At 38.5% G+C, this 72089-nt stretch overlaps 1 protein-coding gene across 1 annotated transcript; it reads right to left on the minus strand.

Moving 5' to 3' along the window:
* Positions 1-1142: 1142 nt before the first annotated feature.
* Positions 1143-23831, minus strand: kiss1ra (KISS1 receptor a). The gene is given in 6 exon segments (XM_039735846.1): positions 1143-1273; positions 1276-1516; positions 5260-5498; positions 14040-14175; positions 18997-19121; positions 23311-23831. Coding segments are annotated over 6 exon segments (1089 nt in total). The 5' UTR covers positions 23528-23831.
* Between the last annotated feature and the right edge of the window lie 48258 nt (positions 23832-72089).

Below are 72089 nucleotides of genomic sequence, written 5' to 3' on the forward strand. Positions count from 1 at the left end.
GTATTCTGTCTCAAGGACTGCTAATCTAGGGAGCACAGACAAATTTGCAAGAAGCCTCCACCAAAAGTCTTCTCCATTGTACAGTAACCCCAAATCAATAGTGGAACATTTAAATCACATATGTTTGGATTTTTGATTCTTTAATAATCCTTGCTTTTTCACATTCTAATAGCACTCCACATAGACAAGGTACCAGGAGCAGAGTACACTGTCCCTGATGATGTCACCTGAGTTAGCCACATATCAAGACCTCTTCTGGCCTGCTATCTCTCTTTCTTAGGGTTTCATCAATTCATGCTTATAAGTAAGAGAACCTATGGCTATATTGTTTAGCTAATTATTAACAAAACATTTGTGGTAAAATTTTATTCTTTGATCATATGTTCACATTATATGAGGCTACTTCCATTTTAAACCTGCTAAATGTTATTCATATACTGACCTCACTCTGTCCAGGATGATAAATTCAATGAAGTTTATAAGTGCCGTTGACAATGATACAGAAACAGGTTTTGAATAACAGCAGTAGCAGTGCACATACTGACTATCCTTTTCCTCAAACACTGAAGTCTTTGTTCTTGCACCTTGTATTGCATCCACAGGTCCTTGGCTTTTGAGGCACAGAGAACAGCTTGGAATTGGTCAAGATCCATCAACAGGTAACCTTTATTATAGTCCACTGGAAAGTAAATAGTATTCAAGTCAAATTACCATTTAACAAGAGTGGCAGTTGATTAACTTTTTACTTTTTCTTTGTTAAATACTTTTTCCCTTATAAAACAATCAACTTGGAAAGTTTACCAGAAACATGTTTACCGAATATATTTACTTAGCTGAGTTTGAATCATTTTGTTGGAGAGGCTGTTGTTATACTCAGTTCAGGTCACTTATTTCTCATTATAAGTACGCCTCAGAACCACAGCTTCAGAAAATATTCACATTTGCATTTGCAAGTCTTTCATAATCTGCTTATTTTACTCTGGCAGTTAATGACAGTACTGTCGTTCAGCTTTCAAAGTATACTTGGAGGTCTAATGCACTGTACTGTAATGAATTCATCATTAACTCCGTATGCTTTTGAAAATGATATTCAATTGTTCCCCAAGTACAGCTTTTCATATTTTTTAAATTTATTAAATATATTATTTCTGTTCATTCTGGGTGACTTCTGTAGCAATAAATTTCATCTCTGCATTCACTGTTCCTGATGCCATGCTTCCATCTCTAACCTTACGTCCTGAACATGAAAGGAAAGGCTTTTTGAATGATTTTCGAAGCTTGCTCCCATGAAGCCATACACAATTGGGTTGATAGAAGAATTAGCATATGACATGCAGTTGGCCCAGGTCTTTATCTTATAGGTGGCATAGTTGGCTTGGAACTTTGGGTAGAAAGCTTGAAACAAAGTGAAGAGCTGTATTGGACCCCAGCAGATAGTAAAAAGCAAGACAATTACAACTACCATTTTAGAAATCTTGCTTCGCATGGCAATGGTTCTCTCAGAGAGGAGCTGTACCTACAAAGACAAGAATACAGTCTAATGAATTGTTTTTTATTTGCTTTAGGCAGTTCCTGTAAAATACACTTCATGTATATAGCAATGCACAATGTGATGTGAAATGTATATAACTGAATATTTCAATTGTAGAAAGGAATTAAACATAATGTGTGAACAAACTAAACAGTAACACAAGTAAAATTAATAGTACTAGGGGCTTTGCCCCTGCTCGTTCACTTGCCAACCTCCAGGCCAGTGCTACACACCTGCTGCTCGTGTATGTGGATGAGGATGTACAATTTAAACAGATTTTAATTTTCATTTGAAGTGTTACATTTGCATCAACACAATGTTTAACTGCCCATGATTGAATTTAGTTTCTTTCTCTCTATTAAATAAAATGACTTTTCAAATGTTTGGCTCTGAGATTTGTTAATTATCTTTGCAAAAGCTAAACTAATGGGAAACTGTTAACATTTTAATATGAATGGCGTATCAAGATCTTCATTTGTTGTCTAATGTTATCTGTGGAAGATGTACTACATTAGCTTTCTTAGATACATCGTAATTCATGCAGTGGATGACCGGACAATGTAAACGGATATAGATATTGTTCGTGATATTGTAAGTTCTTGTTTTCATCTTCTGCACGATCACTACCAACTGTTTCAGCAAAGTCTATTGATATGCATTTAATCATTTTTCTGTGTTACTGATCAACATTTTTGGTGTAAATTCATTTGACTTCCTCGTTTCTAGGTGCTTGTATTGCCTGTGTACTCATTTTTCTGTTGATAACTCTTCATGATGAAACTCTTCAATAAGATTTGGACATAATGCGTCTTCTTTAATTGGGAATTTAAAGTGAGGAAAACATTAAAATTTATAAGAGCTGAGAGTGCAGGAAGTGTGTCTGACAAAAGTATTCACAAGACTGAGAGGTGAGAGTACCGTGATCTTGTTTGAAAGTGGTTGATAGGAGGGCATGACTTGAAAAAATCTCATGGCAATATTCTCATCTCAAGGACTTGAAAAATCTTTTCCAAAAGTCTTGTTTCCAAAAAGTCTCGCCGTCAAAAGATTTTTATATAATAGAGAGAATTAAATTGGTAAAGGTAGAAGACTAAGATAGTCTAGTATACAATGTTATAGTGCGAGTAACCAGTAAGGACTGATAGTACTCATTTGTATAACAAAAAGCTAATGTCTCTGTGTGCATAACCGGTTCCTCCAAGCAATCTGATTGGTCAGTTTGGCTTTGGTCTGATTGGTCAGTAACAGTGTGATTACTCAGTCAAATGCAAGACAGGAAGCGCTGGGCAAGGGAGGTTGACACACACAACGATTCCAATATAAGGTGTATAAGGAATGCTGAGAGTCACCTTCAAACACTGACATTATTCCGAAGAATACCAATGATGTTTTCACAGATGTAACAGGGGCAAGTCTACAACTGGTAGTAGTCAAAAGGTGGACAGGAGGTGACCAATGAGCCTCAAAATAACATAGACTTTACAGGAATGCAATTGAGAGAGGAAGCACTGGTCAAGGTTGAGACACACAAGGATACCATAGGAAAGCTGTAGGAGGAACGCTGAGGATACACATATAGTAGGGCAAGAATGATCAGATATTGAATATTTCTAAATGTATTCTATTACCTGTCAATAAGTAACATAGCTAGTATATTAATAACTTATTCAAAAGCTAGAGATAAAGGCTGGATTTTCAGTCTGAATTTGAATGTCAAGACCAATGGAGCTTCATGAGTTGAAGTAGGAATAGAGTTCTACAGAATAAAAGATACAAAGCTGAATGCATGTTTGCCAAGGGATTTGGGACTATATTTATGAAGTACATGTTTTAGCATGTTAAATCTTGAACCAACCACCAAAAAAATATATATATATATATATACCATCATTTTCAAACTTAATGCACAGTATATTTAGTGGTGGCACATGGTTAGTGCTAGAGCCTCATGGATTTGGTTTCCCTTGTTTAAATCCCATGCCCAGTAACGTTTCATATGAGTTTTGCTTATTGTCTCCATTTTTGTATAATATTTGCTCTGGATACTTTACTTTTCCTCCAAAAGCTCAAAGACATGCATGTTATATTAACTCTTAATTTTAAATCATCCTTGTGTGTATGTAAATGAGCATATGTGTGGGAGTTGAACACGCATTGCATTGAAACAAGATCAAAATTGAACCTAGGGCCTTTGAGTCAGTATCACCACCACCATTCCACCATATCTTTTCTTTTTAAGTGTTTCTTTTACTTTCAGGGCTCTGATAAGGTAAATAGCGTCACTCCACACCATGAGGAGATGCAGTTAACACTTTCTTTCCTCCGCACTTCTAAAGCCTCCACAGTACTGTTTGTCCGTCTTCTGGAATACTCTCTAAATGAACCATCCATAAACCAGAAATAGCCAGACCTACACCTGAAGGATGCAGAGCTCCTTCTCAGAGTGTTACAAGTGACTGATACATTGTAACTGGTGGATGAGACTATTCATTTTTCATTTGTTGTCTTTTCATTTATTAAAAGGGTTTTCACCAAGGAAGTGCCCCAATACTTTACCTTGTCCCTGTTCTTTTACTGAATATTTTTCCAAAACCTTGGATTTCTGAAATGAACACAAAGCAATGGTTTCACACATAAATCAACATAAAACATCTGTTGCTACATGCTGTGATTGCTGTTGGTGCCTGTTCACCATTTCTGGCAGCAGTGGCTGCACGGGGTGGCTTAACGGCCAGCAGGATTGCACGGTGGGCTGCCTGGCTGTTTTTGCGCAGTAGTGGCAGTTGCAGTGCAACACAATCTGGTTTGTACCTCTTATCATTATTAATGGTGGTCCTCCCAGGAGAAATGCTGACGTAGGAGTATCAGCTACACAAACATGATGCTGATAATGATACTGGTACCTCATTTTCATTTTCGATATCCATCTCCAGATCACTTGCATCAAAATTGGAGTCTGACAAGTCACAGTCCAATTCAGCGATAATATGCAAAACATCGTTTACGGAGCAGTTTGCTTTGCACATTCACTTCAATCTCTCACCAGATGTTGATGCCATTTTAGAGGTTGTTTGCTTTTTGCTAGTCATGTATGGACAGAGAATTGAGGTCAAATCAACAAAGAAAGATAACTTTCTTTCTAGCAAAGACAGTTGAACTAAACGTAACAGCAAGTTTTGTCACCATTTACAGCTGACCACCCTCTACCCTGAAACTCGACAAAAGTCGACATCCACCCTGAAAGAGTCAATCCTTGAAAACTTCATTCACTATAATGGCAGGGGTATCTAGCACTGGAGTGGAATAAAGTGCAGGTGTGAGCACATAAACCAAATCAAAATTTCAGTCATTAACCCACCATGGGGAATAATTTTGTATAACCTGTGCCAAGTCCAAAAAATACTTAATTTTTACACTTCCCTAATACAGTACAGGTGCAAACATTTTCAAAACAAAACATAGCCTATCATCTTCCCCATATAAAGAGGAAATTGTGCAAATGAGATAACCTCAACAGTATGGACTTACATAATGGTCAGACACACAAGCAAACATTCTGCTTTATATACTAGATATGTCATTTTATTTTTCATGTACACATTTGAACTTATTCTTATTCTGTTCCAAATCAGAATGAGTGCTGCTTCATGAATTCAAGCTGAATCCGAATTTCCGTCATGATTTTTTTCATAATGATCCCAGAACCCTGTTAACTTACAGGAACCTACCTGGTAATTATTGTCCACTGGTTCTACAACTGGTTGTCCAACTCTCTTTAACATAAAAGAATAGCAGAGAGAGATTGTGAGGAGTGGGAGCAGATACACCGCCAAGAAGTGGTACAGAATGAAGACTTTCTTATGCGTTTCTGATGGGAACGTTTCTATGCAGTAAGTTCTTGGTCCATACCAATAGCCTTCTTGGGTCTTCTGATACATAATAATTGGAGTTGATAAAATAAAAGAACCTTATAGAAAATAAACAAAAAGATGAAAGTGTATGTAGATTGCCAAAAACTTTCCATTGAAATAACTCTACTAAAAAGACTCATGAGATGGACCTTCCAATTATCCCTGTTTGTTTACCTTGCAAACTGCAGACTTTTCTGTCCATTAGGAAAGCTGCATTTTTCAGAAGTATTTTGATTCAGGAATAATAACATATGATACTGCATTGCACTAAAGACACCATCACCCACTTGAAAGAAAACCGAGCTATGTCTTTGGGAAACATTATATCATTCAAAACTAATTTAATGATCATATTACTTACATATCCTACTCTACATTATGTTTTGTGTGCCATTTATGCTTCTTCTTGAAGCTGGAAGATATGTTCAATTTCAACAAATATATACTTTATGTTTTAAGCCTTATTTTATTATTCTTTTTTCCACTAATCTGACATGCAGTATTTATACTAAGATTCACATTTAGTTATAAGGAAGAGTAGAAATATGGTGGGTCCAAGGGTGTCATGTGGTACTGTTATATAACTGTTGTAGATGCCACATGGGCTAGATGGGCATCCCGGCCAGGAGAGACAGCAGACCTGGAAGGAAGGACCGGAAAGGGTGGATGGACAGCCCATTAAAAACAGAAGATGTGGATAGAGGTTTTTTATTTCCCCAACACGCTAGATGGCAGCAGCCCTAGAGGTCGGTGCATAGTAAGAAGCCAGCAGGGCATGCCGGGATATGTAGTCCAGCAGAGCAGCCCTGCTGGGGTCACTGGGTGCCATGAGAGGGTTTGGTAGGGGACAAGCTCCCTATAATGGACTTCCATGAGACCTGGAAGTGCTTTCATCGGGCAGTCGCCGTGGCACGGAAGTTCTCCCAAGTCTGTAACAAAGAGCGCCACTCCCTTATTCAAGTGAGTGGAGCTGGGAGGTAGTGAAGCAACGCTTGAGTGGAGAAGGTATTATGAGAGGAAGACCTGTGTTTGTGCTTGTGTTACATTTTGGAGGATATTTATAATAAAAACCTTCCATTATTTGAACCCGGGACTGTTCAAGTCTGTTCATGTTGGGGTTCGAGGCTTGCTGGCCAGGTTTATCACACTGTACATGAACAATGTTTCATATTTGGTTTATGTATTTGAATAGTAATGTATATGCAGTGTTAAATAACTGTTTAATTGTTGTACAGGACATGTCACCTGAGGATGTAAACACTTGCTCACATGTGCTGCATATTTCTTAATTTCAGTAAAACAGAAAAATTCTGGATGCCACTTATGATCCATTAACTGGAGATGAAACAGTGTAGAAGCTCTTCTTGTTTGAAAGTAAGGAAATTAATCATGTTTTTTCTCTAATTGTCTGAAAAATAAAAGGCCACCACTGGCTGGTTACTGTAATATCCAAGCATTATAACATAATGGGCAACCCATTTCATACTCTCAATGGAACTGTTATTTATTTATCTACCCACTGCTGTAGCTCATATGACAGACACTAAAAGAGCAAGTGGTGTACATGCTGTTTTGCAGTTTTGGCATTTAGCAAACACATAACATGTACATTAATAACAACCTGTATGCATTTGTACATTTTAGACAATCAATACAAGTTTCTTAGTCTGTTTATTAAGCACTATATGCATGGGCTGGACTCACTTTTTTCATAGTGTGCGAAAAACAATGACCACGAACCGTGACTATGCACTTATCAAAAGCAAGTTCATATCTCATGTAAAAGTAAGGTGCTAATTGCTCTGGGAAAAATTACTTGGCCCTCTGGCCATTTTATCATTATTTGAAAGAAAAGCTGTATTAACTTTGGACAGCTTTCTGTGAATTCATCCAGTGATATAGCTGGTTAATTGGACACAGCAGTCTCCATAACTGCTATCCCTCTTTTGTGTCATTTTAATTCTTCCAAAGCCAGAAAAGCAGTTTTGTGACACTTTCCAGAAGAATATGAGCCTTCATGGAGAGTAAATAACACGCAAATGCAATTATACTTACTGAGGGATCATATATGGGAAAGGCTGACCTCTGATACTATCAGAAGACCCTGAAGAATGTAAGATCTTTATGGACTATAAGAATGTTTAAATTGATTCTAAGTGTGTAAAATAGAAGGGTGTATTCCTTAGGAATGCAAATGGCTGTTTATTTCATGTTTTAGGACATTCCAGTATGACATAAATTAAGATTTATGTATAACCTCAGAATGAACTGCTAGGGTTTTTTCTTTTCTAGGATATAAAAGAGAGAACATTTTACTTTAGGGATTCTGCTAAAACCCAAATCAGTCGACTGAGTTGGAAAGAGGCAGTCTCACATTCTCTCTACTCACCAAGAATTAAGAATAAAGAAATTATTTTTACTTTAATTGGGTTTAAGTTCTTCCGTTGTTTCGACTTCAGTCTGAAAAGTCAGTCAGAGCGCCTCTTGGAATGAGACGGAGTCTTAAATAGACTTATAATTAGGATCAAAAAGAAAGAGATTGAAAAACAGGGTGTGAATGAGGAGCCTCTGTTCGGATTATTGTGTACCAAGGAAAAAAAAACGGCTCCAAGACACTACATAGAACAGAAAACAGGGTAGTAGAAGGCTCTGGTGATATGAGTGAACTACAGGAAGTTAGGTAGATTGTATATAGAAAAGCACGATGGTGCTCTAGTCGAGAAAATGGAAATGTTTTAATAGATGGGAATTGATAATTAAAGATAGAGCCCTGAAAGCGATGCAGAAGTGCAATGAGGGACTGCAAAGCCAAATTAAACTTATTGTAGAAAAGAAAAGTTGTCCTTGATAATGCAAGAACTGTCCCAAAAGTCCGGATGAAAGAAGGAAGAATAAGTAAATATAATAAATATAAAAGAAGAAGAGATTATACCTTGGTTTAGCGTCAGCATGCGTGTCCACCCTTTGAGGACAATAGTCCATCACCACGCCTTGGGCAGCTTGAGGAATTAATGAGGGAGAGGAAGAAGATGGTCCCGATGATTTTTAAAAAATGAACAGTTTCAGCCAGAGAGGATGAAGACGCGGGGAAAGGGATGCCTAATAAGACCCGATTCTGACCCTCAGGGTCAAAAACATGAATATGAAAGGATGGAATTTCAAGCACCATTAATACAAGTGCCCTTTCGCAATATAATATACAACAGCCTGACTCAGATTAAAACTGTCCCACCTTCATGGTGCAAAGAAACTGGGACCTGCAAGAATTAAAAGAGGTGGTGCAGGAATTGCTGAACCAGTTCATGACAATGAAGAAACAATTAGATGACATATATAAGCCAAATACTGCAGAATGGATTCAGGTCCTTAGAAGGAAAGCTCATTTCAGGCTGAAATGATGTGAGAGTGCAATGGACAGAGACTCTGGGACGACAGGGTTGATAGTGGCCATTTCAGTGTTCAGTGGACAGTTACGAGCACAAATAAAAGCAAAATATATCAGCCCTCTAATGCCCAGTGAACTTTGAAAAGACTTGATGGTCCGCCTGTGCCTTTGCATTTCAGTTACAAATAAGGAGTGAAGGTTGCATCAGAACAGCACACCGCCCTTGCACTGACCACCACCATTACATGCTTGTATGCTGCCTTGATTGTTCATGTTTGACTCAAAACAGCAAAAAATCTCTGCTGTCCTGGGTTCCTCTTGGATTACAGTATTCAAAATCATTTTATTGTATTGCATGATTTTTGGACTGTATTATGATGAATTGACTTGGACTTTTCAGCTGCTGTTTTCAGAAAAAGACTATTTGCCTAACGAACTGTTATATCTCAGCAAAACTGGCTGGAGCAGTATTTCTCTTTTACAACAATAGTGGTTTTACCACATATCCTCATTGCTAAATCCTCTCGTTTTCAGTGGCATAATGTGAGACAATTGGTAATAGCATGTCCAGAAGGGGAGGATTGGGAGTATGTGGGACCTAACATTTAGTTCACCCAGATAGATCTGTTAAGAAAATAGCAGTAGAACTAGTTGTACCTGTAACCCGATCCGTTCTGTCATTTATCTTTCACTTCTCCACCTAAACCCATGCTGTTTACCCTTAAAATTTTTAGTTAGATTTGCTCCACTCATCTCTCTGGGTACAAGGGAAATAATATTTTGTCTGAATAGCTCATGTTGAACCCTTGGTCATTTTCCCAAAGTCATCCTTCTGTTTACATTTTGCACAATTTCTTATTTCGTTTGAGGCTGAGACCGGTATTACAATTGTTTATGCTGATTTAGTTAAGCGGGTGCTATTATTCTGATCCAATACTTTCCTATTCTTCCAGTTAGAAAGCATATGATTCATGACGATTCATTCAGGACCTCCGGAGTCAATGCTGCTATACACCCTAGGACTCCTATAGTCTCAAACCTTCCACTATTCTCTGTACTGTCCCGGCCACTGCTATGTGGTTTTCTGTTACTGATCTTGTGAATGCTATCTTTTCAATTACTGTACACCCTGAGTCTCAGTTCTGGTTCACATTCAGTTTTAAAGGGAAGCATTGGACCTGAGCTGTGATGCCGCAGGGATATACAGAGGCTCTGTGTGCATGTGTGTGTGTGCGTGCAGTGTGTGTGTGCGTGTTGTGTGTGTATGGACAAGAACTAGAAAAGATAAAAAGTTGAAAGGTTATTGGCCAAAGGGGTGGTGTCTGGTGTAATATGTAGATGAGTTGCTTTTATGTTCTGAGGCTCAGGAATAATGCTAAGAAGACACAAAGGCTTTGTTGGTCTTCTAGCGGAAATCGGGCACAAAGTGTTCGGAAAAAGTTGCAACGGGTTGAAAGAAAATGAAATACCTGAGTCATGATTTGACTTCAGGGAATGTGCACAGTCTGCAAGACGGCAAGTTATGTCTGTTCTTGGAATGTTATGATATTGATATTGCCGGCAATGGGTTAAAAAGATTTTTTTTGCTGAAAAGCACAGCCACTCCAAGTCACAATTAGATTTCCTGGATGGTAAGCAATCTCACAAGAGCAGATAGCGTGCTGTACATCTGGCAATTTACACTCCTGCACACGGTTCCCAGCAGATGGGGTGTCTGTGCTGTATATGGCACACATTAAACGCAACAGACAACAGGTGTGTTGCTTTGAGTTTTTTCTTCTTCACTTCATATCCATATCATTAAATAGTGCTCATACAGAATACTAGCATTCAATTACTACATATTACATCACACACACAAAAGAAACAATAATGTAAGTTTTCTTTTTGCACAGAATTGTCATCTGTACTACTCTCCGAGGTGATACGTACTCTGAAATCTAAGCAGAATAAGTCATTCATTTGAAAATGTGATCCAGCAGCTAAGGGATTGAGCTTCAGTTCTCAAGGTTATGGATTTAAATTGAAATGAATGACTTATTACTGCACATTTCTGTGAGCAAGTTTCTTAACTAGGCTGTGTTCAAACTTTATATTTCTTAATATTAACTTATTAGACCCTTCATTTGAAATTTACATTTTAACCTATTTGTTTATGGCATAATATATATGGAGACCTGACAGTCAAACATCATTTGTAGACTTCTTTATAGAATGATACACTGCAAAAAATGAAATCTAAGCAACAGAGAAACACTTACATCATGACATTAAATCCTTGTTTATCTTATTGTTGGAATTATTGACATCAAAAAATTTGCATTTATGATCAATTAGCTAACTTTAACAAATCTTGTCAAGTAAATTTTGCTTACCTCATTGGCAGATTTCTTTTCTGTTAAATAAAAGCAAAACAACTCACATTTAAAGTTTTTTTGTTTAGTTTTTGCATATGAATTTTTTACAGTGTAGATAGATAGATATTTTGTCTTATGAATACCAAAGATATAATCTGTGGTCACAATACATTTTCTTTTGTTGATTAAAATGTTCCTAATATTAGAGTAGCCCACTAAATCTTCATTAAAATTCCAAATTGCATTGAACATTACATGTAGATATTAACATGGCTTTGTTTCTTGTCATCACTGAGTGTATCTGCCATGTCAAAAAAAAACATCTTGTACTGGAAAATGTTATAAATCAATATTTGGTTTTGGCACTTGACTAGAATTAAGCCATCATGAACCTGACTGTAACTAGCTCTGTACATCTGGAACTTGGAATTTTGCCTAGTCTTCAAAAATTGCTAAAGCTCCCTCAAACTGGATGCAGAACATAGTGGAGAATTTGTTTCCATCTTACCCTACAGTCTCTAAATTGGATTACAAGTCAGCCCCTAATCTGGCTACTCCAGTGTGCTTAAATGTATCTGTTTTTCCAGTGTGGTTTTGGCTGCATGTCTTGTATGAGTTCTCCCAAACTGAATCAGTCTTATGGCACACAGAAGGTTTTACTCCAGGATTTCTCTGTGTCTTGCCATCTGTTTTTTTCAGAAAACATGAAGTACTGAAGTATTCTTATAGTAGGGTCTTGACAGCCCCATTAAAACAATTGATTTTATCCTGTTTTAATCTTTTCCAAGCCAAATCTTCACCCATATGGTTTTAGAACTTTGAGGTCTTAGAACTTCCCATATTCGTTCTACCCTGATCATCCTGAGTCTTAGCCTTTTTTTTGCCATGGTCCCATAAAGATTTTTTTAAGCACCTTGATTTTTGTCTGTTTTTGTGTAGCAGTTTTAGTCAGTAGGGGGTCGAGAATGTTGTGCTTATCCCATTTTGATTTTGTGTTTTTAATGGCTTATTCATTCTCTCTATTGTTAAAAATGCTGTCTTCACGAAGTTATAAGCTTAAACCATCTCGGCTTCCTCCTCTTGATCCAGAGAAACAGTGGATGCCAGAACCTCATTTGTACTCACAATTTCATTTTTTGTCACTACCCAGATCTTGTGGCCAAAGTTGAGGATGGAAGGTAGACAATTTGTTAAATCAATTGCCTTCTGCTTTTCTACCACTGCGTAATACAATATACACAATACACTGATTTGTTGATCAGTCTCATAATTTACTTCAATCCTCACTCCTCAAGAAGATCCCAAAGTTCATGAACTCCTCCAGTTGAAGAAGCTTTTCACTACTTTCCTGCAAGGAACAAGCCACCATTTTGCATAAAAGAACCATGATGACATTAATTTGGAGATGCTACTGTAATTCTCACCAATACTGCATCACATTTATTTGTGAATCACTCCAGTTTGTACTGAGATGATACTCTGAGTCCAAGAATACAACATCATTGAAGATTGCTTTGGGTCATTTCTCAGGCTGTTTTGAGCAAGTGTGTGGAAACATATAATTATTAGGTGTAGGGATCATTTGAATGAACCCCTAAACCCAATGGATACACCTTTCTCAGGCAACGCAAGGCCAAAAAAAGTTATGCAATGGATTTAATTTTGTTTCTAATGTCACTGTAATGATTAATCAGAAATAATAAACACACTAGATGTAATGGTGGTGTTTTAGTTGAGTTAAAGTTGAAAAAAAGTGCAACAACACTTTGTCAGAATGATGTGGCAAGGTGGCAAGAGAATGTTTTCCAGCTAATGAGGAGTAACACAACTCAGTCATCCTAGGAAGGTACTGTCAAGGTCCTGGTATGGAGAAACAGGTAGAAAAATGAGTCTCAGATTCCAGAGTGGCACTTCAAAATTGTTCCTGGCTGTGGAATAGTGGAAAGTGCACAAATTTTTCAGTGGTCATTAGAATTTCTTAATCCTGTCTACATGTGTTTTGAGAACTTTGAAATTTTTTATGACTGTGTGTCTTCATTCTATCTTTTGGAAGGTGGTATAGGAGTATAGTTGTCTTTATTTTCTTCTTACAATGCTTTTAAAAAAGGAACAAATTCAGTTCACAATTATGACATTGATTTGTTATTCTGGATAACAACATGGTCAAATAGGCTTTTGTTGGCTTTGTTTCTGGATTACTTTCTCCCACATTGCTGCAATCTTGAGTTGTGCTTAAAGGATGCATTATTCTAAAGAGTAAATTCATACAGCATTTTCTAGATGGTTGGATCTTCTGTAACTGTTGATTCAGTAAATGGTAAACATTTACCAAAATCCTGCATGGAGCATTCTATAATGCCCATCATAGATTACAAGAGACTGACAAAATTATACCATTGGGGTGCTCTCATGAAACTGAAAATAAGACACATTTCTCTATATATATATATATATATATATATATATATATATATACCGTATATTTTCATTTGTGCCTCTTGTAGTTCTGCAAGCTATACTATAATGATAGTTGTTCATGTCTTTTCAAGCTGCATGATGTTCAAAGATCTTTGAAAGTTTCTCCATTTCTTAGTGTACCGCTCATTTGTACGGTATACACAGTCTTCAGATTCACAGCTCTGTTATATGTCTCATTTTTCTTTGTAATGGAATTTAATGAGAATATGTTTTTCCTTGATTGATGCCTAGCTATCATTATGTGCATTATATATCATTATGTGTAAGCACAATATCTCACAGAAAAATTCAGTTCGGAGTTTCACAAACAGGATCAGGTGCATAGAGAAATCCATTATTAAATAAGTCTTCCCAAAAGATATGGATATTACACTCACCAATCCAGATACAAATGCTGACAATCATGGCTACTCGTGGTGTTCGATGGCGCAGAGATTTCAAAGGATAAACTGTTGCATAGCAGCGGTCTCCGCTCATAGCTGATAGTGTGATGCAAGTAGCTTGAACTGTGACCTGAAATGATAGCAAATATCTAATACCATGCAATTTCAAAAGCTGTAGAATTGCCAAACTTGCACTGTTCTTTATGTTATGGCCTTCTGAACAGTTATTGTATTTTAAAAATTCATGTATCCCTCTTTCAAACTTACTTACTTCACTTCCGAGCCAAAGTGAACTGGTGCTTATTCAAGTAGCCTCAGAAACAAGGTCATGGTTTTCAAGCCAGTTCATTCCAAAACATACTTACACATAAAGACTGGGACAATTTATTTAGAGTCATCAATCAATAAACTATGATTTAAAACACACAGACATTGAAATATTGTGCTAACTTTACTTAGACAGTGATGAGGCTGGAATCTACACTCAAGTCTCAGGTGCAAGGAGTCAATTACTAACCATACTAACCACTGTGAGCAGTGTCTCTTCTTTTTTCAATTGAATTTAAGGATACCATGAGGAGGTAAACGTTTTAAAATTTTATTATGGTAACTATGATCCATATCTACAGGTTCTGCTACTGAAAGTCTTTTGACTTTGATTAGGACTGTCTACTGTGGGATTATCTCTGCCTGGAAAAACAAACTGTCAGACAGAGTGGAGTGCCCTGCTTCTAAAATTATGGAATGTTATCATTCCTGTGAAAAAGCCTAATATGTCCTGTCATACATCCTGGCATTTTGGGCATCTATAGAAATTTTTGCTAACGTATGTTATAGTGAAATGAATTGCATTTTTCATTCCAACAAATGACACATCACAAACATTAGCATTGCTGTTAAGAATCCTATAACAAATACTGTATAACGGATCCAACAGATAATACTGATTTTATAACTAAAAACATTTGATACAAAAATATAGAAAATAAGAAAGAATGAAATAATCTCATTTGTGTCCATTAAACATTCTGATGAGATTCCTAAATTAATGTAGTAAAATGGGAGTGCAAATAAATCATTAAAAAAATAATTTAATAGCTTTAAAATGGGCACATAAGGTCATTTCATCTGCTACCTCCCTCTGTGTGACAGTTAATGTGCTCAAGTATGATTAGCATTTCCTCTACCAGCCTGTTTTATTTCAATTTAAAACTTCCTTTATTAAGTTATAGTTTTGGGTGCATCCACCATCTGTTGGAATGAAAAATGTAATGTGTGTTATTAATTTGTGTGACAGATACCTTGTAATGGGTGTGTCGAGAATGTCATTCTTGTCACGAGCCACAAATGTAGTGAAGGCAGACTGAAGTTTCACCCTGTTGATGACACTTCAACAGATTATGATGAAACAGCATACAGAGATGAGGTGGAACGGCTGTCTGCATGGTGTGAAGACAACAATCTATCTCTCAATGTTGACAAGACAAAAGAGATAATTGTGGACTTCAGAAAAATCACATCCTGCCCACATCCCACTTAGCATCAATGGTTTAGATGTGGAGACTGTTAGGAGTACCAAGTTCCTCGTTGCGCACATAACTGAGGAACTTATGTGGACACATAACACCTCATCACTAATCAAGAAAGCCCAGCAGAGACTACACTTCCTGAGGTGGCTGAAGCGAGCAAGTCTTCCCCCTTCCATCCTCACCATGTTCTACAGAGGCACCATTGAGAGTGTTCTGACCAGCTGCATCACTGTCTGGTATGGCAACTGCAACATATCTGACTGCAAGCGCCTGCAAAGGATAGTGAAGACAGCAGAGAACATTATTGGGGTGCCTCTCCCTTCACTAAAGGACATATTTTACAAATGCAGTGCCCGCAAGGCCTGCAGCATTGTGCAAGACCCCTACACCCCTCACATGGACTTTTCACACTTCTACCATCCAAGAGAAGATACTGCAGCATCAGAACCAGATCTGCCAGGGTGCAGGATAGTTTTTACCCCCAAGCTGTCAGACACCATGCTGCCCCCTGAGATCTTCCACGCTGCTTCAACCACCTCTAAAAACAGAACTTTTATACATGCAAGACACTTTCCTGCAAAGACTAGTGTGCATGTAGAAAAGAACTGAAAATCTCATACCGACCTTTAAGTATTGGGACACTCTTGATATCCTTCTGCTGTGAAACATTATGACCTGTCATTGTTTACACATGTCTTAAACAACGATTATCATACACTGATAATTTCTACATTATCTATTATCCAACCCGCTATATCCTAACCACAGGGTCACAGGTGTCTGCTGGAGCCAATCCCAGCCAACATAGGGCACAAGGCAGGAAACAAACCCCGGGCAGGTGCCAGCCCACCGCAGGGCACACACACACACACCAAGCACACACTATGGACAATTTAGGATCGCCAATGCATCTTACCTGCATGTCTTTGGACTGTGGGAGGAAACCGGAGCATCCAGAGGAAACCCACACAGACACTGGAAGAACATGCAAACTCCAAGCAGGGAGGACACGGGAAGCGAACCCACTACCCACTGCGCAACCGTGCTGCCTTATATCTATTATTTATTCATTATATTACATATCTATTGACTATATTTATGTATCTAGATTGCAAATACCATACATTGCATCAATGTTCATATTGTGAACTACACGTCAATATTGCTACTACTTCTTTGTCTTGTCTTTGTACAATGTCTTGTCTTGTTTGTGTTTTAATTTTAAATTTTAATTTTAATTCTATTTTTAATGTATTATTTGCACATCATGTTGTTACACTGTGGGCCCTGAGCTTTGCAATTTCGTCTATCTGTATACTTGTAATATGGTTGAGATGACAATAAAGTTCACTTTGACTTTTGACTTGACTTTTCGCACTAGACCAGTAGTGTAGCTAGTATACAGCAAATCCACAGTATATTAATGCATATATAAATATACGTGTGTGCATGTGTTTGTCTGTGTATGTATTATATTAATGCCCTGCGGTGGGCTGGCGCCCTGTCCGGGGTTTGCTTCCTGCCTTGCGCCCTGTGTTGGCTGGGATTGGCTCCAGCAGACCCCTGTGACCCTGTAGTTAAGGTTGGATGATGGATGGATGGATGTATTATATTAATGTTTTATCTGATTATGTTCTATCTTTGCCAAATTAGCTGATTGCATTAGGGCAATAATGTAAAATATGTTAGCAAAAGTAGCATGGAATGCTACATCCAGTGTGCAAAATGCATCACCAAAACAAAACTGTATTACCCTTTGGCGCAGAAGATAACATCACTGACAGAGTATTTTGTTGCTTCAAAGACATCTTGTTCCCTTTTGAGGAAGAGAAATATCTCTTTAGGTAAGTAGAGCAACGATGAAGAGAAGGAGTGCTAGTTACTGCCTTATAAATAAAATTCAAAGCTAAACTTTACGGTGCGGTCTTAACACATCCCTGTAACATTTCAGCTATAAAAGTGACTCCTGTCAGGATCCAAAGTGACATTTGAGTGTGAATGCATTATAGGGGTGTTTGAGTAGGAAGCACGAAAGAACATCAGGCTTGTGGTTACAGATTGGCAATCTTAATAATAAATTCAGTTAACAAGTGCAGATGTACGTAAGCAGTGTCCATGTGATCTGCTATGTAGCACATACCCGTCTTTTCTACATTTACATATTTTAAAGGAATAGTTAAACTGCTTTGGTATTTGTGCAAAGCACCAACCAGCAGGTGAAATGAATTCACAAAAGTCATACAATGAGTAAATTGCGCTTAGGGAACCACTAACTTCATGGTCAGAGCTCTCCAGAGTCTTTGGACTGATAATTCACTACAGTAGGCCTTTTGTACAGCACAGTACTCAGTAGTTTTAATTATCAGAAGTAACAGTGGTTAACATTGTTGCTTCACAGCTCCCAGTCATTGTCTGTATGGTTTTTTGCTGAAACTCTAGCTTTCCTCCCACATCCCTAAGACATGTTTATTATGTTAATGGATAACTTTAAACTGGCACCTTATTTTTGAGATAAGTCTATGTATTACTGTGCCTTGAGGTGGCATCCGGGGTTAGTTTTGTCTTGCGTGTGATTCTACCAGGATTGGAAATTGTATTACTCTTTCCATTAGTTGGTCATTTATTTTCAAGTTTCTAAACCTGTTGTACTTTATTTCCACAGCAGCAGTTTAAAAATGTTCTATGATTTTGAAAGTCTGTTAATGCAAACATCTTTAGGTGTGTGTTCTTAAGTCTGCAAGATACATTATCACAACATTAACAATAATTTAATTCTCTAGCACTGAACAAAATAAGGGGAAAAGTTAATGAATTTATATTCAAGTAAGTTTTACACATTACGAAGCTGAGCTTTTAAAGCCCACAAAGTACTTTTGTCTGCTACATCACATTGGTGACTTATTTCATGTACTCATGGTTCTCTGCATGAAAAAAAGCTTTGAAACCCTTAACCCATTTTCATCTTTGCTTAGGACTGAATTCAAAGACGTAATCAGGCAAATCAAATTTCCATATTGCAAACAGCTACATCTATTCCTTCAGAACTGTGCAAAGATCAAAGGCAAAATTTCTGAGCAAAGATTTGGTAAGTAGAAAAGTGAATGAAATAAAGGAAGAGCATGAAATGAGTTCTTCTGGAATGAATCTTAAGTCACAGAAGAGCATTGTGCCCGCACTCTTTCTTTTATACCAAGGGTGCAGAGAAAAAGGCCGATGGCCATTAAGGTTGGCAGAAGAGCCATATAATGTCTAATACAATCCAGATTTAAAAAAATCAGTATATAACCTCAAAAATTGTAATATTTATAAATTGTGTATGTTCACCTGTAACATAAGCAGCCTATTACCAAAACAATGCCAATAGTCACTATAAGGTGATCTTACTGAGATTAATTAAGATCATCAAAAAGTCATAAAAATACCTGTTGAAGGAAGGCCACAAACTTGCACATAAAATCTCCAAATATCCAACTTGGGAGTGGGTAGAGAGTAGCCGTGAAAGGAACACAGCAGAGGAGGAAAATAATGTCTGTAGAAGCTAAATTTGCTAAAAAGAAAAGATGACAATGTAAAATACAAAGTCACAATTGATGAGATAGGCAGATAAAAATGAACATAAGTATTTGGAGTTATGGTTTACTGTAGCAGATTTGAACATCATGCCTTCGTATCAAGAAATACAGAAAAGCAGTACAAGATTTTTGCAATAGCACTGTCAACCACATCTTCTCTATTGTTTACTGAAAACAATGTTCTTAGTTAAATCTCTGTCAACTTCTTTAATTAATTTTGTCTTGTCCTTATGCCATCATTTTCTTTTGAAGGGATTGGTAATGAAAGTCACTGTGTTATTACAGCTTTTCTAATTCTGTAATGTTGTTAATTGCTTTATAACACACAGCAAACAAAAAAAAGAAAAGAAATGAGGGTCGCAAAGTTGAACTCAACATGCAATGCGTATGCTTTATTCAGTGCTGGAGCCTAATAAGGAGACTAACAGGGTAAGAAGTCGAATTTTAAAGCAACACCCTCACAGTCCCTGGTGATGGTGTAAAAATCAATATACTATGAGGTAAAACTCTAATAGCAAAAGAGATAGGACAAAAATGAAGGGGCACTTATGAAATCCATATTGTTGACAATATTTTTTTTTTGTTTATTATGATGAAATACATTGGATTTTCACGTTATTTCATAAAAAGCACATTCAAAAAATGATGCCCAAATATCATATCAAATATTCTTTCAGTTTTACGTTATGAATTTTTAAAAAACAGTCTTCTGAAAACCTTGAGCCTAGCATCATAGCAGTGAGCACATTGCTCAAGATAAGACACACACACAAAGGACAGCCAAAGTCACAATCATGCCTGGTCAGTTTGAAGCTGCCAACCAGACTCTCAGCAGCTCCTCGGATAGTACTTAGAAACCAAAGGACCTGCAAGAAAGCCACATGGGCCTGGAGAAACACTGACTCTGCACAGTGCTACCTTGTGCTCCTTCAACCGTCTTCATCTAAAATGTAATGCCTTCTATAATATTAAATGGAATTTATTACCACAATTATGCAGGTAATGTTCATCAATTGTAACTGTATATAATATGTATACAATTCAGTAATGCTTCGAAACATTGGCCTAAAATGTATCAGATTTTTGGAAGGGGAGACTATGCTTGAAGAATCAAAGACTGATTATGCATTTATTTAAATTTTGTATGGAAAAAATAAATAAGCACAAATCTTATGTTTTTGCTTTCTGAGACAAATGATGGTTTTTCAAAAAGTGGTCAGAACTTGACCTGAGTTACACTTACTAGATAAATATATAAACTTAATGTAGTTAGTATGTGTGTTTCCCTGTGTATGTGTTTATTTTTTATACATCCTGAATCAGTCTTGTGTTCTGGGGTTTTAGAATATATTACACAAACTCACTGCCAAGCTGAAAGCTATCAATAAGGTGGTCTGGCTGTAAACAGCATGGATCCATCCATCCATCATTCCATCCATCCATTTGCTAAACCCGTTTAATCCAGTTAAAGGCTGAGGGTCTATATATGTCATGAAAATATATATACTTACATTTAACTTAATCGTTATCATTATTTCCAGTTACAAGGTATTTAAAAATAACATTACAGAAACATGATTTGAATATAATCAGACACAGAACATCCATCCATTATCCAACCCACTATAGGGTCACGGGGGTCTGCTGGAGCCAATATCAGCCAAAACACAGGGCGCAAGGGAGGAAACAAACACCAGGTAGGGCGCCAGCCCACCGCAGATCACACACACACACACACCAAGCACACATTAGGGACAATTTAGAATTGTCAATCCTAACTTGCTTGTCTTTGGACTGTGGGAGGAAACTGGAGTACCCGGAGGAAACCCACACAGACACAGGGAGAACATGCAAACTCCACGCAGGGAGGACCCAGGAAGCAAACCCGGGTCTCCTAACTTTGAGGCAGCAGCGCTACCACTGCGCCACCCAACACAGAACATAATGTCTTAAATTTGAATATAATCAGATACAGAGCATAATGTTTTAAAAATGATAAAAAAAAATATCACATCTTTTGTTGCTGTGGTATTCTAACTAATCTCTGAAATAATTCAACTGTATCAACTTAAATTTTCATATCTACTCTCCTATTTGCAATAAGCAACTTGGATGTCATTGTTACATTGGAAACTAAAGTCTAAGCCAGACTACACTTTTAAAAATAAAGGTTCTAAAATGGCACTTGACTGGGTTGTTTGATTCCTCATAACAACAAGGAACTACTTCATTCTGGGAAGGGTACTTTGTGTAAGAAATTGGTACTTTAATATGAGGACAAAACAGAAATCTTTAATGAATAATAGTCAACATAGCAGAATACAATTCAAGGGAACCTGAACGTAGCCTCTGTTATTTTATGCAGCAAGAGTCCTTTAAAGATCATCAACCCACTGGTATTTCACTAATCTATTATCATCTCTTTGTGGATATTTATGGAGCCTGTTACCAGTCTAAAGAAACAAACGTTTCTTTCTGGTACCTTAATGGTTCTTTTGGGAACTAAAAATGGTTCTCCTATGGCATTGATCTGAAGATCCACTCAGGCAACTTTCTTTTGAAGAGTGCTATTAGTTAACTGAAGAAGGCTGGTAATGACTCAAAAAAGAAACATTCTGACTGGAGCCAAGGGAACCAATTTGTTTGAGTCAGTGGAGAAATTTAAAGTGAGTTATGTATCATGTTTCACCACAATAAATAGGCAATTCAAAGTAATATATTAACTTTTGATATTTCTTAACCATTTATATTCAGCTGTCGCTGAGCGCATTCACTTTGTCCTTCACTGACGAATTAGTTCATGTTATTTTGGTATAGCATTCTGCACATTTATGACATTTTGTCATTTAGCATTAGTGATGAGTAAAGCCACGGAGCCAGTTTTCGTTTTTTGCCACCAGAGAGCAGCACACTTTTGCACTTCACAAGCGCACCGGTCACTACGTTTCCTTAGACATCTGCAGGTGTTCATTAAAATCAATATTAAATACACAACGTGCTACACTAATATACGACGTTTTGCACTACACTTGATTAGTTAATTTTGCTCAACAACGGTGTTCACTGTGGTGATTACAATGGTTCCGGCTACTCCAGACATTTATCTCTGCTGTGAAAATGATCCTTTCGACTGAGTTTACGGTAAAACGACCCACTTTTACAAAAGGAAAAAAATTTGTCGCTTGATTGTACGGTAGTTTATAGGACGAAAAATCTGTAGTGAATCTCTTGCAAATAGCCTACATTTAACTCAAGAAGTCAAGAAAGACAAAGGTTCACCTTTTACAATTATGAACGAGCTATTCTAAAATTAAAAAAAAAGAGAGAAAAGAACAGAAAGGTCTACCCCACAGGAATATTCACATCAAAGAACACTTCTTATCCACAGTTTCGTCCGTTTTCTGAACTGACTAGGATCGCGGGTGGATTAATAGTAAATGTTTAAAAAATCTGCATCCTAATATGAAAATGTGGGCATATCTGGCTAGCACCACTTCCAAAAATGATTGCACTTAGACACCTCGAGAAAACGGACAAGTGAATGGAGGTAAATTATAGAAAGCAGAAGTACAAATTGAATTATGCCGGACATTATAACGGACTTTTGATTTTACCCACACCACGGGTTTTCCTTTCACCGTTCAGTACCAAATATTACATCAAAGAGCAGTGCATTTATCCATCCATCCATCCATTCATTATCCAACCCACTATATCCTATTATCCGTCGAGTGAAAAAATATATTTGCTAGTTTCAAGACCACAACTAAGAAATACTAAAGAAAGAGAATGTTTTTGAAACAGTTTCCCTGTGAGTTTATGGTGATGATGTGTGCCCTGTGAACAGAAAGACTTATTGATCAACAAACGAGTGTTACTTGTGATTAAACATATAAGGAAATTGAAGTCTTTTCTTTAAACAGGGGTACGGATAAGAAGAGAAATCGAAAATAACAAAATAGATCATTTGAAATACGATGAAAAGTCTCAATTTATAATAAGCACTTTTATTATAAAAGATCATCAAGTAAGTAAACTGCAACCTTGTAGAAACAAAGAAATGACAGACTCCACGAAAAGATCATAAAGACGGGACAAACGCTAAGTATAGCAGTCCTGTTAACTCGAAGAGACATTTCGCCCATATGAAGTGGCATGCCTTACCTATGTAGAAGTTGGTAGCGGTCCGCATCTGCCTGTGTTTCGAGATGACGTAAATAACTAAAGAGTTTCCGATAAGTCCTACCAGCATAATTAGAGCAAAAAAGAGAGGCACAAGCCAGGCGTCTGTCAAGTGCGGGTGAGACCCGTCCTCTGTCCTGTTCACCAAGGAAAAATTTCCTTCGGTGAAATTCAAATGTAGTCCGGTGATGTTAAACATCTCTGGAGTGAACGCCGTGATTTTAGTTATTGAACTCCGCAGTCGGAAGGGAACATCACAAAAATGGGTATTTCTCTGTCACTCTTCTTTCTTTAAGATCAATTTGCACTTGTGTTCTGTTTATCCAAAATTAATTCGCGTCGAAACGCCGGAATTTTAAACGAGTGTCTTGAGATAATTCATGTAAGCCTAATATTGCTGGAATTTGCACGAATGCCATGCATTAAACTCTTTACAGCTAAGCGAAAGAAATAATCCGAATGGGATTTCTTTTTTTATATTTTAATATCAACTCTTTATTATATGATTGTGGTTAGGATAACGTGAATTTAGAAGTGGCTGTCAGTTTTATATGGCAATTGTACACACGTGGGCAGCAAAGATGAGAGCGACGCTGATGTCAGGTTTCCTAGCAACGCAGCGCAAAAGCAGCTCTTACAACACCCGCGACCACCACCCCCTCCCCTCCAATTTCGGCGCAGACTTACGTGGAGAAGCGAGCGTTCATTTGCTTCTCTGGGGCCTTAAGCTGCAAATTTACATGCACACATTCATTCCATTATTCATGCGATACTCCTATTATGATATAAAAGCCTGATTTCAATCATTATCATGGATTTGCCAATTAGATAGCAATCTGCAAAGGGTCACCTTTGTTTATATTAGGGTTTCCTTTTAATTCTGTACAACAGAAAAGTTTAAAAAGCAATGGGCAAAATGTTTTTTATTTAGGCTGTCAGTCGAGTATTTGTTTAATTTGGTGTGTAATTGTTTGTGCACCTGCACTTTGTATTCATATCATTTGGTCTGCTTCCTGCTTAATCAAATTTAGGGGTGTCCTTGCAGAATTGTACACAAGGGAGGAACAAACTCTAGCTGGGGCACAAGTCCATCAAAGGCCACATTCATGCACACACATACACACAATATTAAATATTGCATTCCCTATTAGATTTGCCAAGTTATGGGAAGCACTCAACAAAGAGTCGCAGTCAGCAGGGCAGGTGATGGAACATTTCTTACGGGTCTTGTGATCCGCTGGACTGGCTAATTTGAGCAGCAGTTTACAGCTGATCCTCCAACTAGGACGTTGGACATCTCTGATTCAACGGTTCTTGAGCCTGATCCTCCAATTAGCTGTGAACCACCCAGTCTCACCGAGATTGCACAGGTGGTGAACTAGCTAAGGGCAGGGAAGGCTGAAAGGATCTGTGATATCTGGGGTGAACTCCAGGCTGGTGGTAAGGCATTACAGGCAACCTTTGCTTCCATTTGGGAGATGGACGTCATCCCAAATGACTGGAAAATGGGACGTCGTCCCTATCTGGAAAGGGAAGGGTGATCACCTGGGGGATACCACTGTTGTTGTTGCTGGGTAAGGTCCTCACTAGGGTCATCATCTTTGGTGTTTTTCACCTACCAGTGACCAGAAAAGTTTGGTTTTACACCTATCAACAGCATCGCACTGGGGGTTCTCATCGCGCGCAAATGCCTTTGTCAATTTTCGTATGACAGGTTTCAGAGGTGTTAATACAATTACAAAGGTTTCTCTAATAACCGATTAGCAATTAAATGATTAAATAAGAAAAAGTTAAAGGAGTTGAGAATTAGGACACTGAAAGGTTGATTGCTAAAAATGGGACTTTGCAGTCATATGTGAATAATAATTTAAAAGTCTGCCATTTCAAGCAGCAATGGCCATTAGCAACACTAGTAATGTACCGGCAATATTTTCAAATCAATTTAATGGTATTTAGCACTGTTGATAAAAACAGAGTATCAATTTCTATCAAAAACATTTTCGGGGTGAATTGAAATTCTTTACTGATAGTATATTTGTTTAAAACCCTCTTCTACTTTTGATTTCATTCAGGTGATTCCAGGCCAACTGGATGTGTATCAGCTACTGTGCCATCTTCAAATTCCAGTTTATTGACAGGTGTACACAGTACAGGGAAATAAATGCACGTCTAAGCAACACATAACATGCTGCCACTTTCTGGTGACATAATCAGCAAATATTAACTGTCAAACTTGGACCTTCTCATGAAGCTTTAGGAACATTTTCAAAACAACACTTTACAAATTAAACTGGCAGTCTAAAGTTAGCACAGTTCAATTCAAAAATATATATTTCAACAAAATTCAAAGCTAAATGGAAACAACTAATAAGTTCATTTCTGCCATAACAAAAACACAGTTCAGCTATGTAACCCATTACATACAGGTACTGTATATGGGAAACAAAAAATGTTGACATAATGGATGTAACTGAATAAAAATAAGACTTAAGCTCATCAGTGTACTCTTTAGATAGGCAAGTTAATTCATCAGTAAAATTGCTAAATAAAAAGTAGACTCAACTACAAATAACCATTACCTCTTAATGCTTAATATTGTGACACCTTTTTAGAAGTGAATTGTGCTTGCAAGCCACTACCAAACAGTCTATTTTAAATATGTTTTATTAATTAGCTCCTTTTTCTGGTTTTAGTTTCTTATAGTAATTCTATGCCAACCATATATTGTATTTTATGCCAACTTATCAGGAAGTGACTGACATCTATGTTCCTAGGAGACTGGATTCCATCTAAGTATTAACTTTGTCTTGTCAGTAAGGAACATGAAGAAAAGGTTTGAAACTGCTCATACAATCATTAATGACATCCTAATGGTTGTCTTACATTCATTCTGCCGTTAATATCTGCCCTTCTCTCCTCTGAAATGGTCATGTCGCGGTCAGACCGGCAGCCTGCTTTCCTAAGTTGTCAGTTCTTTGTCACAGACAAACAGAATCACAAGATCCTTAGCAACTTCTCAAAAAGTCTGTGGATCATTACAAAGCCTTTTTTGACACAGAAATTTCCAGTGACAGCACTCCATGAGGAGAAGGAACTTGATTGCTGTGCTATAAATTATTCTGTAGAAAAGGGGGCAATGCAGTATTTCTTACAAATAAACAAAGCCTGGCTGTGTATAATATATTTGATATACATTGTTGTAGATTTGATACATTGTGCAGCCTTTTATCAAAAAAGTAGTATTAGTTTCAGTACATTCATTGAAAATCTCTATACGTCCATTTATTTAATTCATTCAGTTCATTACAAGCTTATCCTACTACTATTAGGAGGCTGTAACCACCCCAGGATAGAATGTAATGTTTTTTCATGGCACACTGTTCCTTACACTTAAACACTTAAACATTTAAACAGGGTCAATATAGTACAAGAAAGTTTCATGGGAAGAATTGAAAAAATCTGGAGCAAAATCAACACAAACATAAGAAGAATGTGCAAACTTCACATAGACGGTGGTCAGGCTTTGAGTGAAATGTTGGTCCCAGGAGTTATGTGGCAGCAGCATCAACTCCATTGTGCCATCCTCCATTAAGAATATCATCTTGGAACTCTTATTTAAGTAATGAACAAAGTAATTATTGGAGTTTTTCAGCAACCAAGAGTGTTCTTTAATAATATAATGTAACTGTAATTATAAGCCTGTGGTAGAATGTTAGTTTAAAGAAGGTCCAATGTTCTTTGACCTTAAAATTAGGTAATGGGCAGTTATTTTGAAAATATAGCCAAAGCTTTGTAATTTTAGATTTAGAGTTTGCTGCCTTTCTTTGTGTTCCCTGTAATTTTAGATTCAGTTTGTTCTGTCTTTTTGTTCCCTATAATTTTATGTTGCTGGGTTTATTGACCATAAATATTTTATTGTTCTGTTCATATATAAGAATTAAAGGAACACTTTTTAATCAGAGTATAGCATAAAGTCAATGAAACTTATGGGATATTAATCTGGTCAGTTAAGTAGCAGAGGGGTTGTTAATCAGTTTCAGCTGCTGTGGTGTTAATGAAATTAACAACAGATGCACTAGAGGGGCAACAATGAGATGACCCCAAAACAGGAATGGTTTAACAGGTGGAGGCCACTGACATTTTTCCCTCCTCATCTTTTCTGACTGTTTCTTCACTAGTTTTGCATTTGGCTACAGTCAGTGTCACTACTGGTAGCATGAGGTGATACCTGGACCCTACAGAGGTTGCACAGGTAGTCCAACTTCTCCAGGATGGCACATCAATACGTGTCATTGCCAGAAGGTTTGCTGTGTCTCCTGCACAGTCTCAAGGGCATGGAGGAGATTCTAGGAGACAAGCAGTTACTCTAGGAGAGCTGGAGAGGGCCATAGAAGGTCCATAACCCATCAGCAGGACCAGTATCTGCTCCTTTGGGCAAGGAGGAACAGGATGAGCACTGCCAGAGCCCTACAAAATGACCTCCAGCAGGCCACTGGTGTGAATGTCTCTGACCAAACAATCAGAAACAGACTTCATGAGGGTTGCCGGAGGGCCCAAATGTCTACTGCCCTGTGCTCACTGCACAGCACCGGGAGCTCAATTGGCATTTGCCATAGAATACCAGAATTGGCAGGTCCACCACTGGCGTCCTGTGCTTTTCACAGATGAGAGCAGGTTCACCCTGAGTATATGTGAAAGGCGTGAAAGGGTCAGGAGAAGCCATGGAGAATATTATGCTGCCTGTAACATCGTTTAGCATGACTGGTTTGGTGGTGGGTCAGTGATGATCTTGGAGGCATATCCATGGAGCGACTCACAGACCTCTACAGGCTAGACAACGGCATCTTGACTGCCATTAGGTATCAGGATGAAATCCTTGGACCCATTGTCAGACCCTACGCTGGTGCAGTAGGTCCTGGTTTCCTCTAATGCACGACAATGCCCGGCCTCATGTGGCAAGAGTATGCAGGCAGTACCTGGAGGATGAAGGAATTGAAACAATTGAATGGCCTTCACGATCCCCTGACTTAAACCCAATAGAACATCTGTGGGACATTATGTTTCGCGTCCATTAGGCCGCCAGGTTGCTCCTCAGACTGTACAACAGCTCAGGGATGCCCTCATACAGATCTGGGAGGAAATGCCACAAGACACCATCCGTCGTCTCATTAGGAGCATGCCCGCGTTGTCAAGCATGCATACAAGCTCGTGGGGCCACACAAGATACTGAAAAGCATTTTGAGTAGCAGAAATTAAGTTTTTGAAAAATGGACTAGCCTGCCACATCTTCATTTCACTCTGATTTTAGGGTGTCTACACAATTGAGCCCTCTGTAGGCAGAAAACTTTTATTTCCATTAAAAGACTTGGCATCCTTTTGTTCCTAAGACATTGCCCTGTCGTTATTTGTATAGATATCCAACTTCATATTGAGATCTGATGTATCTAATGTGTTTCTTTAAAGTGTTCCTTTAATTTTTGTGAGCAGTGTATATGGTGTATATATATATATATATATATAAACTGTGTATATATACACTAGGGGTTCACCCCTGCTCTCTTCACTTGCCAACCTCCCAGGCCTACACTACATGCCAGCCACTTCGCATCTCTGCTGCTCGTGTTGTGAAGAGGGGGCTTGAACGCACCCCAAGGAGATGCAGTCGCTCCTCCAAAACCCCCTCTTAATTGGTGATATAATGGGAAACAAATACAATTTTTTTTTACCTCCTCTTTGCTTTGTCAGCTTGCTGTTGCTGCCATGCCACATGATCTGCATCTCACACGGCACTTCGAAAGATTTAAAAGCTTGTACAGCAGGTGTCTTTGTCATCTACTCTTTGTCTATTAATTCCAACCCCGGGCGTGGCTAAATCTGTTGGCACAAAGTCTTGTCTTGCGGGACGTGAGTTCTTGATATTTTTTAGTTTATAATTTAAAAATGTAAAAAGAATCTGAAAATCTAACAACATCACATTAAAGTTCGATAAATTCTGAAAAGAATGATGCCAAACATATATATGTAGGTTTTTCAATAAGCACGATTTAAAGCATGAAAAAAACATAAAATCGTTGCACAAAATCAATGCACTTTTAGGCTTAGGATTTTATATATAGAGAGTATAAATATATATATATATATATATATATATATATATATATATACTCAGCAAAAAGAAACGTCCTTTTCAGGACTGTGTATTTCAACAATAATGTTTTAAAATCCAAATAACTTTACAGATCTTCATTGTAAAGGGTTTAAACAATGTTTTCCATGCATGTTCAATTAACCATAATCAATTAATTAACATGCACCTGTGGAATGTTGTTAAGACCTTAACAGCTTACAGAAAGTAGGCATTTAAGGTCACAGTTCTAAAAACGCAGGACACTAAAGAGACTTGTCTACCGACTGTGAAAAACACCCAAAGAAAGATGCCCAGGGTCCTTGCTCATCTGCGTGAACGTGCATTAGGCATGCTGCAGGGAGGCATGAGGACTGCTGATGTGGCTAGGGCAATAAATTGCTATGTCCGCACTGTGAGACGCCTAAGACAGCGCTACAGGGAGACAGGAAGGACAGCTGATCATCCTCGCAGTGGAAGAGCCCGGATCTCAATCCCATTGAGCACGTCTGGGACCTGTTGGATCGCAGGGTGAGGGCTAGGCCATTCCCCAGAAGTGTCCAGGAACTTGCAGGTGCCTTGGTGGAAGAATGGGGTAACATCTCACAGCAAGAACTGACAAATCTGGTCCAGTCCATGAGGAGGAGATGCACTGCAGTACTTCAAGCAGATACTGACTGGTACTTTTGATTTTGAGCCTCCCTTCATTCAGGGACACATTGTGAAACATTTTAGTTTATGTCTTATGGTGTTGACTCTTTTAGTGTTCATACAAATATTTACACATTAAGCTTACTGAAAGTAAAACAGTTGAAAGTCAGAGGACGTTTCTTTTTGCTGAGTATATATATATATATATATATACAGTATATAATATATACACACACACACACATATATATATATATATTTTATTTTATTTTTTTTTTTCTTCCCCAAGACTCATACTTCTCCATTCATTGCATTTACTATGGAAATTATGCCAATTGAGTTAGTGCATTAATTCACAAATTCCATGACTGGGAACTCTGATTAATACAAAATGTTTTCAGTGATTGAACAATTGCCTTATGCATCACAGCAAGCAAGAGAGATTTATCTCTACTGTGACTTCCTCAAAACTGTTGACTCAGGTGCTTTACAAAGCAAAGTACTCTCACCAGTGTTGTACTGTACATTAGACATGCAAATGAGTGCAGTACTTCATCTTCAACACCAGCATAGTATTTTGAATATTCGGATGATACTACACTGGTCGGATTTTTAAAATCTGTCACTCCATCTGGAAAATGTTTCAGCAGAGACACGTTCAATTTTAATAAATGGTGCTCTTATACTTTTTTGTGTTTTAGGTTAAGAAAACAGAAGAGGTGAACATAGACTGTGGAAGATGAAATGTAGTAGTCCCCATTGCTGAAATAAATGCAGAATTGACTGACTTAGCTGCATCATACAAATATTTGGGAATCCTGGTTGATGATCATTCGAGATTGGGTAACTGTGTCCTGATCATTGTTAAGAACTTTCAGAAGAATTATTTTTTTATGTAAACTGGATGACTTCAGTGTTAATGACTTTATTTTAGGACAGTTTTATATAAGTGTTTTGCAGCATGTTCAGTTCAGTTTTCTTATTTGAATTTTTCAAGATATACCCACTCAAAATAAATTTGCCATTGATTAAAGTGGCAGCCAGATATATTTTCCAAACAAATCTTGATCAAATCTTCAATGATCTTAACATATCCTCTACACTATAAAACAATTTCAGTAGCTTGACAGAAAATATAATTCTGCAATGAAGAATAAATGCAATACAAGAGGCTATGGTTGTCTTTAGAAATTCATTTGTTAAGTGGTACAGAGTATACTGCTTAACCAGAACTGGAAAACATTCCAGGTATACTACATATACAGTAGGTGAGAATCTGTTTTTTCTTTTACTTTATATTTTTAGTTTCTTTTGCATTGCAATTGCCAGGAGAAGATGGGAGCTCCGCTCATTTCCCATTCCTTTTGCTTGCCTTTGCCTCAACATCCCATCTGTGTCTGCTGCTACACAACATTTGTTATGCAACAGTCACATATTGGAAGGCAGGTGAGACAAAAAGGGGAACCTAGGATGGTGGCATTGCACAAGTATTACATAAAAGTGCCCTTGCAACAGTCATTATCGGAAGCTCTCTAAGTAACTTTGTTTTGGAATCTGCCCAGTTTTCATGATTTTTTTTTACCTTGCTTTGTTTTTTTTTTTTAAATTTACAAATTTAGTCTTTCCACTTTCTTTCTTCTTCTGATCTTCAAGGTTATGGCCTGTTCTTGCCTATGAGTTTGCTCCTTTGGATTTTATCACTATATTGCTAGTGTATGATTAACTTCATGCTTATAACTTCATTTTTGGATCAATCAATAACTTTTCATTCCTGTTCTGTCTGTAAACGTAATGCTGCTCAATACCCTGTGTTTACTCTGCCAACAGCACTTTACAGGTTTTTTTGCCAAGCCACATTTATGTAGCTTGGCTTCTGCTGCAGGAAAGCTAATGCCAAGGGGTTGTCCTGAGATGGTCACATTGTCTCAAACAGTATTGGACATTCTCAAGTGATCAGAAAAAGAAGGATTTTGAAGTGCTGTCAAATAATGGTGCATACTAGTAAGAGTGAGTATGACCTAAAACTGTAAGTTGCAAATTGGTCAGTAAACAATAAGACGGCCTTTAAGGATCTTAATGGGAGCACAGTTTAATATATCAGGATAGGCATGGATGTTAGGGTAAGTATAAGTCTTATGCCTTATGAGGGTAGACTGCCACCTGACCTCCCATAATTCTATAAGTTGATGAAATGAATTTAAACAAATATTAGTTAAATGTATTATTTACTGTCTATACTGCTCTTTTACTGTTGATGGGTTGTCTTAGGATGCCGATTTATGCTTGTCTATGAAGTTACTGGCATGGGTATGATGTTTTCATTGGCCAGGTCAAATAGGAGCAATTTCATTTAAGGTCTTCATAAAAAATAAAAATCTATGCATGCTATGGTTCTTTCAACTTCCATCTTGTAATCATTTTAAATTGTTCAGTTAGTCTGCTAAATAAATTTTACTCTTAAGAACTGCTGTGTTGCTCATTCATTGCTGTGTCCTTTTTACTTTACTGACTGAAATCATTACTAGAATTCTCAAAACCTTTTTTTCTGATGTTTGAAACCAGTGGTGTGTAGGGTTGCCAGACGTCCCTTATATACGGGACATGTCCCATATTTGATAATTTTGTCCCCTGTCCAGTACTGACATTTCAGGGACACCCAAATGTCCCGTATTTAGTTCACTTTCAATTTTTGTAATAAAAATATATTTTTACTACCTTCTTACTGTACTTAGTTGTAACTTTATAAGTACTTATACTTTCTTTGCTCAGATTTTCTTGATGAAAATAGCCCAAATGTAATGAGGAAACTAGTGTTTGCTGCCTGTTTGCAACTTGTTCAGTTGCTATGGTTGGCTGAGGACAGCGACACTTACCGTTTTGCTCTCCAGCCGCGCTGCTGTGCAGTTCTGTATCAGCATTGCAACATACAGTGACTGTCAACAAAGGGTGTTGTTACACTTTTTTTCTAACTGCCTGTATTAAATAATAATAATATTTCTCTGTTGTCTGTATTAAATAAATATTTTTCAAATGATTTCACTTTTACAGAATTTTTTTTTAGCTAGTATTAAATAATTTTCAAATAATTTTACTTTTGTTTTCCTCGTAATCCATTAAAATCCTTTCTTTATGTTTTACTTTTACATAATATATTGGCCTGGGTGTGTAGGGGTCATGTATAAATTTATATATATAGTAATATAGAGAGAGATTTTAAGAGTGTCCTGTAATTCTAATTTTCTAATCTGGCAACCCTAAGTGGTGTTTCAACATAAAGTGAGTTCACAATTATAAGTTGTACTTGATTTAACTGGCACACTCTGCTGACCTCTTAGTACATTTACCGCATCAAATGAACTCCTCTGTGTTTTCTAGTAAATAAGACAGAATTAAGTATTTTAATACATGTTGCATGTTGGTTGGACATGCAAGTAGGAACTTCGCCGTATTCTGCACATGTAACAATACTGCTACTACTACAGTTATTATTTTAAAAGTGGATAGTTAAACAATATTGTGACAGGTGTCTGGTCACACTTACAGGTAATCTAACTTAGACACCATTTAAATATCTGACTACGCCACCCAGTTTTATTAAGAGACTGGGAACTCCTGAAATTTACCAATGATAGCACACAGAGTTCTTTAAATTGGGTGAGTAAACATACAATGAAAGACACAACAGTAATTTCAGGAAAAAGCAACAGTAACTTCTATTACACCAGACAATAATAAGTACATGAAAAAGATAAATGAACATAAACAAAATCTAACAATGTCAAGAACGAATTTCCATTTTTTAAAAGGAAAATACACAGTCCACACTCTAAAAGTCCATCAAAAACAGAATTGGAGGATACAACCTTTAGTGGTGCAGAGTCCAGTTTGTTCTCTGTGTTACCCAACACTTAATTATTCAACTGTCCACGGATGCACTCTGTTCACCAAACACTCGTTTCCCAACAGAACTTTTATCAAAATTGTGGAATCCCTGTCAGCATCTCTTCGTCGTTCTTTTTTTCCACTCTGGGCTCCTTGTGTTGCTGTGACCTAGGCACGCCTTATTTCTTGTCTGCCAGCTTTTCTCGGTCCTTTAATGCGGCTTCCCTCTCTCGCTGGACCCACATCTGGCATCTCCTTGTGGAGCTGTCTCTTCCTCCCTGGAAGTAAGTGTTGCTGTCCTTGTGCCTCAAGTCATGTCAGCCAGGTACCCTCGTCTGCCTACGAGCCTCTGTGCTCTGTCCGAGTGTCTTGGCAGCGTTCTCAGTGGACCGTCCCTTTTTTGCCATCTCCTGGCCAGAGCTTAAATCTCCTTCAGTCCCAGCAATTATCAGTTCTGGACAATCAGATTAAACAATGGCACATCTAAATTTCCTGGGTTTAACAAATAATGAAAACAACAAGTTAACAAAATGTATTGTTAACAACCATTAATGAGTACAGATCTGCTGTTTAGAAACCAATATTGTCAAACATGTTAATTGCCAAGTCAGGTAAATACAGACATCCTCAGTAAATACCGATATCCTGTAGACAGCCATCACAATAATCACTTACAGGATAACCCAGGAAATTGAAAAAAGGTCCCCTTTTGACAATACACATAGGGTCAAATTATCCCAAGGCTGTCAAAGATCCACTTGATCACAAAATTTTATAGGGGTTAAGTGAATGTTGCCTAAAAAAATTTCACAAAGATGAATTAAATCACATGACAGAACCATAAAGTCGTAGTTTAGCAGTGAAGTGAAGAAGATGATTCACACTTTATATGATAAAATATGTAAAAGCTACTTTTTCATGGGGCTAAAAAAAATTAATATCCTTTGGATTTTTAGATCTAATCTTAATAAGGTAGCCTGCAACCATTAGCGTCAGAAGATCTGAGTGACTGAAGTTTCCCAGCTAAAACTTCATTCTTTTAGGCTTCCCAGTGCCTCAAACACCCATCTAAATCAACATAATATGGGTTTATAATGTGTGTGTGTCACATACTGTAGATCAACTATTAAAAAATAAAATGCAAGTCATTTAATTATGTTGAATCATAACTTCATTGTTGTGGTTGTCATTACAGACATTTTGGATCTGCTAGTTAACACTGCTGCCTTACATGACCAAGCACTTGGCCTTAGTTTCTCACAAGGTAATGACATTCTTCCTGTGTCTTGCATTAACTTTATAAGAGTATTCTAAATTTCCTAATACATTCCAAACAAATATATGTTGTGTGGTAGTCTAAATTGATGCGTATGGTAGAGAGTGATTGTTTTGTATACATCTACGCTCTTATGCAGGGATGTCAAACGTAGTTGCCGGAATGTCACAGTGGCTGTATGTTTTTGCGGGGTCCAGTGTCTTAATTAATATCGAATTACAGCTACTAATAGAACATACTGTACTATGTTGCCTTAATTTTTATTAACCTTTGCATCCTTCAGATATTTTCTTTAACAAATAATAAATAAAATCAAAGTGAGCCAACAGTTGACGAGGCTGACTTTGATCAAATCTGCAAATTTGCATATGTATCTTTCATACAATATCTGTCTCAAAGCAATGTCTAAAATGAAAACGTGTAAGTCTGAGAAATAGTGATTCACTGTGGTCCACAAAGCATTTGGGTGGTGATCTCAAAGAAAAAAAAATCACTTTTGGAAATAAATGGGATGGCAGAATGACAGCACCGACAAACCATAGATTTAAATAACTTGGTTTCATTAACAGCTAAATAGCAGATTAGTTGGAATGAAAATAGTGACTGTCCCGTACTTTTAGCTGACCATCTGTTGGCTTGCTTTGAATCTCTTTAAGTTTTGGCTGCTGGTTAAAAAAAAAAAAATTAAGCAAGTTCATTATAATTAAGGCAAAAGAATTACGTTAAATTAACACAGTATAGGGTGGTCCAGATCTAATTATGCAACTTTAAATGCAAAGCAGGAAAACAATACAAGACAAAATAATTGTTTGAAATATCTTGTAATAAATGAAAATGGACTTACATTGAATTAATTCACTGATTTTCCATGTAATGTCCCACTTGCCCTCCATTTAGTTGGATACAGGCTCAGAGTAATAAGCTTAAGTTATAGTGTAATGAAAATTGCATAATTAGATCTGCACCACCCTGTATTTAGCTGCTGCTTGAGAATATGGTGGACCAAGATCTGAGTCAGACATAAATGCTCTAATATAATCAACTTATGCCCAGGCAGTGTGGTATGGTAGTTAAGGACTTTGGACTTCAAACCCTGAGCTTGTGGGTTCAAATCCAGTTACTGACACTATGTGTCACTTCACTTGTCTGTGTTCTAATCAAAAGAAATGTAGCTAATTTTTACTCAAATGTTGTAACTCACCTTATTCAAAGGCATGAGCCAAATAAATAATTAACAATGATAACATCCAGAGGTGGGCTCTGACCCTATCCTGCTACAATAGGGACCATGGAATGGAAAAAGTAATATGAAAGAATAAACTGAAAAATCAAAAGGAATTCATTTTGTCCTGTGATAAGCTAATTGTATACAATGATTCTGTCAGCCTACCAGACATTTACTTCAGTGACCATATACTGTATGTATGTTTGGATTTTAATTAGCCTTTATCATGGTACTAAATTAGGTTCACTGAGATGCATTTTTAGACTGGAAACATTATCTTGATGCCCTGGTAACGAGCAAATTTAAATCTGCATTTTAAGGTAAAAATCAATGATTTATTTTAAAGTATAATAACATTTTAACAAAACATTTGATGCAGCATATTAAAGTATGATTCATTTATTTAGCAGATGCCACAATGATTATTATTCAAATTATTTTCCATGTAACTCATTATTCTTGTAGCAACTCCTGTGAAATGGCTTGCTTTGTGTGTGTGTGTGTGTTTTTTTTTTTAAACACAGCGTATATAAATCATTATTTTAAATCATCATTTTTATGTTTTTCAGCACAGCTGTTCTATTTTATTTTTAATCCACCTGAGCTGTTCTTCAACAGCTTTTAACATGATGAGGATACTGCACGCTAGTATGATTAATAAACGCACTTGATTGCAGCCTGCAGATGGCCTCTTTTACTCCAGAATTATGATTTATGTTCCATTAAAGTTTTCTTTTTTTAATTTGTAACACGCAATTTTGTATGCCTTTGGATTGCAGTACAATATGCCCCAATTTTCTGTAAGGGCTGACAGGTGAGGAGAGCTATTGTGGTCTTAAATAGACCTGCTTGCCTGCTACAGAACCTGTTCTTCACCTGTCTATATTTGGTCAGCACAGTAGGATCTTCCATTAATTATTAGACATACATAATGTTATCAAGAACTGTGGGTGGCTTTGCTAAGGATTCGTTTTTCTCAGAATTTAATTTTTTTATTTTCTACTATGAAAAAAAACTACCTCATTTTGTACTTTTAAAGCAAAATCCAATGGAACGTTTTGCTTTGTGAATAATGAAAAATATATTTCATATTAGGAACATTGTATTAAGTGTGTTTTATGAAAAAGCTATTTTCTTTTGAAGGATTTTCAATGTAAAGTGGTAAAGGTTACAGTGTGAAGCATGTACAGTCACAGACAGATAAATATACTTATAATGGGATGGACAGACTGGCGTCCAAGGTGGGATGGGCCCCATTTCCTTACCTAGCTAGGGGGCCAGTATAATGAATGGCAAGAAAAAGAGGGTAATCCACCTCATTCCTGGACAGAATGGTTTTGGCAGTGGTGGACCTATATTGTTGGGGCCCTGAAGACTGAAGTAGTATGGGATCCCCTTTGCAATAAATCTGGGTAAACACTGTTCATAAAATCAACTTTTTTTTTGTAATTGTATTAATTTTATAGAAATCACAAAACATTCCATAGAAATAGATCAATTTTACAAGAATAGGATTTAAAACAAATCAAACCCCACCCCTGAGAAAGAGAGCATGGGCAGCAGAATAAAACTTAAACCTAGTAAAAATAAGTAAATAGATAAATTAATAAGTGAATATAGATAAATGGAGAAGATAAAGAAATGGGGAGAGAATCTGCTTGTTCTTCTTCTTCTTTCGGCTGCTCCCATTAGGGGTTGCCACAGTGGATCATCTTCTTCCATATCTTTCTGTCCTCTGCATCTTGTTCTGTTACACTCATCACCTGCATGTCCTCTCTCACCACATCCATAAACCTTCTCTTAGGCCTTCCTCTTTTTCTCTTGCATGGCAGCACATCCTTAGAATCCTTTTCCCAATATACCCAGCGTCTCTCCTCTGCACAAGTCCAATCCAATGCAATCTTGCCTCTCTGACTTTGCCTCCAAACCGTCCAACCTGAGCTGACCCTCTAATGTACTTGTTTCTAATCCTATCCATCCTCGCCACACCCAGTGCAAATCTTAGCATCTTTAACTCTGCCACCTCCAGCTCTCTCTCCTGCTTTCTAGTCAGTGCCACCATCTCCAACCCATATAACATAGTTGGTCTCACTACCATCCTGTAGACCTTTCATTCTTGCTAATACCTGCCTGTCACAAATTATTCCTGACGCTCTTCTCCACCCATTCCACCCTGCCTGCACTCTCTTTTTCACCTCTCTTCCACAGTCCCCATTACTCTGTACTGTTGATCCCATGTATTTAAAATCATCCACCTTCACCAACTCTACTCCCTGCATCCTCACCATTCCACTGACCTCCCTCTCATTTACACACGTATTCAGTCTTGTTCCTACTGACCTTCATTCCTCTCCTCTCTGGAGCATATATCTACCTCTCCAGGGTCTCCTCAACCTGCTCCCTACTATTGCTACAGATCACAATGTCATCAGCAAACATCATAGTCCACGGGGACTCCTGTCTAATCTCATCTGTCAACCTGTCCATCACCATTGCAAATAAGAAAGGGCTCAGAGCCGATCCCTGATGTAATCCCACCTCCAACTTGAATGGATCCATCACTCCTACCGCAGACTTCACCACTGTCACACTTCCCTCGTACATATCCTGTAAAACTCTTACGTACTTCTCTGCCACTCCTGACTTCCTCATACAATACCACAGCTCCTCTCGAGGCACCCTGTCATATGCTTTCTCCAGGTCCACAAAGATGCAATGCAACTCCTTCAGGCCTTCTCTGAATTTCTCCATCAACATCCTCAGAGCAAACATTACATCTGTGGTGCTCTTTCTTGGCATGAAACCATACTGCTGCTCACAAATCATCACCTCACTTCTGAACCTAGCTTCCACTACTCTTTCCCATAACTTCATGCCATGCCTCATTAATTTTATTCCCCTGTAGTTACTGCAGTCCTGCACATCCCCCCTATTCTTAAATATTGGCACCAGTACCCCCACCCAAGAGAAAAAGAAGAAGGCAAACAGTCAGATTAAAATAACTGAGAGTAGTAAAAAAGAAATTAGTCTTTTCCCCCAATATAAATGCTTATTCTAAAATGTTATTGATTAGATCCTGCCAGGTTCTGAAAAATTTCTGCACAGATCAAAATCTAGATTTCAAATTTCAAATAATATATAACATCAGGTACCCTGTGACTTAAAAGGGGATAGTTAGGATTCTTCCAGTTTAGCAAGATAAGTCTCCATGCCAATAGTGTAGTAAAGGCAGTCATAGTTTGTTTGTCCTTCTCCACTTTAAGCCCATCTGGGAGTACACCAAACACAGATGTTAATGGGTTAGAAGGGATTATGACAGCAAGGCTGTCTGAAAGGCATTTAAAATTTGGTGCAGGCCCAAAAATGTGACCCAGTGAGGCTGGAACTTGATTGCAGCATTCACAGGTTGGATCTTGCCCTGGAAACATTTTGGACAATTTTAAACGAGACAGATGTGCTTGATATATAATTCTGAATTGAATAATTATATGCTTTATGCATATGGAGCTCAGTGAATTCTCTGCATTGCTACCTTCCATTCCTTTTCTGAGATGTTGAGTGAGAGTTTCTTTTCCCACTGTCCTCTTTTATCTTTCTAAGGGAGGGACTGTAAAATGGTTTTATATATTGCAGAAATTCTGTCTAAGTCCTTGAAACTGACCACTATTTTTTCCAGCATAGAGGGAGGTGGGAGGTGTGGAAAATTGGGCAGGTTCTGTTTAACAAAGTCTCTAATTTGAAGATAGTGAAAACAACTTGTTACAACAAATCTATTGTTTGTAACTAACAAAGAGACATTTTATTATCTTTTAATATTTTCTGTATTTTAATTTTAAATAGGTAAAATGGTTATTAAGTTTTCTTAAGATTATTCATGTAAATAAAAAAATAACCAAAATGTTGTCCTTTACAATGACCAAATGCAACAAAATATGCTTTCTTGTAATTACGGCTAGCTTAAGTTAAACTATTTTAATTTCTGTAGTAAAGGCTAATAGTGTTTTAAATTATTTATAATTATTTTATATTAAATATATTTAGAATGAAACATTCTTAATTTTAAAGTTAATCCTACATGATACTTTAATACCATTTAATTTTCATTTTATTTATTTATTTTTCCTTTTTATTAATTTTATTGCAATCCATACAAAGCAATCAAGTTTTACAAAAGAAAAATTGAGTTAAGAACAGATCGATCCCCACCCTGAGAGAGAGAGCAAGCCAAACAGCGTGAATTTTAAGGCTTGTAAACATACCTAAATTAATAAATTCTCTGTGCTTTATGAACTTATTTTAAAATATTACTGATTAGATCCTGCCATGTTTTGAAAAAAGTCTGTACGGATCCTCTAACTGAGTATTTGATTTTTCCAATTTCAAATAATATAACACATCGGTTTCCCACTGACTTAAAGAGTTTGGGTTCTTCCAGTTTATCAGAATAAGTCTGCGTGCCAAAGTGTAGTGAATGCAATCACAATTTGTTTGTCTTCTCCACTTTAAGCCCTCTGGAAGAACCCCAAACACAGCTGTTAATGGGTTAGGAGGGATTGTGAGTCCAAGGCTGTCTGAAGGTAATTAAAATTTTTGTCCAGAATAATGTTAATTTGGTGCAGGCCCAGAACATGTGACCCAGTGAGGCTGGGACTTGGTTGCAGCGTTCGCAGGTTGGATCATGCCCTGGAAACATTTTGGAGAGTTTTAGTCGAGACAGATGTGCTCGATATATAATTTTGAGTTGTATAATTGTATGCTTTGTGCATATGGAGCTCAGTGAATTCTCTGCATTGCTACTTTCCACTCCTTTTCTGATATATTAATTGAGAGATCTTTTTCCCAGTGTCCTCTTGGATCTTTGAAAGGGAGGGATTGTAAAATGATTTTATATATTGTAGAGATGGAGTCTAAGTCCTTGAGATTGAGCAATATTTTTCCAGCATGGATGAGGGTGCAAGATGAGGAAAATCTGGAAGGTTCTGTTTAACAAAGTTCCTGATTTGAAGATAGTGAAAGAAATGTGTAGCTGGAATGTTAAATTTGGAATGTAATTGTTCATAGGATGCAAAGACGTTGTCTATATAAAGATCTCTAAGCAAGTTAATTCCAAATTTTTTCCAGATATTAAAAACTGCATATGTTTGTGAAGGTTGAAAGAGGTGGTTCTCTTGCAGAGTGCCACAGATAGAAGCTTCTCCGTCTTAAAATGCTTTCTACATTGGTTCCAGATTCTAAGTGAGTGGAGCACAATTGGGTTATTTGTATATTGCCGATAGCGTGTGTTTATTGGAGCACAGAGCAAGGAATACAAAGAAGTACTGCAGGATTTTACTTCTATTGCGGTCCAAGCCTGTGTATGTTCTTCTATTTGTGTCCAGGTTCTTATGCCTGTATATTTGCTGCCCAGTAATAAAACTGGAAGTTAGGTAGAGCCATGCGCCTTCTGCCTTTTGTCTTTGTAGGGTCTCTTTTGATGCGTGGATGTTTTGAATTCCAAATAAATGAGGTTATTGTTGAATCTAATTGCTAAAGAATGATTTATTAATGTATATTGGATGTTTTGAAATAAAAAGGAGCTTAGGAAGAATATTCATCTTAACAGTGTTAATTCTTCCAGCTAGTGTGAGATGAAGGGTTGACCATCTATGCAAGTCTTGTTTAATTTTTTCCATGCAGGCGAAATTTTGTTGATATAGAGCTTTATGTTTACTTGTGATGTTTACCCTAGGTATTTAAACTGTTCTGCAATGATAAAAGGTAGGGTATCTAATCTAATATTATATGCTTGAGAATTCACTGGAAAGAGTACACTTTTATTCAGATTAATTCTGAGACCAGAGATCTTTTGAAATTCTGTGAGTGCTGCTAAGACTGCAGGCACAGAATTTTCTGGGTCCTGATATATACAGTACCATATCATCTGCATATAATGAGATTTTCTGTTCCAGTCCTTCTCTGCTAATCCCCTTTATCTGATCAGTATTTCGACAATGTATTGCCAGTGGTTCAATGGCAATGCAAACAACAGCGGTGACAAGGGGCATCCTTGTCTAGTGCCACGTTCTAGTTTAAAGTAGTCTGAGCAAATGTTGTTGATGCAAACTGAAGCTTCTGGGTTAGTATACAGTAATTTAATCCATGCACAAATGCAAAATTTTCATTTTAACACTAGAATTACCAAAGCCTACGAAAAACTTGTAGTCCCAGCCTACCTTAAATCCCTTAGCACCTCTCCGTTAGCACCTTTTGTCTTGTAAATGTGTTGATCAACACAAGCAACCTGCTATCAAATCCCTCACCCACGCCACAGCTGAATTAAAAGAAGGTTCTCAGTGCTCAATGTTTATCTTGGAGTGAAGTTCTGGAGTTGGAGAGGGTAAATAATATATCATTATTTGGAATACATACATTTCATGTGTGTTCCGTGTCTAGAACAATCTATGTAAACACATGTTTTTCATGTTTTAGTAATAAATGACAAAATGTATACATGAAATATCAAATATACACTTTCACAAAGGCACAAGTGTCATATTAGAGCTTCTGTGGTGCAGCGGTAAGAACTGCTGATTTGTAATAAAGAGGTTGCCAGATCAATCCTGGCTTCCTCCCAAATTTACCATTTTGAGTAGTGAGCTGCTCTTATTATTGCATTATTGTTAATATTATACAATAAACACATACATTTGATTTGCATCTGTAACAGCGGTGTAAATTTATAGTACTTATAAAAGTTAGCTTTTTTTACTTTTATTCTCTCAATCACGATCACAATGCAACCCCACACCACCACCACCCCAGATGTGATGCTGTTAGTTTTTATGTGAAACTGGGAATAACTGTAGATGTGAGTAGTATTTTGAGACAATAGAACTGGAAATTCTCTGATCGGAAGGGATAAAAGCTGACACACAAAGGCTGGTGAATCTGCCTTCTTTGTATCTAACTGTCACTAGAATTTTTTATTCAGTTTTTTGAGTATGATGTTAAACTGCATCTGGCCCTGCAAGCGGTCCTTCAACTTGCAGGGAAATCATGGGGTCGGTGGTAGGATTGGCACTCCAGCCACCATAAAAACTTCACAGACTACAGAAAGGACTCCTTTTGCTCTCCACAGGAGTAGCTCTGCTGCAGCCGCCCATAGAAAGGCTGTTCACATCATGAAGGGTCGAGGGCTTTCCCACATCCCAGAAGATTCAAAAACATTGGAGAGCAATAGGGTGAGGTCTGTTGGGGATCGGAACTGGTATGGTGATGAGCGTCACCGCTGCACAACAGCACTCGGCTCCCAATTTGAAGCGGCCCATATAGGTGGGCTCTTGTAATGTCTTGTCTCTCCGGCAAGATGATCATCTTCCTCTACTGTCAGAGGAGCTGCGTAAACTCCGCATTTCAGTGGCGGCACTCTCTGAAGTCGCGCAGCGGGGACTGGCCAGATCTCTGTAGGTGAATACACCTTTCATTGGTCTGGTCAATCTGATGGCTGTCATACTTGGGAGTAGCTGTTGCTGTAGCGGATTGGCTTCTTCTGATGGTGTTGATGTCACTCCTTTTAACAAGTGTATTATGAGAATCAGATATCGGCACTCCCTGGGTGCCTTGTCTGTTATCTCAGTGTATGCTTTGACTGCGGTGAGTGATGTCTCGGCGAAGGGAGACATTTTATTCACAACTTGGCTCGGTGGTTGATGGGTGCCCATGAGGTGACACTCCTCTGGTCATGGGTGACTTCAATGGAACCACTGGCACTGACAGGGCTGGCTATGAGGATTGTCTCGGTCCCCATGGGTCTGGTGACTGTGGTGAAAGTGGCTCCATGTTCCTTGACTTTGCAAAGGTCAGGGGCTGTGAATCGCTGGATCCTGGTTCCAGCACCCTGAACCGCATCGTTGGACTTGGTACTCCAATACTGGTGGTGCGGTGAAAGAGAGTGATCACATCCTTGTAGGCAGACGCTGGAGGCTTTTGCAAAACTGCAGGGTCTACAGACGTGCCCAGTTTGTGAATTCTGACCACAGATTTGTTGTTGCTACTCTTAGGATCCAGCTTAGGTCCAGTAGGTTACCACCTACTAGGAAAATGAGCTTGGACTTGGCCAGACTCCAAAACCAGGCTGTTTATAATGAGTTTGCACGCAGTTTGTGTGAGGAACTTTTAGATTTGGGTACGACTGCCGATCCTAATGTGATGTGGGAGACGTTCTGTGACAAGATCCTGAAGGTTGCTTAGGGTTGTGTTGGTGTTACCAGTGTTCCCAGAAGGAGGTGTTTCATCTGCAGGGCACCCTGGATATCATCAAGTGGAATGCAGCGCATGGCTCAATGGCAACTCTTGTCTGTACCGGAACTGAGAAGGACGGCTTAAGGGGCTCTGAGGGCGGATAAAGAGGCGTTTGTTAGAGGAATCTGTGAGCAAGTGACACACCATCTTTGGTTTATTGAGCCACTTCCTGTTTACAGAAGAATCAAAGCATTACACACATCCTAAATCTGTTCCTCAGATAGTTGAGTCAGGGCAGCTGATGGATCAGTCCTTACGGATGACACTGCAGTTGTGACCCACTGGGCTGGCTACTTTGAGCAGTTGTTCAAAGTTGATCCTCCGCTAGGGCGTTGGATATCTCTGGATCCACGGTTCTTGAGGCTGATCCTCCAAATAGCTGTGAACCACCCAGTCTCACTGAGATTGCACAGGTGGTGAACCAGCTGAGAGGGAAAGGCTGCAGGGATCTGTGGTATCCGGGTAAACTTCTCCAGGCTGGTGGTAAGGCTGTCCTTCTGGCATTGCAAGCAATCTTTGCTTCCATTTGGGAGACTGGCATCTTCCCAACTGACTGGAAAACGGGACTTGTCGTCCCTATCTGGAAAGGAAGGGGTGATCGCCTGGATTGCAGCAACTACAGGGGATAACACTGCTCTGGTGCGGGTAAGGTCCTTGCTAGGGTCGTACTCAATAGGATCCGTGATCACTTGCTCACCTACCAATGACCCGGTGCCGGAACAGTCTGGTTTTACGCCTAGAATGTCTACCATCGACCGCATCCTGGCACTGAGGGATCTCATGGAGCACAAAACGAATATCAGCAGAGTTTCTTGCTGTGGCAGATAGAGGGTCATTTCTGGAGGGTGGGACTGGACTGCGTGTCTGCCTGGGGGTTGCAAACCGGGATCGAGTTGTTTCACCGTATAGTGGTGCGGCAATGCACTATACCAGTGCATGCTCCCAACTTGACTTGACTTGATTGAGTGTTCCTGCTCACGCTGAATTAGTATGCACCTTATGGTCCATGATGTCAAAGCCGCACTGACAAAAGACATAGGTATATATGATATTTGGAATAATTAATTTTATGATCTGTATAGATGCGTTTGGAAAACACTGTGGCATGGATGTAACATTATTCATATTCATTCGCGTGTCTTCCTGTGCTTGTAATCAGTGACCACTGTGAGCGCTGGCCCTGGCACAGACAGGCCGGACACCATATTGTCACCACACACCATTTATTTATATACACTATGTACAAAGTTTTCTCACGTGCACCCCAGTGCCTTCTTGCACCGATCTCCCAAGTCCAGGCCACACAGTCCTTTAGCCTTCCTGGCGCCTCCGTCCTCTCTCTCCAGTTCAGTCTACTTCCTCCCGACTTCCACCACCGACTGGAGGCGGCTATGGGGGAGCGGATGGGCTCCAGCTGCTTCCTGGCACTTAGCGGTGGCCACACCCTGTGTGGCGGAAGTGCCGGCTGCGCCGGAAGCCGTCCGTGTCTCCCGGTCGTCTTCCCCGGCACTTCCTGGTGTGGCGGAAGTGCGGGCTCCGGGACAATTAGGCACTGGGGCGCCGCCTGGCGGTGGCCACGGGTCCCCTAGGGGCTGGGCTTCAAAGCCCCTACCGAGGCCCCTGCATAACCAGGGCGGGCGCCCCCACTCGGTCTGGAGGAGGCACCGCCCTCCTCTGGTCCTCTAAAGGCGTCGGCGGGCTCCAGCCCTGGCGAGGACCACACAGGATAAACCCGGCATCGAGCCACCTGGCAGTGACCACGGGCCTACAGGGGTAGGGCTTCCATGCCCTCGACCCGTGGCTCCCAACAGAACCAGGATGGATGCCCCTCGCGGTCTGGAGGAGGCACAAGCCCTCCTCCTGCGTCCTCCTGGGCGTCCGGCGGGCTCCAGCCCGGCGGGGACCACCACATTTTTGTTTTTTCCGATCTTGTCCAATCTCCACATTTTGATGCATGGTGGTGTTTCTTTTTACTCCAGGACATGCAGAGGAAAGAATAGTACAGTTCCGTGCTATATACAATCATCAGATTCAAATGTTAACAGTTCCCACACACCCAAGGTCTGTCCTTTCTACAGTTCTGACGTGTACCTGTTGCAATGTACACACTTCTCTCTGTGCTGTGGTTCGCATTACACTGAAGGGGTGCCTGATACTGACTGAGTTTGCTTTCCTGGGGAAGCGGCAGTCTTAGCACAGAAGCTTGTCGATGTTGCATTCTCTTTTTCTTTTCCATCGCCTTTTTGTAAGAAGCAACCATAATCGCGCCCACGGAGACTGACACAGCTTTAAGGATTTAAAACCTCACCATATTTTGTTGTAGCCGAGGACCCACTATACCACAGTACATTTCACAAAAATACACAAAGATGAGTAAATGTGTGTTTTAAAAGTGCAAAAAGACTCCGAAAGAGGGAGAGGCAGCTTGTATTTAATCCATAAGCAGCAGGCCGCAGAGTTAAATGTGGATACCAACAATTTCACTGCACCCTGAAAAGCAAAATGGATTGCATTGTTTTCCATTTTCCTATCAGTGTGTAGATGGTGTTTAAATTAGCTATTCATGTGATGTGTTGATGTAAAGTTTTGATATAGAAATCCTATTTTTAGAAGAGTTAGTATGGTTTTGAATGAAGTGTGTGCTTTACATGAAATGTCTGACTTGTTTTGGATTGTGTGAGTGTGTATGGGCATTGTATATAGAGGTTGGATAAAATGAGCTGTATTTTCAGAAATCAAGAGTAAGCAGTCAGAAAGAACTGTAAAAGAATGTGAATCGAGCTGCACTGCTGAATAATGCTCAGAGACACTGTACTCTAGGTGTTATCATACACATGCATTTCATTCTGGAAATGATATCATTTCAATTGTAAATCTGAGCTTTTCAAAGCCTGAGAAAATGTAATGACGTTAATTTAATATGCTTAGTCTGGTGATCACTGTTTGCCAACTTCTGTGGGCACAAGAGGTGTCCAACCTAAGGACCTCTTAGTGACTGCTGATTGGGTGGAGGAGTGTAGAGATAATGAAAGAGCATGCCACTTTTGTAACAATGGAATTTTGGAATCGGTTCAGTGGTGAGAATTCACGTAACAGGTGTACCCTTTGTGGAGTGTCCATGTTTCCCTGTGTGGGTTTTCTCCAGGTGTACTGGTTTCCTCTCACAGTTCACAGATGAGCATGTTACTTGGATTGTTGATGCTAAATTATCCCTTGATGTGCGTGTGGATGGTGCCCTTCCCTGGGATTGTTTCTTGTGCCCAAGACTTTCTGGAATAGACTCCAGTTTCTCGGCATTTCTATTCTGGATAAGCAGGGTTAAGGATTGATTTCAGGAAACACTTGTAAATTAATTACTTACCTAAAGATTACATTCATGAGGTATGGATGGTGGCATAAGAAGTGTACTGGTACCGATTTTTAAGAATAAAGTGAATGTGCAGAGCTGTAGTAACTACAGGGGAATAAAATTGATGAGCCATGGCATGAAGTTATGAGAAACAGTAGTGGAAGCTAGGATAAGAAGGAAGGTGATGATTAGTGAGCAGCAGTATGGTTTCATGCCAGGAAAGAGCACCACAGATGCGATGTTTGCTCTGAGGGGGTTGATGGAGAAGTATAAAGAAGGCCAGAAAGAGTTGCATTGCCTCTTTGTGGACCTGGAGAAGGCATATGACAGGGCGCCTCGAGAGGAGCTGTGGTATTGTATGAGGAAGTCGGAAATGGCAGAGAAGTATGTAAGAGTTGTACAGGATATGTACGAGGGAAGTGTAACAGTGGTGAGGTCTGTGATAGAAGCGATGGATGCATTCAACGTGGAGGTGGAATCACATCAGGGATCAGCTCTGAGCCCTTTCTTATTTGCAATGGTGATGGACAGGTTGACAGACAAGATTAGACAGGAGTCCCCGTGGACTATGATGTTTGCTGATGACATTGTGATCTGTAGCGAGAGTAGGGAGCAGGTTGAAGAGACCCTAGAGAGGTGGAGATATGCTCTAGAGAGGAGAGGACTGAAGATCAGTAGGAACAAGCCAGAATACATGTCTGTGAATGAGAGGGACATCAGGGGATGCAGGGAGTAGAATTGGTTAAAGGTGGATGAGTTTAAATACTTGGGATCAACAGTACACAGTAATGCTTATTGTGGAAGAGAGGTGAAGAAGAGAGTACAGTAAGAGTGGAATGGGTGCAGAAGAGTGTCAGGAGTAATTTGTGACAGACGGGTATCAGTAAGAGTGAAAGGGAAGGTCTACAGGATGGTAGTGAGACCAGCTATGTTATATGGGTTGGAGATGGTGGCACTGACCACAAAGAAGGAGACAGAGCAGGAGGTGGCAAGTAAAAGATGCTAAGATTTGCATTGGATGTGACAAGAAAGGACAGGATTTGAAATGAAGACATTAGATGGTCAGCTCAAGTTGGACGGTTGGGAGAGAGAGAGGCGAGATTGCGTTGGTTTGGACTTGTGCAGAGGAGAGATGCTGGGTATATTGGGAGAAGGATGTTAAAGACAGAGCTGCCAGGCAAAAGGAAAAGAAGAAGGCCTAAGAGAAGGTTTATGGATGTGGTGAGAGAGGACATGCAGGTGATGGTGAAACAGAGCAAGATGCAGAAGACAGGACAATATGAAAAAGGATGATCTGCTGTTGCAACCCCTAACAGGAGATGATGAAAGAAGAAGAAGAAGGTATGGATGGTGGCAGAGCATGGGGTCATCCAACAGGAGACAGCCTGTACAGTTGTAGAAGTGACCAGAGAGAAGAGTGCATGAGAGGAAAGGCCAGAAAAGAGCAACATGTTGTGAAATTGTAATTCTCTTTTGAATTTGGGGGAAAATTTACTTTATTACAGTCATAATAAGAAAAATGAAAACATACTGTGTTTGTTAAATATGCATGTATTATACAAGAACTGATCCCTGGGCCCCGAACAACTGTGCTTCCTTTCCACTATGCTATTTAAATTTGTTTGTTTGTGAACATGGAGTTGTGAAAGTAATCACTGAAGAAGTCAAAATCATGCAGAGGAGGATGGAAGAAGGTTATAAGAATGCTATTTGTTGATCAACTGCTGAAATATTGTCTTCTAATGTATGACAATTAAATATGTAATGTTTACGAAGTTGTACTGTAATAAAGCATGGATTCCAGCAGTTTGACACTTAACGTCACAAGTGTTTAATCTGAACATATTGCACTTTGCTGTGCTTTTTGAACTATGAGAGATGTTGGTGAGGATTTGTTCTTGTGTCTTCTCAATGTGAATATCAGGAGTGTACACATAAATGTGGATTGGTGACGCCTTTAATGAGGCATTGAAGAACATATTTGTGAGGTTTTTTTTTAATTTTATTTAATTTAAGAAAACAAAACATTGCGTGTCATCTGTAGGAATTGAACTCAGAGGTGTTGGTTCATTGATGTGTATCCTATCCACTATGCTACTGTTAAAAGTGGTGAGCACCTCTTTCTCAGGTGATACTGTACATTATACTCTATAACTAAAACAAAGAGCATTACACTGAGATGGAAGGTAATAATGTAATGTTACCTTATATATATATATATATATATATTATATATATATATATATATATATATATATGTTTACGAAGTCTGAATGAATCTGCCATTCTGAGGAAATTGCTTAGGAGCTAATAATTTTCTTGAGACTCCTTTTGAGGAACAATGGGCACAATGATATCACACTTTTTATACCCACTCTAATTGGATGGCATGTCCGGTCATAGTCATTGGAGCCTGGAAGATAATGGGAGATCACCAGACAGACAGAAAAATGTGAAAAACAATGGTAATATATAATAAATTTTTGTAAAAATTTAACTCAATTGTTTTTAGAACCACATTATTTTCAAAGCAGAGAAAAGTAGGACTCAATTCTGTGCCAGAAGTAAGGTGTCTGCAATTTTGATTTTTTAATTTAACACGGATGAGGAGGTCCTACTTGGAGTGTAGAGCATTGTGATATTCTTATATTAAATTGGGGTGGAGGTTTCTCCCCCTTAAAGTTTCGAGCACAAACATATAAAATATGTGGTGTTTTATGTATGGTATTGTATATTGTATCGGGTTTGACTCTGTGTTTGGGTTTGTGCGTATTTGTCTTGTGATGGACAGGCACCTTGTCCTGTTTTATGCCGTTTGCTTTCTGCGACAGGCAGCAGCTGCTCCGTGACCCTGCCCTGGAAAAGCTTAGGAAGCTTATGTTTAAAAGAGGAATGGATGGATTAATGGAGGGATGGATGTTATGGTAATACGAGGTCCCACTCACATAGCATATGTGATCTCTTAACCTATGACCAGAGTAGACAAAAACTTCAGTTAACAGAAGTGAACAGGATTCATGGAGAAAATAAACCTATTGGGATTCTATGATTGGTTATGTTAGGGGAAGTGCTCCGTAAATAAAGAATAGTCATGAGACTCTTTTAAAAATCAATCCAAAGATGAATGTTCTTGTGTTGTCTCCACAGAACAGCCTCTTTTACAAGTTGGGTTAATTTACATTGCACAGCTATAAAGCATTTTCATTACACTAATCAAAGAACAGATAAATGGTATGGTCTTCAAACAGACCTATCTCTTGAGTAGTATCTCAAAGTTACAAATAGTTATACAGAATAAAACTCTGGTAAATATCTGGTTCATAGAATAAGACTTCTTATGTGTAAACTAGCTCTTCTTTGTAGCTTTGCGGGATGTTTGATAAGAGTAGGTGTTAGTTGTAGTGCTGTTAATCAGATGTATCAAGTGCTGTGTAAGTAAGAACTTTTCTTTATACAATGTTTGTAGATTTTGTTTTTTATTTTTACCATTAGGCAAGTATTATTGTTTCTGCGTCTACTTTTCCCTTCCTGCCTTTTTTGCTTCTAGTGAAAAAATGTCTACACTCACAACCACAGCACCTGGCACCGTCACTGGAGCTTTACAGTGAGTACTAGCCTTTGAGTTTTGTGTCTTCCTTGAGATTCCCTGAACTTTGTCCTTTCATTTCACACCTCACTGTACATGCCAATCACAATCCTGTCTCTTTATTCCTGTCCAGAGCACCTCCCCCTCCTTAGTTTTCATTCCAAACAATTGGTTAGTAGTGCTATTTATGTGACCTATCCATCCCTTCATTTGCATGGATAGGCCCATTCTGAGTGCTGTACAAAGTATGTACATTAATACCATAATAATAAATATTAAAATAAAAATGACATTTGAGTTTAAGAGGTGGAATCTGCATGTTCACCCTTAGTGTTCATTTATGAAATTTAGCAAAGCATTTTTTAAATGAATATACAACATTTTCCAGAGACCTTGTTCATTGAATATATTCCTGGAAATGCATTGTGTGGCCGGTTTAGGCAAACATTTTTTTCTAAGCATATCTGGTGTAGTTGATGGCAGTTGTGTTATAAGGATGCCTTAGTGATGGGCCATTAGTGAGAACAGATGCCACTTGCTGTTGGTTTGGCAGTTATTGTACTGGAGAATTGTGTGGTGGTTCTAGTGGTAAGGAGGGACAATTGTACACGTCAATAATGAAATGCGTTCAAGCTCATTATTATTTTTATAATAGTATATATAGCTTTGTTTTGTCACTAAATATGACCTATTTTGTAATTGAGGATTTGCCTGTAAAACTGAAGATCTCATTCCAAAATAGGGAAGTGTGGTCTGGTACTGGCAGAGATGACTTTCATACAGATGGCTCTGTTTACATAAAATGCACAGCAAATCACATTGATTTTGAGAGCCCTGTAGGATTGTGCATGGTCTGCCCATTTCTTGAAAATCCTTGAGGAACCTTAGACTGTCTTTAAGAAATATTGTTACAGTCATGGAAAATCCCAGAAGAAGTGGCGTGGAGTAATGACAGGTATATGCCATGTAATTTTCTATTTACGAAAAATTTGTCAGTCATGGAACTTACACTTCCTGGTTGAGAGACGTGTATATTACCCACTACACTACCATACCTGCCCTGGGTTACTGTCTTAGTTGATACTGTGGTATTTGAACAAAGAACAAGAAGAGATTGAGGTGGACGCTATTTGTTGAACTTTACCACATATTTGTGTTAAGTTCTTACTCAACTCTCTTTCAGTCTGTTTGAGGGCAGACAGAGACTTTTCTGTGTTTGACAAAAAATAGAAATGTGTGAAATATCCCAGCCCAAACCAGCATTGTGATATGGTGTAGTGGGTAGAATACCTGTCCTTAAAGTAGTGATAATGGGGTTAATTCCCAGCCATGATGTTAAAACTTGTTTTTGTTTAAGAAGTTTTCATGATTGTCTATATTATAAGTGAGTAAGGCCATGTTCTACCAGGAATATTGTTATTTGTGGAGCAGGTGTGACGTTTCATCATATTATTGTAATATTTTGGACAATAGGTAACTAAAGACTATATTTGTATCACCTGGATTTTCAATAGAATCTCTGTGATCCTGGACTATTATCAAAATGTGACTGTGTGCTTTGATGTGTGGTGTGCTTCTCTTCAAATGACATTAAATATACTTAATAAATATGGAGAAATAGTGAAAAATCATGGTGTCCAGGTCAGGTGGTGTCGAGGGAAGTGGTCATTGATTCTCAGGGATTCATGCAATCTCATCCTACAGGTTCAAGTCCAGGAGGAATCAGTCCTTGAGGCCTGGAAGAGCAGAGGAGGGTAAGCAGAGACAACAGACTCACTCCACAGTTGTGTTTGACAATGAAAGTTTATTTTAATAGGTTGTACCATCAGATTATTCATATATATATATGGGGCAAAGCCACATAATGGATGAAGTAAACATGCTTGTCAATGTAAGTTTTCATGGGACTAATTCTATGGCCAAAGAGGCAGTAAATGTTGCATAACTTTTAACTTAAAATGTGTTTCCTTTTTATGTAAACTTTTTCTTTATTTGCTGGATGTCTCTGCATTGGTGTAGCTGTTTCCTGAACTGTTTGTTTGGATGTTGCAGTTGTTCTTATTTGCACACTCCCTGGTACTGCATATTGGCACACAATTGTCAATAGTTGGTGACGAGAGGAGGGACTGAACCCATGACCTCCAGGCTTACAATGTACATATCCAAAGACTGACAGTGATGTGACTGCTAAGCTACCACTAGCGCACTACACACTATAGATTGTACAGTCAGAGTATGCATACGTATGTATGGGGGATGGATGAATTAGACACGCTTGTCAATGTAACATTTTATGGGGTGGCAGACGTTGAGGATTGCTTCCTGGAACACCCTACCTTCTCTGTTGCAGACGTTCCACCATATTCTCCCTTTCTGAACCTCATTGAGGAGTTCTTTTGCTGATATCAATCAAATACAGTAAGAGGCATTAGACTGAAATAAAAAAAAGAATTAACCATCAAGTATCAGAAGAAGGGATTGAACCCATGACATCCAAGGTCACAATGAACATGGCCAACCATTTTTACAGTATTTTGACCACTAGGCTAGGAACTACTACAACCCAGCTATCACAACAGATTGTATCTCTTTGGAGTGTACATATACAGTATAAGGGGAAAAGGCACACAATGGATGAATTAGACATGCTTATCAGATTGGGTTCAACAAATAAGTTTCCACATTGTTACTCGATGTGAGTAGTCAGCTTAATATAAAGGAAATTGAAGAGGCTTCAGTGACTACCTGCTACCCTATGTAGCACCATGGAGGCAAGTGGGGTGGGGTTGATAGACAGAGCAAGAGGAAGGGCTCTTTGAAGGAAATAAACAGTGTGAAATGAGAGACAGGCAACACTAATTGACCATGTCATCAACCAAGACCTGAACATGAGAGAAGCAGGTGAACGTGTGTGGCCCCAGGTGTCACATTTCACAGTGACTGGCATAATGTAATATTCTGAAAATTAAAATGGGTACAGTAACGGTAGAGCAAAACTTAAGGTAAATGTAGATCGAGATATGGCACATTTCACAAGAAATACAATAAGATGAGTAAATGTGTGTATTTTCAGAATTGCAAATCAAAAAGACCCAGAAAGAGGGAGAGGCAGCCTGTCTTTCCACCTGACCGACAGATTGCAATAGTACAGTAAGTATGGTGCTGGCCAACAATGCCACTGCACACTGAAATAGCAAAATGGATTGCAGTGTTTATCATTTATCCTATCAGTGTGTAATTGATGTTTAGGACAAGCTATTCATGTGATGGTTTGCGTGTACAGTTTTGATGCAAAAATAACCTTTTTTTAGAAGAAATGGTTTTGAATGCAGCGCGCACTTTGTTGTCAGGTGTGTGACATGTTTTGGGTTGTGTGAGTGTTTGTGGCTATTGTGTATAGAGTTTGTATAAGATGAGCTATAGTTTCAGGAAATATATATAAAAAGTGAGAAAGAAGTGTAAACGAATGTGAATGGAGCCACAGTGCAGAATAATGCATAGAGCCACTGTACTGTATGTATTATCACACACATGCATTTCATCCTGGAAACTGTATCAGTTCAAGTGCAAGTCTGAGCTTTTTTAAATATGGAGAAAACATAATGACATGAATTTAATAGACCCTGTTTGGTGACTACTGTCTTCCATCTTCTATCGGCTCAAGAGATTTCTAGTTTATAGAACTCTTAGCGGGAGATGTTATAGAGAATGTGTTTTTTAGTCTCTCACTTTGAATAACAAGAGTTTTGATTTAAATTTTGAATATTTAAATGAAATAATTAGAATCACTTTGTTGTTGGCACAAGAAAAGCATATGCAGCAAATTGTGCATTAATGAAAACCTGACGAGCAGTAGCATACAATATTGACAACTATATCATTTTTTTTTTGTTTTTTTTTCTTAGGGAAAATATTTAAGCTCATAAATGGGAATTGAACTCCGGCCGCTTGGTTCATGGGCATGTATGCTACCCACTATGCTACCTCCAAACCTGGTCAGGGTGCCTTTCTCATTTGATACTGTACATCATACTGTTGGATTGGAACAAAGATCAAGAGACTGAGGTGGAAGATCAATGTAGAAGTGGGTCTCACGTGGAATGACTTCAGAAACTGTGGTGTAGTGGTTAGGAAATCTGGTCATTAAATGAAAAGCAAAGGGTTCAATCTACATTAAAGATAGTATTAATTAATTAATATTTTTGATATAATCTTCTTTATCTGTATTATAGGCACCTATTGTACTTGAAGAGCAAGTATAAGGTGGCAGAAGGAAAACAATCTGTTTTGCACCATCTTCTTTTTGAAGTGAGAGAGATGTTATTGGGTTGGCACCCTGCCTGGGATTGGTTCCTGCCTTGTGCCCTGTGTTGCTGGGGTTGGCTCCAGCAGACCCCTGTGACCCTGTGTTTGGATTCAGCGGGTTAGAAAATGGATGGATGGAGATGTTATTGAGACTCTGTTATTTTAGCCTCTCACTTTGAATAGCAAGAGTTTAGATATAAATGTCGAATCTGTAAGTCTTAAGTGAAATAATTAGAAGCACTTTGTTGTTGACACAAGTAAAGCATATGCAGGTAAGTGTGCATCATTGAAAACCTGACGAGCAGTAACGTACAATAGTGACGAATACATTTTATTTTCTTAGAGGAAACGTTTAAGGTCATAAATTGAACTCAGGCTTCTTGGTTGAGGGGCATGTATGCTATCCACTATGCTACTACAAAACCTGGTTAGTGGTCTTTCTCAGTTGATACTGTACATCATACTGTATGACTGGAACAAAGATCAAGAGATTGAGGTGGAGGATAAATGTAGAAGTGGACCTCATATGTGGAATAACTTTATAAACTATGGAGTAATTTTATTTTGCCCAGTGTGTGACTCTGAAGAAATATAAAGGTGTGACATTTTTTCCAAAAACATAACAAGAAGTGGTGGTGTAGTGATTAGCATATATGCCCTTGAAGGAGAAGTTGTGGGTTCAGGTCCTGGGCATGAGGTATGAATACAGTATTCTATTTTGTTTTTTAAGTATCTGTCAATTTCTGTAGTAAATATGTATTGTTCTTTGTTATCAGGCATTGCCTATTATTCTAGCATGAGCATCTTAAAGTTGTTTGTTTGGAAAAAATAGGAATGCCAATAGAAAAAGTAAAATATTGAGGTATATATTACATTTGGAATGTAATCAGGTTTGGGTGTGATCCTGGGTTATAAAGAAATTGGAAATATGTGAAATGGAATGTGTCCATTGATGTACAGTGTACTTGTACTGAAATTTACAGTAGAGTACAGTGAGTGATTTGTAGAAAAATTGAAAAATCACTGGGGTTTGCAACACCAACTCAAATGATGTAGAGGTAAGTGCAACTCTCAATAAATTTTGTAATCTCTTTGTACAGGTTCAAAGCCAGGAGGAGTAAGTTTCAGTGGAGGAGAGTTGTAGATGTTTATTTTTTTGAATGTATGAGGGCATTAATGCATGAATTCTGTCAATCATGCAAAAAGTTTACATTTTTGAAGAAAATTAAATATTTTTAAAAGACAAACTAGATGAATTTTAAATTGTGGCTAATAATTATTACTGTGTTACCTTGCAGGACTGTCTTGTCATTTCAAGCATGTTATTAGTAATAGAAGCCTTCTCTCAAGGTCAACAAGCTTGTCTTTTCTAACAGCCAGCCCTTAACCTCACAAGCTCTGCATACCAAATATTTCTGAGCCTGGAGATGCTCTGCCTGGACTTAACAGTTGTGGGCTCATCTGTTAGCCAGGTCACTTTGAGTAAGAACGTAAGGTCAGTAAATAACAGTTGTGCATTTGGCAGATACTCTACATGCATTTAAAATGATGTTTATCAGCCTTCAGAAGAAAATGTATGTGGCAAATGAGGTTTGAGATGCTATAATTAAATGTAAAATGTTCAGTGTACAAAATTAGACTTAATTACTCAATATGAAAGTTACTACTGCAAAGTATTAAAAAGATGAGGTGACCATAATGCATAGATCAGTATCTTCATTTTGAGAGCACAAAGCAGTAAATAAATAACAGAGTCTTGTCATATGCCCCACAGGTTGGCAGAAACAATGTACATAAAGATTAATGCTGGGATTGGCTAATGGAAGTGACATCTGGGAGCCTCAGGGGGAGTTGATTGTAATTTGTGGTGACTTGAATGAAAATTCTGTAGTGCATACTGATTTTTGTCACCAAGTCCAAGGGGGCTTTTAGCTTTGGTACTAGAAATGTTGAGGGTGAGAAGATTCTGGACTTTATTGAAGCAATAGAAATGATTTTGTGCAACAACATGTTTATGAAAGAGGAAAATAAGTGACATAGAAATATGGGCTGGTAAGGAGCATGATAGACTTTTTATTGGTAAGGAAAGTTGGTCAGGACATGGTGACAAATGTGGAAAACAATTCCTTGGAGAAGGTTCTGTGTCACAGCATTGTTTGACTGTACAAGATCTTTTAGCCAGAGGCATGAAAATAGTATGCATAAGTATTATTCAAGCCTGAAAGTCTGAGAGTTGAGGGAAAAGAGTGTGTGAAATAGACTTCCAAAAACCTTTGTAGCAAGAGCAAATTCGGTTTCAGAAGCATCAGATGAGAATGGCAAGTGAAAGGTAATGAAGAATGTCTGCTTGTAAACAACAGAATTCTACAGTTCAACAAAGAGACTGGCAAGACACAAGGAATATAGTGATGGAAAGCAGAGGCAGAGATGGCAATTGAGGAAAAGAAGAGGTGCACATCAAGGTGGTCAGAAGTGGGTACATACAAGTAACAGTGACGTGAAGAGAGTCTGCAGGTGACATGTGTGACCTTTGTGGACACTGTGTGAGAAGTGCAGAATGCTGATGTAAGTGTAAATGTAGGTATTAGCAATGGAGCTGCTTTGGAGAAACTAGAAACCTGGGTGACTGTTAACAATATGTATATATATATATATTTGTGTTTTTCAGTTTTAATGGTATAAAAACAACAAAATTCCAAGAGCTGGTCCTTCCATCTATCTGAACACAATCCGTTTAGGTTAATCTAGCCTGTCTGCCTGAGTCCCTGCCAGCAAGGGGTCTACCAGTTGCTACCCAAGTCTCTACATGCAGGGGGTCTGCCAACATTGCTACCCGAGTCCCTACATTTGCTTAGCCAGCAGGAACTCTAAAGTGGATGTCCTCCTTAGTTAATAGAGTTTTTTGGACTCAGCATCTTGGGACTTTTAAAATTTCAGCGAGTCCAGCTTCAAGAGTGTCACGTCTCAGCCAGGGTTTAAATTCATGTTTTTAGTGTCTTTTATTCATTTGTGATTCCTATTTTGATGGTTGTGTGCATCTTTCTTTATTTTTGTTATGCTCAATGTATTTTGTGAGTGGTCCCCCAAGAGGTGGGGCTACCTGCCAATCACCAGGAACAGCCCTCCACCCTAGAGATCCAATGTTGTCTTCCACAATTCCAGGTGGTTCATTATGAATGTGCTCTGGAGTTATCTGTATTTTGCTGTGCATGAGCCCTTTGTATATTTTGGAATTTTGACCTTCTTGCTACTTGTTCGACCACTCTTTTTGGATTTTGTACTGGGATTTTATTTGATTAGGATTTCCTTTGTTACAGCCAATTCCAATTAGCGTTTATGCTTCACAGAGCCTTATTGTTATTAGAATCCTTTTTTTGAAGAATAAATCTTTTATTTTATAAACATTCAGTGCTTGTCCTACATTACTAGCCAGGGTTTAACAGTGATATCTAATGGGCATTATTGCTAGTGTTTGGAACTATGTGCTTTGCAACATCTTAGTTATTGGGAGTCCTAATTTACGACAAAGGGGTTGGGTGATGTTTTATGTTAGGATTATATCAATGTTTTCTATGTTTTTTCTTTTTTTTAAATACTTTTTCCCTGCTTCCTTATTTGTTTTTTATTTACATTTTTTGTATTTTTTTATAATTTTGTCCAATTCTCTTTCTCTCGAATTATGTGTTTATGACCTTCTGACCAGCTCTATATATAGTCCACCTGGTTGTCTCAGCTCTTTGCGGAGACATTAGCAACTCCTGCTCTTGCAGTTTGACTCCTCTTTTGTGCTTCCTACTGCATTATGCAAGTTTGTTGGTCTGTTGGCCATTTGAATTTTGGACTTATTTTCTTTTTCACTTGTTTTTTTGACTTTGATTTCTTCATTTGGTTGAATTGCCTTTGTTTTTTTTATTCTCTCCATTATATTTTGTTATTTCTTTATTTTCAAAAATGAAATTAAATATATGTCTTGTTATTTTAGGGCATTCATTTTTTTTACAGTTTTTCTCCTCCCTTACTGAGACTTTTAGGCGTTTCTTGAAATTTTTTGTTTTGGACTAAAATCATAACATGACATATTGAGTACAGATAGAGATGCAGACACAGAAGTGATAGTGAGGGTGAGAAGTGCATGTAGGTAATTCCAGGTATTGTCTATATTCTGACTTTTGAGATAATCTCTCTGACATTACGTTTATGAAAGCTGGATAAAAATAATCATGTGCATGTGTGGAATGTCGTGGAGAGAGAGTAAGATGAATGCTGAGCCAAGAGAACGAGTGTTTGCAGAGGTGAAAGATATTGTACCTTTAAGAAACTAATTAAAGAGGTTTGATTGTTGTGGAGCCAAAGGAAGAGGATGATCGTGTGGTTAGGTGCACCAACACTGAAGGAATGTCGAACAAGATTTGATTGGAGGTGGTCTCTGATGACATGAAAAGAATGGGCCACATTCCAAAGGATGACGAGTGGATGAAAAGATTTAAGAGTAAGCAGCTGTTAATCTGGTGATGATGAGCCTTTACATTGAATGGAACCAGACAGTGCAAACGTTTTATCAAATACATTTACTGGTCTTTATGTACTTTAAGTTTTGTGTATATATATATATATATATATACAGTAATCCTCGCTATATCGCCGACTTTCAGCGGCTTCACTCTATCGGGATTTTAAATGTAACCATATCTAAATATATATCACGGATTTTTAAGCTGGTTAGCAGCTTTCTGTGAACAATGGGTCTTTAATTTATGGTACATGCTTCCTCAGTTTGTTTGCCCAGTTGATTTCATACAAGGGACGCTATTGGCGGATGGCTTAGAAGCTATCAATCAGAGCATGTATTACATATTAAATAAAACTCCTCAATGATATACGATGTGCTTCCATACGGTGCTTGATTGTTTGCTTTTTCTGTCTCTCACTCTCTCTGCCTGACAGAGGGGTGTGAGCAGAGGGCTGTTTGCACAGAGGCTGTTTGCCTAAAGGATACGGGACTCCTCTACAAAATGCCGCTTTATCGCAGTGCTTGGCATACTTGAAAGCACGTATTGATTTTTGATTGTTTACTTTTATCTCGCTCTCTCTCTCGGCGCTCCTTTGAAGAGAAGATATGTTTGCATTCTTTTAATTGTGAGAAAGAACTGTCATCTCTGTCTTGTCATGGAGCACAGTTTAAACTTTTGACTAAAGGGTGTTATTTCATGTCTAGAGGGCTCTAATAATCTTAACAGTGTGGGAGAGTTTATAAGGGCTTAAAATATATAAAAATAACCATACAAACATATGGTTTCTACTTCGCGGATTTTCATCTATCGCGGGGGGTTCTGGAATGCAACCCCCACGATCGAGGAGGGATTACTGTAGTTACATATGGCCAGGGCCCTTGCCAGGCTGGGATGCATTTATGGTGGAAGGACCGGGAGAGAGTGGTCTGGGTATTACTTCTCCTGGGACACTAGAGGGCTGCCTCCCTAGGTTTCTGTGGCTTCATGGAGTCCTGAGAGCATGCTGGGAGTTAAAGTTTGCTGCAGCAACTGGAGCACTTCCGAGTGCTCTATACAAGGAGCCAGCTGCCAGAGTCAGGAGTGTGCCAGAGGGTGGGGGAATGGAGGTCAAGACAGAAAGAGAGAGAAAGAAAAGAGGAAGAAGAAATAATGAGAAAATACTGTGTTTACTTGTGCTTATTGGTTCTTGGTGCTGTGGGGAGCGAGGGAGAAGAGCTTCCCCACTTATAATAATCATGTGCTGTGTGCAAAAACTTGTGCCTGGTGTCTGTCTGTGTTGAGTATGTGCGACTGGTGCACCCTCTGCAAGCCACAATATAAATATTTAAATATATATATTGTGGAAAAGGCGCTATATTGGCACCCGACCTGGCACAAAGAGACAGGGAGGCATGTGTAAAAACAAACACAAATCTATTTGTCTTCACCCGTGGGGCACATCTTCCCCGTGTTCCACTGGCACAGCACAGTCCCCCAGGCACAAAAACCATAACACAAAACACCCTACTCTTCATCGCCACTCCTCCCAGAAAGCATTGTCCTCCTCCTCCCTACACTGGCTCCAGGAGTGGTGGCTTCTTCTCCCTTTATAACCTGCCCGGAAGTGCTGCAGGTGCTTGATAACCTGCATCTTGCTGCACTTATGGGTGTGGCCGCATTGCCACCCAGACGGGCTCAGGAAGCCGTGCAGCTCCCCCTGGCGATGGCAACAAGGCTGAGCTCTGGAGTTCCATGTCTGTGGCCCCGATGCAACCCAAGGGGGGCTGCTACCAACCCTTCCAGGGGAAGTAGTATGCCACCCATGGCTGTTCCTCCGGACCAAGTGTCCAAGGGGCATCCCAGCCGGGCATGGGCCCCAGCCGCCCGCCACAATATATATTGTGACCTGTGTCCTGTCAACGACGGTGGTTACTCAACGAGGTTACTCAAGATGGTGGCTCCTTAGCTCCATAATGCTACTAATGGCGAAGCAACACAACTGCCCTTTGAATACCCCCCATTTGAATATTATTTCAATGGGAAAACAAACACACTCTTAACCAGTTCTTTTACAGGATCAGCTGTGGGTTTGCTCCTTTACTGCGTAACATGGTTTTTATACAATGTTTAGAACATTTTAAAGACAGAGCACTTGCCATCCTGTTGATCACTCTTCTGTCGTCACTTCCCCAGACTGGATCTGCCCTATCCACTGCTTCCCAGCCCCTGAACCTGTTCAATGAAGACTTTGTGTTTTTTTAAGCAGAAGGGTGGAGCCTGATCGCAACGTTTGCCATTCGCTACTTATGCACTTGCGTGCCAAAGATAAACTCCTGTTGAATAAACTGTTCTTTCTGTTCCTGTCTGTTCAGCAGTAAAGTTAATCTTCCTTAGAAACCCTGTCTCCTCTAAAACTCTACCACCCAAACGTGACAGTATATACTATAATATTTTATTCAAATGCTTGCCTAGCTTCATTTTTAGTTCTCTGATGTTATTTTCACCACTTATTAAGTGCCCTTACCTGAAATCATAATTTGGGGAACAGTTAAACAGTAGATCATCTCAAGTCCATGCGTCTGTGTGAGAGGAGAACTGATTCTTTGGTCTAACAGGCCAAATGCTAAAAGTTATCTGTCCTATTTCCCAAATCTACTGAATAGCTATCTTTTGTGTCAGATTGCAAGCTATGAGTTAGACACAGTCTCATCTCTTTCACAGATCTAAGCTTCTGCTTATTTTTTTACATTGTGTTCTTTATGTTTATTACTCACTCAGAGCCCTATATATTTTACATACATTTGAAACCCCAGCATGCTCTTAGGCACCCCTTTGTTCTTGCTTGACAAATGGTATATTTTTTTGTAAATACCCTCGGGTTCAGTTTAAATTTTTCTTGATGCCTTGTCAATCTCTATAATGAGAGACCCATCCCTGAACCAACTAAAAATTTGCTAAAGCAAAAGAACGAAAAACTCTTTCTTTTCTTTCTTTCTTTCTTTCTTTCTTTCTAAACAAATGTAATTTTCTGATAAATTGCATCTTAAACCTTGGCAGTGGCATCGTTTTGATAAGAGTTCTCTGTTTTGCATATGCTTTTTAAAAAATGCTACTCAAGACTTTAAGGACTGAAGCCAAGAGCACAGTAATTAGCAATCAACAACGTGCCAAATGACATTATCAATATGAAAGGTCATAAGCACCAGAATACAAACAAAGCAAGATAACACTAAAACAAACACAAAAATACTGTAAATGTGAAAAATGTTGCAAAAACATCTCCCAGATTCAGTGAGGATAGGCATAGCTGAAAAAAGAGGGGACTATCATATATAATTAAAATTGACTTTAGCGTATATATTATGTGATTCAGTAGTTGTAATTCGAGTATAAAGTGAGGATGACTTAAGACTTAATAAAACCAAGAGATAATGCCATGTCATTATGTTCATTTTTTTTTTATTTAATTTTTAAGTTTGTTTAGACTTTTTGGTTATATAGATACATTGTTGCGGTGGGCTGGCACCCTGCCTAGGGTTTTTTTCCAGCCTTGCGCCCTGTGCTGGCTGGGATTGGCTCCAGCAGACCCCCGTGACCCTGTAGTTAGGATACATTGTGATGACTTTATTCTTGTACACCACATGGTGTCCATCATTGCGGCATCAGCATTTTAGAAACCCTACACATTTATTAATTCACTGTTGTCAAACAAATGTGTTTTATGAGTGAAATTTTACAAAATTCTATCCCATTAGAATTCTGATCCAGGTAAGAATGCGTGATTTCCATTTATGCTAATATACTGCTACAGACTCTGTGCTCCAAATCCTTTTTTAATTGCTATTTATTTGTACAGGTATGAGTCCAAGAGAAATGAATGTTCCCTAGAAAGGTATATTTTTCTAACAAAAAGGCATTAAAACTTATTTATTCAGGAAGGCTTTATCTTATCCTATGAGCATATTGAGCATGAAGCAGACACAAGCTGTAGATGAGGTGTCAGCCCATTACAGGGCTTACTTATGCACTTTCCACCACTCGCTAACATCTGGCCAGTATACAGTTACTAACTATCCTGACTTGAATGTTTTTCGGATGTGGGAAAAAAATTGAATACTCAGAAGAAATTATATGCGGGCTGTGTAGAAAAATATCAAAACAGTATAATAGCTAACATTCTCAAAGCCACTTCACTCTTATGGTCTTCAAATGCTTACTCAATGCTGTACCTTGGGGTTCTTTTTAAATATAAAGAATATCAGATGTTTCCCCTGTTTTACAATGATTAGCCATCTTAACCTGTACAATTGTAAGGATTAGAGAAGATGGCTTTTAGGATGTTATTATGGGTTATAAACAAAGTACCCTAAATGAAGATAAATATCTACTAAAGCACATAGTAGGCCAAAATTCACCAAAGGACATAGAAGTGTTCAGAATATGATATTTAGGATATTTCTTTATGGGTTGTGAACAAACAAACTATTCTAAATGCAGTGCAAATGGTCAAGACATGACAAGGGAAACTTTTACAAAAAATGTTTTTATTATTATTATTATTTTTACTGTTTGTTAATTGCGAGAAACATTTTATTTGAAACAGATTTAATTTAGGGTGCTTTTACTGATTTTAAACACAACATCAGATGAAACTTGATCGAAAGAAGATGTTAGCTTTACGCAGATCGATGGTCAAAAAGCAGCTGATCCTAACAATACCAGGCTCAAGGCAAGCAGGCAACCCATTGCTTTTTATTAATTTTATTGTGTTGTTGAAATTCATTTTAAATGGATAAATTTACCATTTTTGCCCACCAATCTACACTCAATAACTCATAATGACAAAGTGAAAAAAAGTTTTTTAGAAAGGTTGGCAAATTTATTAAAAGTCAAAAACTTAAATCTCTCATTTATCTAAGTATTCAGACCCTTTGCTCTGGAACTCTAAATTGTGGTAATGTGTGTATCCTGTTTGCTTTAAATATCCTTGAGATGTGTCTAGAATATGATTGGAGTCTACCTGTGGCAAAGTGAATTGATTGGACAGCATCTCAGAAATGTACACGTCAATGTACACAAGCTCCCACAATTCACAATTCACACAGTTCAGAACATTAACCAATCCTTGAAGGCCAGGGAACTCTCTATAGACCTCTGCCATAAAACTGCGGTGAAGCAAAGATAGGGGCAAAAACTATTGCTATATCTCTGAGTGTCTCCAGGAGCACAGTGGCCTCAGTAATTGTAAACTGGAAAATGTCTGGAACCAGGAAAACTCTTCCTAGGCAAGAAAGGCTTTGGTTACGGAGGTGACCAAGAACCCAATAGTTACTCTAACAGAGCTTCAGAAGTCCACTGTTGAGGTGGTAGGACATGTCAGTACTGCATCAAACTGGTGTCTATGGTAGAATAGCTAGATGGAAGCCTCTCTTGAGTAAAAGTGATTGAATAAGGAAATAGATTCTTTGGCCTGATGAGAAAAAAAACTGAACCCTTTGGACAGTCCTCTAAGCACTGTGTCTGGCAAAGTCTGGGCACTGCTCATCGCTTGCCTAATGGCATCCCTATAGTGACACATGGTGGAGGTGGCAACATCATAATACAGGGGTGCTTCTTAGTGACAGGGGCAGGAAGACTTGAAGGAAAGATGAATGTAGCCAAACTTAGAGAGGTCTTTGAAAAGAACTGCTCTGGAGAGAACACAAGCTCAGACTGGGGCAACGGTTCACCTTTCAGCATGACAGTGACCTGAAGCATACAGCTAAGACAATGCTGCAGTGGCTTCAGGACAAGTCTTTGACTGTCCTTGATTCACCTAGCCAAAACCCATACTTGAACCCACAGAACATCTGTGAAGAGACTTGAAGATAGCAGTTTACAAACACATCCCATCCAGTCTAATGAAGCGTGAGAGCATCTGCCAGGAAGAATAGGACTAGAACAGAGGTTCTTAACCTGAGGTCCGTTGGCCCCTAGAGGGTCCATGGATGGGTTTTAGCGGGTCTGTGAGGGTCAGATAAAAATTAACATTTACATTCACTATACAGTCCAGTACTGTTGATTTAGAGCAGTGAAAGGCAACCTTTTTCGAGTTCAGTCCAAAAATTTTCTTTCGCGGCGCACCTGAGGGACTGCCCATAAATAAAGTCATGACGACACAATCTATGGACAATCGCCAATGAAAACAGTTCATTTTACAAGTTTGAAAGACATTTTATTAATAAAGGAATCAAAGGATAAACCTTAAATGTAATTAATGTGAACGTTGAGATTGTTTTTCAGCACATATGAGATTGATGCAAAGGATCAATTTTCGAAAGAGAGAGACGCACATTTCCTTGTCAATCATTTGAAGTCTCTCGCGTTTCTTAGACTTCATTTCCGTAAGCGTTCCGTTATCTGTTTTTCCAACATAAAATATATTTTTTTAAACATTATCTTTTTAATCAACCAAAAGTTCAAAAACACTAGCAATTTTAAATATTTTACAAAAAAATTTTACAGAAAATTCCACGGCGCACCAGCTGCCGACAATGATTTAAAGTAAATGTGGTAGTAGAAATAATAGTAGCAGTAGATCTGTTTCAATTTGCACAAGAGGATTGTATTTCACAATTATACTGAGTAGCCATTACTTTTTGCATAAAGAAGGAGTGTTTTTTTAGATTGTTTACTTTAAAGGTTAAAAGTACTTTGTGTATGTTATATGTGTATGAGACAATTGAATCTTGATAAATAACGTACATTATATTCATTGTATGCAAAGTTGTGTTTATGTGAATATTTCGGGGGAAGGGGGTCCATAGCTTTCATCAGATTCTCAAAGGGGTCCGTGGCTCAAAAAAGGTTAAGAATCACTGGACTAGAAGCTGTAACTGCTGGCAAAAGGGATTTTAGAATAAAATTAATTTAGGGTCTGAATACAAAAATATATTTTAGGTTTTTAATTTTTGATCTTTAATAAATTTGCAAGCCTTTCTGGAAGCATGTTTCCTATGTCATTGTGGGTTTCTGTGTGTGGATTGATAAGTAAAAATGGCAAATTTATCCATTAAACCAACAAAGTGTGCAGAAAAAGAGAGCATTTGACTACTTTCTGAATCCACTGAACCCACAGTCACACAGAGTCGTCAATTAACCTACCATGTGCGACATTGGATATATGGGAGTAAACATTTCAGAGGAAAACTCACAGAAACATGGAGAAGATGTGCAAATTCCACAAAATGAACTACTGCAGAATTTAAATCCAGGGCATTGTATCTGTGAGGTAATAATTTAAACCACAGTACCATCTTGAAGCCCTGTGTATTTGTGTGTATACATGCTGACTTTTTCCCTGAGTGAACATTTAAGACTTTAAAGCAGTTCCTGAAAGCCACAGTAGCTTTAGCGTTTGACTCCAAGTAATTAAAAAATGAGAACCTTGTCAACTTTACCATATTTGCCCATTGTGAAATGTCTACATGCAAAAGAACACCATTTCCCTAAATCAAACTTCTTTCAAGCTAAAATCCTAACCTTCCCTGTGAAATATGAAATGGTTTTATTTCAGGTGACTACCTGTTGATGCTCATCGAGAGAATGCCACGAGAGAGTAAAAAAGTAATCAGAGCGAAGGGTGGCTATTTTGAAGAAACTAGAATATAAAACATGTTTTCAGTTATTTCACCTTTTTTGTTAAGTACATAACTCCCCATGTGTTCATTCATAGTTTTGATGCCTTCGCTGAGAATCTACCAATGTAAATGGTCATGAAAATAAAGAAAACACATTGAATGAGGAGGTGTGTCCAAACTTTTGGCCTGTACACTGTATTTTTCACTCATGTATTCACTTAGGTTCTTCATTTATAACTGACGGATATGACTGATGGAAACTTTCAAAAATTTCTTCAACAATATTGATCAATTTTAAATTTTGAAGGTAGAGATAATATGAGATAAAATGTAAAGTATCACTAGAGATTTCCTTCTTTGAAGGAGACTTGTAATGTTAGACGCTATTAGAGTGCTTTATTTTAAATTCTGAAGTTTTTTTGCAAACTCAACTCCAGTAAATATTGGAGAATATCAGCAAAATTATTAATTATTACAGATATCATTAGAAAAGAAAAACATCCATCCATCTTCCTAAACTGCTTCTCCAGGGCAGGATCGCGGGAGAGCTAGAGCCTATCCCAGCAATCATAGGGTGCAAGGTAGGAACAACATTTGGGCAGGGTGCCATTCTAGAAAAGCAAAACATATTTTCATTAAATAAAATGCATACCTAAAGGATTAAAATGTAACATGAACTTTTTATTTTCCAGGATATTCATTAAAGTTTAAAAACAGGTCTCCAATTTTAGTAACACATTTATACCATGCATTGCTGAAATAAATGGAAGAATCCATTAGTAGATTCGAGGCTTTAATATGTCTGTTACAGTCCATTAACTAAAATAAGCGAAATTAAAGTTTCTCTGCCTTGCTATTAGGTTTAATTAATTTTTGACGAATGAATATCAGCTGTTCCAAGACCTTACCCTTTCCATAACACTTTTTTAAACAGTAATGGACTTTTAAATGAGCGTAATTTTGTGCAAATCACTTATTCATTCATGCTTTAAATAATATCAACATTTTTTGTCAAAATCTGTAAAGTAAATCTGTAATATTACTTTGCAGCTTCCTGACAAAATTATGCTACTTAAATTCAGCATTTGTCTTTCACTTTCAAACTTTCAAAGCGAACTTTATTGTCATCTAAACCTTATACAAGTATATAGATAGACGAAACTGTGAAGTACATGGTCCACAGTGTAACAACATGAAGTGCAAATAAAAATTAAAATTAAATTATAATTAAAAATTAAAACACAAACAAGACATTATGCAAAGAAAAGACAAAGAAGTAGCAGCAATATTGAGGTGTAGTAAGCAATATGAACATTGATGCAATGTATAGTATTGTGCAATCTAGATACATAAATATTGTCAATAAATATGTAATATAATAAATAAATAATAGATATAGATAATACAGCACAGTGTGAGGTAGTACAGAAATTGCAGCATGACTTAGTTGTAAACAAGCGCTTTATAGCGCACCCGGCATAGAATGACGTGTTCACACTCAAAGGCTTTTATTTTCTTCAGCTGTGTGACACGTCTTCCCGTGCCACACAGCCCAAACACTGATCAAAACACAAACACACAAATGTCTGAAATAACATAATAATTAAAAGCATTTAAGTTATTGTTCTCCTATCCCAGGATCATGACTTTGACTTTTGTTACAGTCCTTTTGAAAGTTCCCATAAAGGCTTGGGTTTTCATTATAAGCTGCATTCTAAATTTGCCCAAACAATACGGACACACGTAATGAATAAGATCTCAGAATAATTTATCAGATATAGTATTGCTGTTTATGGAATTTGTTTTCAATTAGGCATCAGCAAATTTGTCACTGGCCATAGCTCTGATCAATGGGTTATCTGAAAGTCAAGCTGCTTTTCAGGGTTGCAAATTGTAACCAGCTAATTGATTAGTAAAATGGCAGCCTGACATGTCAAGTTTAGGGCAGTTCACTCTTTCCAAACAAGAGAAGAATAGGGAGAAAATATCTATATATATAATTCATTAAGGCAAGACACCCATGGAAAGCACGCCGGAAGGGGCGTGGATTCACTAAGCCACCGACAAGTAAGACACCTATGGCGCATGCAAGAAGGAGCCACGCCCACCAACTCCAAGACCATTGAATACGACGACAACTCGCAGAGTCACGGCCACCAACTCGGACGCGATGACACAGAAAAAACGGCGTCATTTATATTCATCTGTCGTAGAGCCATGTTGACTGTTCATAGAGGCATGTTTCTCGTGGAGGTGAATCGCCATATGCAGCGTGTTAAAGCGGTTTTGCGAGGGTATCCATGGGATCCTTAAAACAATCCTTTACAACTGAGGTTAAAACACAATGAAGTAAGCAGTCTTTAAAACCGAGTTTTGGTTATGACGACACGACCGCGTGCACCATAGCAAACTGTTTTACGCTACATACAGCAATTCGCATCTCGCGACAAAATCGTCTTCTTAGATGCTCCTGCAGGAACACGGCCCCCCTCCCACCTCGCTACTACTGTGGTCGGGTGTCTTGATGGATTATATATAGAAAAGCAGCCAAAACCGCACAAAGCAATGAAAAGTCTACATGAGTCACAGGTGCTTCTGGACTGTGGACTCAAAGACGAGTTGGAGGTGTGCACATGAGCGGGCAGTGCATACTGAATGAGAAATCGGCAGACTAGCATGACGGAGGGAGCAGAATGGATGTCCTTCTCCTCTCCTGCCGTTCCACCCTCCGCGCCTGAGCGCCATCCACCCCCATCCCTCCGTCTGGGAGGAGAAGGTGCGATGGCGGTCTGCCGGTTTTCAGTCACGGACGATTGTGTGTTGGTTCGTTACGTGCATTGTTACAATGTTGCTTTTCTTGCTGATTTATTACATTACCGATTTTTCAAATGTTAATTTTCTCCCTGTGCTTAAAAATCAATCAAAAACTGGCCTGATTATGCGGCAAATGGTACGCCGCGGGTTGGCTAGTATTCAATATTTTTAGTTCAAAATATATCCTTTGCTGTGCAGTGTGTTAAGAAAATAATTTGATAAGCAAAATAAATGTATGTATTTTCTAACTGGGTCATAATAGAAGCACAGATGAAAAAAGAGTTTGCTTCTTTTGGAGTGTCACATTCTGCACAAATCTGGTATATGGTTTCTGAAATGGGGATACAAATAATAAAAACACCCGCCCTCTTATACAATTTACACACTGCTGCACTTGCACATCCTGCCTTGCTGAACTACATTACTTTTATCTTTACCCAGTGTTGTTTAATAGCCTTCTATAATGTAGTTACATAAATTATCGGGTTGGTACTTGTTCAGTTCAACATATATTATATGCTTTGTGACAGATAGGGAGTGCTATTGCTCCCTTGAACCTTCCGATCAAACGTCAGACACCAAGTAAAAGTCCAATAGATGACTTTATTATTACACAACAGTGCACAAAGCACCCTCCTCTCCACAATACTCATTAAATAATAAACAATTACCACAATAATCACTCCACCACTCCCAGATGCGTTGCCACCTTTCCACCCAGCTCAGCTCGCCGTCTGGGAGTTTTCCCAGTCCTTTTATAGTCCCTGACCAGGAAGTGTTTCCAATCCGCAGTTCATGTGATCTCCTATCTCTTCGGGGACAGATAAAAAGTCTTTTTCTTCACCCCGAAAGCACGTCATTCTTCTCGTCCATGTGACTCAGACGTACTCCCGGGGGGTAAGGCAAATAATTGCTGTTCCTCCCTGCAGCGTCTCCTATCGGCCCCTATGGTATCCAGCAGGGCTGTGAATAAAGACTCCAATGTCCATTATGCCCTGCTGGCATTCAGGGCACCTCCATGCTGCCGGGAGGGCTCCACCTGGCAGCGTGAGGGTATTGACCGGGATGAACAGCCAGCCATATATCACAGCTTATACACATTAGGTATGTTTTTACTGTTGCATATTCATTGTAATGTAATGCTGTTGCTTTTTATGCTTA

The sequence above is a fragment of the Polypterus senegalus genome, chromosome 14 (genome assembly GCF_016835505.1).
Source record: "Polypterus senegalus isolate Bchr_013 chromosome 14, ASM1683550v1, whole genome shotgun sequence".
Classification (NCBI taxonomy): domain Eukaryota; kingdom Metazoa; phylum Chordata; class Cladistia; order Polypteriformes; family Polypteridae; genus Polypterus; species Polypterus senegalus.